Consider the following 72,089-nt stretch of genomic DNA (forward strand, 5'->3'; position numbering starts at 1 on the left):
TCCTAAAGAATTAAAGTCAGCATCCTATAACAACACAGGCATACCTAAGTAAAAGCAGCACTATTCACAATACCAAACTTTCAAACCAGCTAGGTGTCTTATCAATGGATAAAGAAAATATAATATAAATACACCATGGAGTTTTATTGAGCTATAAGAAGAATGAAATTATGTCATTTGCAGGAAAATAGAAGGAATTTGAGAACATTATGTTAAGTAAAATAAGCCAAACTCAGAAAGTCAAGGGTCATATATTTTCTTTCATATGTGAAAGCTAGAAAGAAAAAAAAGGAGAAGAAACAATGGTGGGAGGTGGGGACAGGGATCTCATGAAAATCAAACGGAGGAGGTGTATTGCTGGATTAGAGGAAAGGGACTGGGGGAGGGAGGAGAGGAGAGGATAGAAGGGGGAAATACTGGGGGATGGTATTGGCCAAATTATATTGTTATTTCATGTGCATCTATGAATATGTAATAATGAATCCCACTATTATATATAATTATAATGTAACAATAAAAAATATGGGGAAAAAAAAGAAAGCCAGGATGGGCCTGGTATGAACTGACCTCACCTATGGTTGCTGAGGATGTGCTGTGGCTTTTCCTTTGTATGAGACCTGGGCATATATAGTGACTAGGAGTAGCAAAGGCCTACTGTGGAACAGATCATGTGGTTTATTTCTCTACACTAGTATTTGGTGGAATATATGATGAGTCCTGAAACCTATGGGTAGTTTCTTTTGATAACACTGGAAGAGAAATGATTTGAATCCCGACTTTTGAAGAGTTTCTAAGTGGTTCAACAGTTAGTAAGGAGTTTGGCAGAGAGTTTGGGGTAGTTACTTGATAACTGTTGGGCTCTGCTCCAGGGATATATGTGGTAGATGTTTGGAATGAGAGATGCAGCTGGAAAAGTCTGCTTGATAAAAAGAAGCCAGAGTGAGGTAATGGCTGAGATGATGTAGGAGGGAAAGGAGTAAGTAGGTGGAGGCAAGGAAAATGAGAGTTATATAAATTATGTCTCTCAGAAAAACTGAGACAGGCTGGTTTTTTTCTTCTAACCTTTCTATCTAGGCCCTCTTTTTCATCACTCCGCTTCTCTCTTTTACTTTCATAATTCTTCTCTGCATAAAAACAAAACAAAAACAAAAAACCATTTATACTACTAAGTAAAGGACTAATAAGGCACATTTATTTTTATATAATCATATTTTTCTACATAAGCACTATGGCTCAGAGTAAACCTTTAGTAATGCTACTCATAAAAATAAAAGCAACAAAAATCCCTGCAGGGGCTGGGGATGTGGCTCAAGAGGTAGCGCGCTCGCCTGGCATGCGTGCGGCCTGGGTTCGATCCTCAGCACCACATACAAACAACGATGTTGTGTCCGCCGAGAACTAAAAAATAAATATTAAAAAAAATTCTCTCTCTCTCTCTCTCTCTCTCTCTCTCTCTCTCTCTCTCTCCTCTCTCACTCTCTCTTTAAAAAAAAAATCCCTGCAGTCTAATTAGTTATTGTCTTGAAGTGAGAGTAGTATGAGTCTGACAAGAGAAGAGATAGCTCCCCAAGATAGTTCATTCCATGAGGCTCTAAATGTTCTCCAATTATGGCATATATAAGCCTTCACTTGTTAGTTACTATGGCAAAGTGCCACCAGGTATAGGAATTAAAATATAATTTTTAAAATGGATATTCTGGAACCAGTAGTTAAACCAATAATTCATGGAAAGAAGAGTTAGACAGAATAATGCAATTATTTTCATAGTAGTTGTTTTATGTCAGTGGACTCTTTTCCTTTTTTCAATGCCTACAGTTTCCTATGCTATTATCTGTAACTGAGTCATAATTCTGATTCTGTCACTTGCTAATTCTGATACTTTAGTAAGTTAGCTATCCTTTCCTAACCTGACTCTAATAATCAAAAAATGAAAATAATAATAGTAATTCTGTCATATAATGGTTTTGAGCAATAGAAGAAGGAATTCTCATTAAAACTTGTAGCATAATAATGGGCACATAGTAAGTGCTCAAGGATACATCCTCATTAATGGAAGACAAGCATTTTCAAGTAAAACAACAATACAATTAAATATATTTATTTGCTTTGTTGATTCATTTTAAAACGTATCCATTATTAATTAATTCATCAAGAATTTAAGCGTGCATCATTTTCAAGTATTATTTTAGATACTAGGAATGTGGAAGTTAAACAGGGAGACCATCTCCATTCTCATGAAATTTATATTCTTATTAAGTTGATTTAGATGTGTAAAAATATAATAAAAAATACATAAACATAATATTTAGAACACCAAACATCAGTGAACACGTGCAGCTGTGGGAAATGTACTTGGTGCAATGGGTTTTCCTGCACTCTCAGAACATCTGATTTAGTTGATATCTTCAGCAGGTCAAGGCCAGGTGCTCTTTGATATACTGCAGAGTTCTAAACACGTGTATGGGATGCAGACATATTTCAACCGGGCTCAAGTCCTTTACCAAGACTTAATATTCCTATGAATGGGATAGTTCCTGGTAATTTAAAATCTTTGTGACTATCTTTCTAAATTCTGTTTAAGCAAGGTATTATCACTGTCAGGAGAAAAGGCAGGGGGGGGCGGGAAGACTTAATCAATAAACGGGAGCAAAGAATAATGAGTCAGAGGTGGCACAAATGGGTGATAGGAGCTCAAATTAAAAGTCGCATGACAGCTGTCTAGCCTGACAAAGGGAGTGCAAAGATTTACATTTATGAGGTTTTTTAAAAAGCCATCAGATGAACTAATTAAAACTACAAATTTTAATTGGAGTTAATTGGATTGAGAAGCTGTATAAAAGGAGTGTGGGACAAAAAGCCCGTCATTCTTTTCCCTCCTATCAAACACTGTAATGAATGATGAAGCACAGGCAGTTAATCAAGGCAAAACATCAAGTTTCCTCATTGAATCCTAGAATGTCAGGGCCAAAGTGCTTTTTTTTTTTTTTAAGATCAACTGTCTAACACCATCATTTGATGGATGAGGACACTGAAGAACAAGGACTGATAAGTTGCATTACTCAAGGTCACCTGCAGTGCCAATCCAGTAAAAGGAACTGTCTCAACTTAGCAAATTAGGACATTTCTAACACTTTTTGTATCAAAAAGTCATTCTATCCTAGGAACAAACAGAAGAGATTCTCAGGTCAAGGTCATTTAGAAGCAGATAATCAGATATATCTGGAAATGACTTCTGGTCAGGAGTGCCATATAATTAAAAATAGCAGGTGAGTGTTCCTTGTAGCTGATGTGAAGGAGGAATGGTTACAAAGAAATGATCAATGAGACTAGTTTTTAATTGCAAAATTTAATGTGAGGTCCAGCTTTCTTATATCCTTAAGGTAATCTGAAATTCTCTCTGGTTTCCATAAAGGACATTTTGTGCTGAACTGCATAATAACAATTTAACAAAGTAATTTATGCTTTCTGTTTTGGTGTGAAAGAGAAATAATTATTTTGACAAAGACATTAAAGAGATTCAATGGGACAAAGCAAGGTCATTTTTAATAGATGTCATTGTAACTACTAGATTTCCAATAGGAAAAGAAATGAACTTTGACACCTATCCCATAATATGCACAAAAATTAATTTAAGATAGATCATAGATCCAAATACAAGGGCTGGAGGAAAACATGGGAGGTTTCTTCGTAGCATGGATGGATATTTAAGCATTGTTAAAAGACAAAATTATGACAAATCTAGATGAAATATCAAAACAGATTTTTATTTTCAATTCTAGATTTGAAGAACACATCATTTTATAAAATTAAATGAATGTTCTGATGAACTGAACAAAGGAGTTCAGCTTCAGAGGTAGGAAAGGACAGTAAATGCTAAAAAAAAAAAAAAAAAAAAGGCAGAAAAAGAATGAAGACAGATTGGCCATTTCAAAGTTACTTTCCTTGTAAAAGTTAAAAAGAGGGTATTTCCTACCATGCTGGTAAATATGGTCATTCTAGAAATTTAGCTATTTTTGTCTTCTCTCCTGATTTCTCAAAAGGTCAGATAAACAACTTAGTTTTGGCTGATTGCTGTGACTTCAGCATGAGCAACTCCATTTTTGTTTGGTCTATGGGACCTAGTGCAGGATTTCAGTCGGAACCAATGGCCTCCTAGAAATTTTATTTAATGATATTAAACATAGAAGAAAGAAAAAGTGATACATCAGATGTCATGAAATTAAAGACTATTGCTCATTAAGAAAGGAAGCACTATTAAGAAAAGAAGAGAAAACCATAGACTGGGGAGAAACATCTATAAAATATCTCACAATATGTATATCTGGCGGATGATTTATATACTAAAAGTGCATAGGATTTCTACAGAATATTAAGAAAAAGATACCACCGTCTACAGAGCAGACTTGTACAGTTACTTCAAAATGAAGATACCCAAGTGTACAGTAAGCATTTGAAAAGTGTAATAGTATAGTCATGAGAGGAATGCAAATTAAAACCGTAGTGATCACTATACTTACTTTATAATGTTTAAAATTTTTTAAAAATAAAAATAAAACTAATGGTACCAAATGTTGGTGATAGAATAGAAATAAAACTTGCTGATCTTGAAACCAAAATAGCTATAACAATTTGGAAACCTTTCTGCCAGTTTTTAATAAAGTTAAATATAAAATCTCTCTATGGCACAGTTATTTCACCTGGACATATACCTAAGAGAAAAAAAGAAAGTTTATGTCCAAAAAGACTTGTACAAAATATTCACATTAGGTTTAATTGAAATAGCCCTAAAATGAAAACAACCTAAAAATTTATGGACAAAAAAAATTAATGAATACAGGTATTTTCATACAGTGAAGTATTTTACTGTAACACAGAAAAATAAAACACAATATGAATAAATATAAAACATCATTCTAATGTATTCATATCAGATATAAAAGTACACAGCTGTATGGTTATATTTATGTAAATTTCAAGAAGACGCAAAATCAACCTATGGTGATAAAAAAAATTAAAATTAGTGTATCATTCTGGCTGACTGGTATGGAGTCATATTGACTAGAACAGGCAGGAGGAAAATTTCTGAAAGATACATGAGATATATTCTGGGTAATGGTCAAATAGTACATGGATACAATTTGTTTTTTCTTTTTTTTGGTACTGAGGATTGAACTCAGGGGCACTCAACCACTGAGCTACAACCCCAGCCCTATTTTGTATTTTATTTAGAGACAGGATCTTACTGAGTTGCTTAATGCCTTGCTGTTGCTAATGCTGGCTTTGAACTTGTGATCCTCCTACTTCTGCAGCCCCAGTGGCTGGGATTACAGGTGTGAGCCACCAAGCCTAGCTGCATACAAATTCTTAATGTGGTACACAGCTGAATACAGAGTAGTGCACAGAGTTGATTTGTATATTAGACTGTATTTCACTATATCTCGATTTAGAAAAGTTAAAAAAAGAAATAATCAGATGGAAATTCTGAAATAATGTAACAGAGAACATAGTAGAGTTTTGGCTTCCCCTCCCCCCCAAGGGACTATACATAACTGAAGCTTTTCTTTTCTCTCTCTCTCTTTTCTCACTCTCTCTCTTTTCTTCATCCTTTCTCTTTCTCACACCATTCCCCAGCTCCCTCCTCCCTTTCCCTTCCCCCTACTTTTAAGGATTTTGAGGTTTCTTCTGTCCACTGACAGCAGCCAATTAATTATTAAGAAGGTGACCAGAAAAATTCATTCTAGGCAGCTCAACCATTCAATGAATTGCCCAAAACTGAACACTCTGAGAAATTAACAAGGTTCTAAAAATAATTAAATATATTGTTCATTATATATAAGTGTTTACTACTCCTCAAATTGCCCTTATTATGCTCAAATTATTTTCAAACATAAGATTTAAAAATAACATATATGCTGGTATGTTAAAACAAATATAAAAACACCACCCAATTATTTTAATTCTTAGTAGTCCATTCTCACATAATTTAATCAGTTTCTTGCATAAAAATCTTCAATACTATGCCATTGTTATTTTTTTTTGAAACATATATTTTAGTATAGTCTTAAAGTTTTATGCCTATGCCCTTCTGGTTAATACATTTGAAAGTGCTGACACCCTCAGTTGACTTTTTTCTGTTAGTCATACTTTAAAATATAAAAAATCATCTTGGCTATGTACAAAGGTACTTGGTAAGTTCTGAGCAAGTTATTTTAAATAAGATATATTTTTAGTAATAATTTTTCTATTGTATTGAATTATAGGAATATTTCATCATAAATATTTTCACTATACCCTTGTGTTTTCACTCATAGTACTTGTCTTGCTCACTTATATTTGCATCACAAACTCAGCAAAATGATTGCCTTCATTTCTGTTTTTGTTTTGTTTTGTTTTAATCAGAATTGGACACTGTGACATGGCAGGCCTTCTCAATTTCATTCCAATTTGGTTCAGGATATAAATAGTTGATAAAAAATTATTACCATCATTAGGCTTTTTTTGAAAGTCAAGATCTTTCAAAGTGCAATGACAGTTATAAAATTATATTTTTACAACATTTAAGGTCTTATTGTTAAATTTGCTCAGTGCTTCCTTTTAGAGTCAATGTTGTTGAGTTGTGGGTTTGTGCTCCCTTTTTTGAATATTTTCAGTAAAAGTTTCAACTTAATTTTGAAAAATATTATCAAACTCTTTTAGTTCGGAAGACTTTTATGTTTATTTACAAAATTGTTCCTAAAAGCTCCTATAGGTAAAGGGCAACATAGAGTATACCTTGTCTGCTATCCTAAAGAACTGCTGATGTATTTAGCATCAAATTTGTCTCAAGAGTGATCTATTTTAAAAACTTTGTCGTTTTCTCTACACATGTGAATAAATATTCATACACACTTACATGCATGTATGTATTTGTAAATTGATAATGGCAACTTTTATGTGATATAGTGGAATAACTTAGTTTAATATACATGTGTATTATATTATTAGCACAAGTTTCAAGTATATTTCTGATTCAAAAATCTCAAAGAACATGTTTTTTAATAATTGTAGGTCACCAAAAATGTCTATTTATATTATCACTACAATAAATTATTTTCTTAAATGTTGAGCTTTTTGAATCAATGTCAGATGTTTTATCTTTTATAAATTCCTAATTACCCCCACAAACTCTGTGAGTTTATCTATTCTGCATAGCAAAGCACCATAAAATTGGCTAACTGGCTAGTAACTGACAGATTTAACAGAATCAAATGCTTGTTCACTACTGCTTCACACCACAGAAGAATTAGCTCTGCCTGGGTGCTTGGGACTAAGGTTGCTTTGTTTTATAAATGAATATCCTATATCCTTTTCTTGAAATGGAAATCCTAAGATTTCAGAAAGTGTGTATCACTGGTGGTAATTCAGATTTATTCTGTTATGGTGAGTAAGTATTCTTTTAACTACACACATATCTTATTTATCATGGGAGAGACATCATCAGAATGGACCACAAAGCAGAAGTCTGCCAAACTTGTTCTAGTGCACATTAAAACACTTACTAATAATGATACTTGATAAAAAATGAAAACAAACCTGGACAAGTGCTTTAGTTAGTTAGGAGGCCAGCCACATCAGTGGGGACCACTCCTGCTGAACTCGAATGCATGGTTACTTAAGTTACTTTTAGATTAGGTAAAGCTAGGAATGCTTTTCACCTTTAAAGTTTCTAGGGACTATACTGACCCAAGGGCAACAGATTAAACATAGCTAAGTAAGGGATGAATTAACTATCTGGAGGACGTTTGAACATGTAGAAGGAAGGCTGATAAAGTAGAGGAAGAGATGTTGTAAGGTTAGATTTGATCAGTGCCTGCCATATGTGTGTCTAGAAATTTCACAATGACTCCCATTAATATTTTTAATTATTAAGTGTTAAAGGAAAGGCAGCAGAATACAACAGACACTAGGATGGCAATATGTAAAGCAATGGAAGTGAAACTGATGTGAATCTGCAATCTGTATAAGGGGCAATATGGGAGTGCATAACCCACTTGAATCAAAATGTGAAATATGATATATCAAGAAATATGTAATGGAGGGGTAAGACAAGATAATACAAATGGAAGAAATGATTTACAGTAGAAGGGGTAGAGAGAAAAGGGGAGGGGAGGGGAGGGGAGGGGGGATAGTAGAGAATAGGACTGACAGCAGAATACATCAGACACTAGAAAGGCAATATGTGAATCAATGGAAGGGTAACTGATGTGATACAGCAATCTGTATACGGGGTAAAGTTGGGAGTTCATAACCCGCTTGAATCAAACTGTGAAATATGATGTATTAAGAACTGTGTAAGGTTTTGAACGACCAACAATAAAAAAAAAAAAAAAAAAAAAAAGAAACATAAAAACAAATGAATAAAAGGCGTTTTGATCCAGATACAACTTATGGAAAGGCTAAGGGAATATCCTGAGGATCTAGTGGCAGGGCAAATAAGATTGGAAGCAAAGCCCATGAACACTAAGACTGAGGTAGAATATAAGTTTTAACAATAAAATACAACTTACTGGGCTGGGGATGTGGCTCAAGCGGTAGCGCGCTCGCCTGGCATGCGTGCGGCCCGGGTTTGAACCTCAGCACCACATACAAACAAAGATATTGTGTCTGCAGAAAACTAAAAAATAAATATTAAAATTCTCTCTCTCTCTCTCTCTCTCTCTCTTAAAAAACAAAAAAACAAAAAAACAAAACAAAACAAAAAAAAAAAACGTACTTAGATCCTACTTGGTCCTGACATTCTACTAGACATTTAGGTATTGTTCTAAAACATGCAAACGCTTTAATATGCCTCTCTAGCCTCCCTATTACTTTCATGTGGAATTAGACTGCTAAAACTTTATGATTTAAAAACAACTCTGGGGGCAGCAGATGTAGTGCAGTGATAGAAACACTTGCCTAAAATGGGCAAGGCCCTGGGTTCTATCCTTAACACTACAACACAGCAAGCAAACAGCAGAAAACAACTCTTAATTCCCCAACCCCGTCATTTCAATCTTCTTCAAATTTGACCTATAATTGACCCATGCTTGGAGGGCCAGAAAATGAAAGCATTTGAATCACTGAAATATAGGAGTCTTGTCTGCTTACTGTTTTAGATCTATTTGTTTTGCACTAACCCTATCCATTGGTCACTCATTATAGTTTCTGTTAGCCCATAGATTAGGATTTTCACCAGAGGCACTTGTTCTACTAGTCTTGGTCAGCTTTCTGTTGCTATAACAAAATACTCAAAATAACAACTAAAAAAGATAATAAGTTCATTGGCTCATAGTTTCAGACCATAGTCATTTAGTCCTGTTATTTTGGGGCCTGTGGCAGCAAAATATAATATGGAGGAAGTAAATGACATAGCAGATCTGCTTACTACGTGGTACCTAGGAAGCAGGGAGAACGAGAGGAGGGAAGAGAGGTAGTGGGGAAGAGAAAGTGGAGGTCTCCATATCCACTTCAAGGGCATACCCCCAATGACCTAACTTAGTTCCACTAGGCCCCAACTCACAAAGCTCACAATACCTCCTGATAGCACTGCAGATTGGTAACCAAGACTTTAGCATAGGCCCTATGGAAAACATAAGATCCAAACTGTAACAACTACTGATATTGCTTACTTTGGGTTCTAGGCTCCTTAAATTCTAGCATTTACATTATTTTGTTAAGACTAAAATTGAGTCCTAATTATTAAATCCTGTTTGGCTCCTTTAAGAAAAGTTTTCCCCAGTGACATAAAGAAAGCACAATGAAAAGACAACAAAATAATTATTACTCCACTCATAGTTTAAACCTGTTGCTCCTGAAATTTCTGATATCTCACTTTATTGCTACATTTTCTATTTCTTTACTTTGGATTTAGGGTATGAATTTCCTGGATATTACTGAGGCTTTCTGCTGCTCGTATTAGTTTATTTTCTCAATGGAATCACTGTAAATTGGCATCTCCCTCTGGGTGCTACATTCACAATTTGTTCCAGTTTCAAAGAGCCAATATTCCCTGAGTAAAAGCAACATTATTCAAAATTGAGAGTTCTAATTGAAAGACTATGTCTTATTCTTTGACTTTAACACAAGAAAATTAAAATTCAAGTACTTCTCTGTGCCAAAATAGCTTCAACTTAGTTTTATCTGCCTATATCTAATGGTCTGAGGAAAATGTGCATATAAAGAACAAGTGGGGGTTGAGGCTTGGGTCTTGTCTACATCCACATAAAGAAAATTAATGAAACTATAAACTTTTAGGGCCGATGACCTGGCAGACTGCAGATAGAATTCAATCTTCTCAAAGACTGAGTGATGATATTATTAAAAAACATCTGGCAGGGACTTTAAAAATTTGCACCCTGTTTTAAGTCCGCATTATCTATGTAAAGAAAGCAGTCTTCCCTTTTATAAACTTAAGCAGGACAACTGACCACCTGGATGGACCTCAGGGGCCTATGCAACAGGCTAATTGACAGATCAACAACAGAGAATACTTGTATCCCTTTGCACAGGGAAGATAAGCAAATTGTTCTTGGGAATGAGTAATAGTGTAACCTGAGACATTTCTTGCCTCTAAGTTAAATAGTAGCTAGATTTTTGTATAAGCACTTGAAGTTTTCTTTTTCACAAAAACTGTGTTATTTGTTGATTATCATTATTATTATCATTTTTCTTGCCACTGTTCAACTTTGGATAAATTTCTTTAATCTTGTGTTTTAAATTTTGTGCTAAGCCCTTTTTTATTAACTATGATAAAATACATGTAGCAAAAAATGTAATACAATGTGCAGTCAGATTCCAATTGAATTTGATTAGATTTTCTCAATCTTGGGGTCTTTGCAATTTGGCACTGGTTTATTCTTGGCTGCAGGTGGTATTGCCTTGCACTGAGGCATGGTTAGCATTATTTCTGCCCTCTAACCAACTAGATCTGGTAGCATTTCCCTCCCCAGTTGGGACAACCAAAAATGACTCTAGGCATTACCAAATGTCCCTGGGGGCAAAATTGCTCCTGCTTATGAGTCACTGAATTAAAAAAATTAAATTCCTTTCTGCTTTGTGTATTCTGCCATTATCTGTTGTGTCTTTTCTATAGATAAAAACAATTCCTAACCATATAGTTCAGGAAGATAAGATGAGGATGAGGGAAATGATGACCTGAATTTATAACCACAATTTAAGTTTTTCTGGGAAACGTAGATTTGAACATTTGATTCTTTTTCATATGCAGTTTATATATTTTTTTTTACAAGGTAATACTCTCATCAAAATAGTAAATGATGGGAAAGCATCATGAGAAAAGTCAAACTTATTCAAATAACCAAGAAAATCACATCAACATTTGTTATCACAGCATAATCAAACCTACCCTGACTGACATAAACATGCTACACTATATGTATATGATACACTATTATAAATACTTTGTATGCAACGAGCTGGAGTTGTATATGAAAAAACATTAATTGACCTCAAACATATAATGAATGAATAGAAGATAGATGGGTGAAATTGTATGAGTTGGATAGAAGTATAAAATTATAGGATATATGATTTATTTAAATTGAAAACTACACAAAAACAACCCAATATAGGTTTTCCTAAAATGCATCAGTTAAATATAATACAGTGTCCATGAAAGAAAGGTGACTCTCACCTTATTTATGGTTTTTATTCATAAGAAGAAATTGGTGATAAAGGAATACATAATTCAGCCTTTGAAATTAAAACTTATTCTAAGGATTAATTAGGATATCAGGCACAGTTTTTAGCATCTATAAAATTAAGTAAATAATAAATATAAACTTCTTAAGGGTATTTGGATTCTTAAATGAATTAATGTGTGAAAGCATTTGGTCATATTTATTAGTAAGTTTAAGGGACAAAATTAAAAATGCCAACAAATACCTACAGCAGTTCTAGAAGCAGAAAATGTACAAGAGGCAATACTTGAAGAAATAATATTTGAGAGATTAAAAAAAGATAATTACACATACTTTGAGAACCATGTTCAATATTTAAGAAGATAAAAGTATGCAATTTAGGTACATCATAGTAAAATTTCAGAAACCAAAGGCCATGAGAAAAATAATAGTAAAGCAAAATAGGAAAGGCTGATTATCTACTAATGAACAAAATTTTTATTTTCTTTAATAAAAATTAATGCCAAGGATACAGAAACAATGCCTTTGGGAAATTACCCAACTAGAACATAAAGCCCAGCTGAACACTCTGCTCAAGAATAATGGTCAACTAAGGGCATATGCAGATACAGACAGACCTTCCCATCTGCAGATCATAGCCATAGCTGACAAAGACCAAGGATTCCCAAGACCATCTTGATGTGTGTGTGTGAGTGTGTGTGTGTGTGTGTGTGTTTTCCTGAAAACATGATGTACTGGTTTTATTGTTCACTTGCTTCCCCCCGCCCGCCACTTCCCAAAGAATCATTTGGTATTATTACTTTATCATATTTATTTTTTAAAAAAATTCTGCTGACTTTAGTACATTTCTCTCCAGGCAAGTGATTTCGTCAGCTACCTTTGAAGATCAATGAAATATAAAAAGGGCAAGGGATGGACTTCTCCTTCATGAACACCTCTAGTTCTCACTATCTGTCACTACTCAATGACTTGATCACTTATCTGCATCTTCAGCCTCACCTCCTTTCATCTCCTTTCTTGCTTGTTATGTTCAGTTACATGGCCTTCCCAGTTAAGTCCTTTCTTCCTACAATGCTCTGCCTACTGTCTAGCATGGTTGATTTAAATTTATTTCTGATCTCCTTGCCATTCAGCTCTCAGCTTACCTCCTGAGAGAGGTGGGCCTTGTTCACCCTCACTGGAATGGCCCCTCAGTACTCTTTCAATTATGTGACCTATCTTTTCATTTAATCACCATGACTCACCTTTTCTATTTGCTTATCCTTCTGTCTGTAAAACATGGAATAGTAACAGGCACATAGCAAGGGCTCAGTAATTATTTGCTGAGTATGTGAATTAATGGATAAGCAAATCGCTATACAGATCTGGGACTAATATATCTTGATTTCTAATATATAAATAACTTCACAATCAGTATCTTATTTAGAACATATAACAATCCATAGGAAAACAAACAATAAAAATATAATGGATAAAAGCCAACCTAATTGGCAGAGTGATTATCACCATGTTGCTGAAGAGGAAAACTAAGAGAGCAATTAAATGATTTACTAAGATCACAAACTGGTAATGATGAGGCTTGTGTTAGGAAAAGATTCCACATATAATTGCTGAACTCTATGAATATGTTCCTGGCAGTGTGATTAAGGTTAAGGACCTTGAGATGCAGAGGTAATCCTGTATGATCTGTGTGAATTTGTAGAATAGAGGCAAGCGTCCAGGGAGAGGGAGGAGAGGAGGGAAAGGGAAAATAACTGGTGAATAATATTGGCCACACTATATTATTATGTTGTGTGTATGTACAAATATGTAACAATGAATTCCACCATTATGTACTACTATAATGCACCAATAAAAAATATGGGGAAAAAAGAACACTTTCCAGTGGAGGTCAGGGTCAGAAGTTATGTGAATGAAAGCATGGCCATAGAGACACAAAAATAGTGACTCTGAGGATGAAGGAAGGGGGTTTCCTCACAAGAAATAAAGCAGACTCTAAAAGCTGAAAAAGGCCAGTAATTGGATCCTTCCTAGAATCTCCAGAACAGACACAACACTACTGACAAATTACTTCAAGTCCAGTAAGACCTGTCTCAGACTTGAAATTTATGTAGTCTTAAGCCCTTCAATTTATGTTGTTATAGCAACAGTAGGAAACTAATACAGGACTGAGACTAGAACCAATATCACCTGACTCTGCTGGATGTTGCATCATTTTTAGCCACTCAAAATTTTCCTGAACTCAATCTCAAAAAGAATTAGTACTCACTGAACATTGTGATGAAAGGAAAATCTCTACTAAATTGAAAAAATGGAAGTATACATATATAACATTTTGGGGGATAGAATCTTTAAACAATCATTTTTTTATTAAAAAAGATAATCATATCATGAAATAGGGGTACTTAGAGTATATAAGGAAAAGGTAAGAAAACTTAGCGGTGTGGTTTTAACAAGTTTTATTTGAACCCATTTGTCACTCTCATTATATTTATTTTAATGGGAAAAAACTCTGTCCTGGTTATAATCTATGTCATAGTACACAACATTTTTCTAGAGAACAATTCAATGCAGCTGAATAACTCTGTCTCTCTGTATTTCCGATCATTTTTGCATTTTAATGTAACATCTAGAAGATGAACTAGGGCATTCCGTTAGAGAGAGAGAGAGAGAGAGAGAGAGAGAGAGAGAGAGAGAGAATAAAACAAAGAGAAGATCAAAGCATTCAAATAGGTGTTTTGGCCAAAATGAAGGGCTAAACCCTGTTTGTGGGTTATCATAGTCAAACAAAACTTTCAACATGATTTAACAGGATTTTTAAAGTGAATATACTAATAAAAAAGTCTTTAAGATATATGCAAATCAAATCATGTTTACTATGACATTGATTCATGGAATGAAATAACATTTAGAAGAGATATAACTATTAATGAATAAATGAAAATTTAAATCCTCAAAATCAAGTATATTGCAAAAAATCTGGATGTATAATTACACTAAAATTATGGTTCACTTCTGCATAGTAAAAACAAGAAACACAAGTTCCTTTGGCATTATTTACATATGTAGAGTTTGTGTTTGAAATTTTAAAAAATATTTCAGGACAAACAACATGGTGTATATACAAGTTAATATCAATGTAAATCTTAGTGTTCTTAGTTAAGATTTTAAAAACCCATTGAACATGTGTATAACTGGTATCTGCAGTGTCCTAATCATGAATCTGGCTGGGCACAAAATCACGAGCCACTCACAACTTGTAGATTCAAACAGCAATTTTTTATTCTCGAACTGTCACTGGCACTTTACACACAGGTTCTGGGGAAATCCACGTTTGTTTTTAAAGGTGGTTAACAGATCTGTTTGTTTACTAATTTAAATTAGGTAAACAGCTGTTAAGGATTGTTTTTAAGGTGGTTAACAGATCTATTTGTTTACTTTCACCTTTCCTTTTCATTATATTTAATAATTCTGTTCAGGATAATGTCTCTTTAGCATCTTTGCCAGAATTCCCATCTCCATCCCAGTGCCGGTGAAGACTAAGATAAAACCAAACTACAGCTTCTATGATAGCTATCACAGTAAACTGTATAAACTGATGCATCAATGAATATAACTCAACAAGTAATGCTCAATCAAGGACTCGATTTACTTTGGGAGGAAATGGACATATTGATAGACTCCTCTGCTTTGAACTGCTTGCAGAACTTGCCTGGACTATATATCACTTGTATGCATTGTGAACTATCGTCTGGTGCAGCGAATTGTGGTAGTGCTGGCATATCTTTGCTGATGGTGTCACCAGTGATGCAATTTTTCCAAAGGAGCCGTCAACTGGCTTGGTGTCGTGGCATTTCTGTATCCTCCTCCCTTCTGCTAGTGATGATCTAAAATTTGGGGGCCAACAGAGGTGAGGCAAATAACCTCACCCCCCCACTGGCACCAAGGCTAAATTTGGGGGCCAACAGAGGTGAGGCAAGAACCTCATCCCCCCACTGATGCATAGGCCTATCCACAAGTATGGCTGTATGCTGGACCGGTAGTCAGTGCTGGGTATGATCCAATTGCAGTAGTACCAACCTAAGACAGGAGGCTGACGCCTAGAGGTCAGTTTTCCCCATGATGGGTAAGAACCATATGTTGAATTGGATAACCTACCAGGCACGGTCCTGTCCTTAAGCCACATTGCTTGTTGTTTAATTAATCAGAAGGGGGGAGATGCTGAGAGTCATTGCCAAGTAGGAATGACGCATCGAAATTTTCTTGTCAGCCTACCCCATGTTGCTTAGAGGAAGGACTCTCCATTGTGGAAATGGGCTTGTCTTAGACTCAGGTCATTTGCAGTGACATTGCATGTATGCTTGAGAAGGTGACCTTGCTCAAGGACTAGGGTGGATCCAGGGGTTTATGGTGGATCAGGTTTTAGGGAGTATTCCGCTCCTTGGGTTTAGGGCGGTTCCAGGTTTAAGGTGTACCCTGCTGGGAATAGGGTGTATCTTGATGATTAGAGCCTGGTGGATTTTGCCCAGAAATCCACGTTCTGGGCAAAATCCACACCTCCACTTGGCTCTGTATCCCAAAAATACTCTCTGAATCCCACAAGAACTCAACAGGAACTCAAGGAGCAGGCATGCCTGAGGCAGAAGGATACACTTTAAACCTGGAACCACCCTAATCCAGTAGGATCCTCCCTAAACCCGGATCCACCCTGGTCCTTGAGTAGGGTCACCTTTCTCAAACATACATGCAATGTCACTGCAAATGTCCAAGGCAAGTCCATTTCCACGAGTCCTTCCTCTAAGCTACATGGGGTACGCTGGCAAGGAAATTGTCATACCTACTTGGCTAATGGCTCTCAGCATATATTCCCATTTGTGATGTTTTTAGTACACAACAATAGTATTATCAAGGTCCACATGAAAAGGTTTATTAATTAGCATAATGGAGGTTAGAAATATCTTTTCATTGGAGAGGGAAATGATGCTGAAAATCACCAGCAATAAAAATGGCATGTTTGTTAAAGCTGGATGAACTTGTATATTTATACTAAAACTAGCTTTAAATATTTTTCCACTTTTGATAGAGCAGTGATAAACTGCACTTCATTTATTTATTCCACAGTGCCTGTATCCTCTTATGAGTTATTAAGTCTGACACTGCACTGTGCTTTGTTATTACAGAAATGAATAAATCATGGTTACTGTATTTATGGAACTCATTTCTCAATAAAGCAAATATTTGGGAAAAAATATCAGAGTACCCTGCCTTGATAGTGGGTTACCCCCAAAATTAAATCTTATAAAAATAAGGTACATTGTTGTAAGTTTACTGAATATAAGTCTTCACAGAGCTAACCTTCTTTATATTCCAGGATTCTGTCACACCGGCAGTTTGATGTCAGCAAATGGTATTCATCTGGTCCCAATTGAATAAAGATGGAGACAGTTATGATACTGTGGTTTATCTGGTACTGTCAGTGGCTGAGGAGGCTAATAGTTATCTAGGGTGAGAAGATCATTTAATTCACAAGTCAAGGGTGGGTAGACTCAAGGAGTACAAGAGACTTGGCCATCCAGAATTTATCTCTGCACTGCTTCCCAAGATGGGGTTGCCTGCATGACCTCTTCCAAAAATCCTGTCCCTTTCTCCATGCCATTTTGAAATTGTAGCTTACCTCCTGCTCCATTATAAGAATAGTAAGCAGGTGGAAGAGCTAACTACTAACCAGGTGATATCCAGTTTCTTCTTATTCTGGGATTTCACTGAAATTCAATGTAGTATATATACTACAACAGGAATAGATAAATGATTACATGAAAACATAATTCCATAAAGGTGTGACTCACTAACTCTGTCTGGAAAATTGGAAACCTACACAATGAGACTGTATTTGGTTTTGGGTATACTAGTCAGAAGATGGGAGAATGCAGAAGGAAAGCTTAAGCAAAAAGAACATTATACAAAGGCTAAAATAGAGATGAAGAACAGACTGCTGGGAGAAGAAATGTGATTGTGTGTTTTGAAGGAGTATTTAAAGTGGTAAAGATAGCTTGAAGCTACATTGTTTGGAAGGATGCTATATATTGACATGGTCTTTTGTCTGCAGAGAGCAATACGTTATTCTGTGCAGTTTGGTGTGGGGATGCTGAGTTGGGTGAGAGGCTGGGAGCATGTATTCTAAGACAAAGACTACAAGAATCTGGATTAAGCTGAGTGTACTGCATGTTAATTAGGGCTGTCAGTTTTAGAATAATCACACAAACAAAAATAAAACTTAAATGCACAGTTAAATATAAACTGCAAGTAAACAATGGAAAATATTTTAGTACAAGTATGTTCCAGTGCAACATTTGGGGCACACTTATAATTCTCGATTGCTATACTCCCATTTCCCAATTCCCAACTCCGTGGTACCCTTGAAAACACATAGCCTTTCAACCATAGTAAAAGTGAAAACTGGCAGCCTAGCAGTCACTTGTGGAAAAGAGTGGGTTTGAATGTGTTTTGTCAGTGACTCAGGAAGGTATCGGCATGGATCAGGAGCTCATTTTTCACAAGTCAAGGGTGGGTAGAATCAAGGAGCACAAGAGACCTGGACATCCATCATTTACCCCTGCACTGCTTTCCAAGATGGTGTTCCCAAAATGGAAAGAATGGGTTCCTAAACACCTTTGTCTACAGAGAATTTTCATTATTTAATTTCTCTTGCAGCTCCATCGAAAGCCTCATCCACCATGCTTGTCTTTATTTCTAAATCAGGGACCATTCAGACACGAATGCCAGATCCTTAATGCTTTTGTTGAAAATAGTCACAGTTTATTATTTAATTATCACAGCTCCTGAGGTGACAATGCTAATTTAGGGAAATAAGAGACAGACCAACAAGTTCAAAAGAAAATTTGGAAAGTGAAATTTTTTTTAGAAGATTTGAAAAATTCCATTTTTTTTCCTAGGGATTTATAAGCTCAGAACATGTTCCCAGCTGTGGGTATGTCCAGAAAATACCTGAGAAGACCCTGGTCACTAACCTCTAACTCACATTGAGTCTCTTTACAAGCTGGAAATGAGGGTGAAGGCAAAGTCATAAACTGCTAGAAAATTGAAGGTATGTATACACACACACACACACACACACACACACACACACACACACCCCACTTTAATAATAAAAGTGACTCAGCTATTTAAGAATATGTGTTTAAGTTTTAGCTGATTTCTAAGTTAAATGAGCAGGGACTTCAATGGTTTCATGGAGCAAAGAATAGAAAAGGGCAAATTGTTTAGGAGAGTTGCTAAAGAAGCAACAATGATAAAAAAAAATAGAAAAACACCATAAGTAAAAAAGGATAACCAACCTAGGTTCCCTTCAACAGATGAATGGATAAAGAAAATATGGTATGTATACACAATGGAATATTACTCAGCCTTAAAAAAGAATGAAATTATGGCATTTGCAGGTAAATGGATGGAGCTGGAGAGTACCAAAAAAACAAAGGTTGAATGTTTTCTCTGATATGCAGAGGCTAATTCACAATGAGGTGGTGGGAGGTCAGGGAAAAATAAAGGTACTTTGGATTTGGCAGAGGGGAGAGAAGAGAGAGGAGGAGGTATGGAGGTAGGAAAGATAGTAGAATGAATCAAGCATTATTACCCTATATGCATATATGACTATACAACCATTGTGATTCTACATCATGCACAACCAGAAGAATGAGAAGTTATACTCCATTTATGTATGATGTCAAAATGCATCCTACTGTTATGTATAACTAATTAGAACATTTTTTTTAAAAAGAGGATATCTAATTTCCAGTGTTTCCATATAATATTCTTCAAAATGTTAATAGAAAAAGTCTGTAACAATGCACAAATGTGGAACAATAAGAACAAAACCTTTCAAATTGGCAATTATAAATATGTCCAAAGAAAACATTCAACATGTTTTAAGAACTAATGGAAGGTCTGAGAATAATGTCTTACTAAATGGAGAAAGGTTTAATAATATGGTTTAATAATATTGTAGTTTATAAAAAAAAATAACTGAAGTAAAAATTTCACTAGAAATGTTCAAAATTTCACTACAGGATTAGACTCACCAGAACAATTAGTAAATTTAAAGACAGGTCACTTGAGATTATTTATTTCGAATAACAGATTTTTTAAAAAATGAGTGAAGATGAGCATAATCCTTAAGGTTAGTGGAAAATAGGGGCCAGGGATATAGCTCAGTTGGTAGAGTGCTTGCCTCGCATGCACAAGGCCCTGGGTTCAATCCCCAGCACCACCAAAAAAAAAAATAGTGGAAAATAAATAAGCATACTAATATATATATAATAGTGAATAATAAATAGCAAAAATGGCTGAAAACTTCCAAATTTAAATGAGAATTCTTAGTTCAAATAATGAAGGAGACCAACAAGCTCTGAATAATATAAAGTCAAAGAGGGTCTACCTAAAGTCATCAGAGTCCAGTTATTGGAAAACAAAGACAAAAGGGAAAAACAACAAGACAAAAACAAGCCTTCAGATATAAAGGAATCTCAAAAAGACTGTTGACTTTTTATCAACAGAAGGTAGTGGGATAACATACATATAGTATTAAAAGTGACACAGTATAAACCAAGAATTCCATATCCAGAAAAAACATTTTTAAAATATTAAAGAGAAATCAAGCCATTCCCACATAAATAAAAATTGAAAATAATCATTGTTGTCATATCTCCCCAATAAAAGATACTAAAGTGGATCATCAAACTGAAATAAAAAGATTGCAGACAATAACTTAAGTTCACATGAAGAAATAAACAGCACCATTCAGGGCAACCCATATAAGAGAACTGGGAGTAGAGGGCAAAATAACAGGAATTCTTTTATATAGATTTTTTCAAAAAGTTGACCATATGTTAAGAAATATTGAGCAATAAAAAAGTAACAAACTACACATCTTTTTTAGATCTAGTCCTAAGAAACAAGAAGAAAAATGATTGTCATTGGATTGTGATTATATGGATGCAGAACAGCAGGGTAAATGGCTTGTGCCTCATCACACAGAAAGCCCAGAGCAAGGTTCAGACTAAAATCCAGGTTGCTTGTCTCCCTTTGGTTCAGAGTCCAGGTTTGGTTCCAATAACATGTACTGTTTCTCTTCCTTAAGATTCTAAAGACAATGACCAAGTTTATTATTTGCTATTTTGTCTTTGCCTCTGGTGATTAGTGCTTTCTTTAATCATATACCATCTGTGATTAATTTGCATAATATAGTCTAATATAAAATTATTGGGCAGTCTCTGCAAAGGTAAGTAAAATGTTTTTAGAGAAAATGAACTTCAAAAAATATTTATTTTAATTTATTTTCCCTCTCTACTTGTTTAAAAAAATTAATGCATAACTTATATGCTATGAAAAAGTAGTTGAGGGGGCTGTGATTGTAGTTCAGTGGTAGGCCACTTGCCTAGCATGTGTAAGGTACTGAGTTTGATCCTCAGCACCACATAAAAATAAGTGAATAAAATGAAGGTATTTGGTCCATCTATTACTAAAATTTTTTTTAAAAAGTCGTTGAGTTTAATACATTTTGACAAGTTTACTATGGTCATCTATAGAGACAGATGAACCCTCACTCAAAATTTGGTTTGAATATTCACATAGACATCAAGAGGATATGAAATAGTCTATTATTTACCTACATTACTTTAGTTCTCTGGAAACAGCCATGAAATGGTTTGAGAGAAAGGCTGAGTTTGTGTGTGTGTGTGTGTGTGTGTGTGTGTGTGTGTGTGTGTGTGTGTGATTCCACATGGGAGTTCTTGTGTGGGAGCAGAATCTTGTGTGGTTAGGGTTTGTTGCCTCCTCCTTGGAGGAATCACCTAGCTTTTTTATTGTTTTTAATCATTTTTCCCAGATAGGGGGGCAAAGCTTCTGTGGGGTTAAGATTTAAAATGACAAGAGTCAAATATCAAAAATGGAGCCAGGCTCCTCATTACACTTACATATCATACAGTCAACTTGCAAAATATTTTATCACTCAGAAATTCCCTTTATGCCTCTTTCCTGTCAATCTCTGCCTCCCACCCAAAGCCTACTATTCATATTTCAATTGCCAAAGATTAGCTTTATTTGTTCAAGAATTTCTTATAAATAGTAACCCAGGACATGTGCACTCATATTTCTGGTTTCTTTTGCTCAACATACTGTTTTTTAAAAAAAACTATTCATCAGAACAGTTTTAAATTTACAGAAACCTAACACAGTACAAAGAGTTAACATAAACCACACCACGAGTTTTACTTTTTAGTATCTTATATCTGGATGGTGCATTTGTTTCAATTAATGAACCGATATTAATATTTTATTGTTAATGAGGGTATATACATATTATATATTCAATGGCCCTTCTTTAGTTTGTCTAGTTCAGGATTCCATCTAGGAAACTACATTTTATTTAATTGTCACGTCTCCTGTTTCTTTAGTTTTCTCCTGGCTGTGACAGTTTTGTAAACTTTCCTTGGTTTTGATGATATGGAAAATTTTGAGGTGTACTAAACAGCTGTTTTGTAGAATTTCCTTCTGTTGGAATTCATTCGGTGGTTTCTCATGATTAGATTGGAATCAGTGAGCTGTGACCAACATGACTTATTGCTGCTGATGATGATCAAGATCATCTGGCAGAGACAAAGTTTGTGTTTACTCCTCTGTAAACTTATTCCTTTCTTCCTCCTCTCTCTGTATTGTACTCTTTGGAAAAAGGTCATGATAAGCAGTCTACATAAGAGGTGATAGTTACATTCTACCTCAGGCTTAAATATTCCTTAATTCTTTGCCTCCAGGCATCTTTTATTATGAATTTTTAGATTTTCAGTTTCCCCTCTCCAAAGATCATGCTTAAAACACCTTAAAAACCTTCATCCTAGAAGCAGACAGACAGACTTTAACAGTAATTGGTTACAACTACCCCTTCTACAATGTGAATTATTTCCTAATCTCTAATCAAAAATATTCCAGAAAGTGATTATTTTGGGGGAGGGTATGGGAGATTAAACTCAGGGGTACTCAACCACTGACCCACATCCCCAGCCCTATTTTGTATTTTATTTAAAGATAGGGTTTCACTGAGCTGCTTTGTGCCTCACTTTTGGTGAAGCTGGCTTTGAACTCACAATCCTCCTGCCTCAGCCCCCCATGCCTCTGGGATTATAGGCCGGCGCCACTACATAAGGCAGAAAGTGATTATTTTTGATATAGCCATTTTTCTTTTTTTGTCTCTAAATTTCATATTTCTTTTATGTTAAACTAACTCAATTATATCTTCTATAGTGGATTGGAAGGACCAAATTGGGGTATGCTTCTAAAATATTTTTCCTTTGGCTTAATTTGTGCTATATGTTATTCACTATTTACTGGTTTTCTTTCCCTCTAATAGTGGGAAAGTCCATCCACTTTTGGATTCAAACATGCCACCCTATTATTTCTAGACTTTGGGTCAGGTTTTACTACTTAGAAGTAAAAAAGCTTATTTACCCCTCTGGCCCACATTTTAATCTATAGAAGTAAACACTTGCTTCACCTTAGGCGATCCTGTCATAGAAGAATCCATTTCTATTCTGCTGAACCAATTCCTTTCCCTAGCTCTTTCCTTCTGAACTGTTAACCATGATTTCCTCACCACTAGCTAGAAAACATCCATGGTTCTTTCACCATCATTTTCTTCAGGCAGTTTGTTATTTTATCATTTGAAATTGCCTTTGAACATACCTTTGTACAACTATTAACAATAGAAGCTATGATGAGTGGTTTCAAGAAAAAAGAATATGAGTTTCTTAATGTATGTGAACTGGGATTCAGAATTATTCTTGTTTGCAGTATATTAATAGTTTCTACTAATCCGGAAAACATGTTCTGTTCCTTGTATCTGCTCACTTACTTCAATTTCTGGATTTAAAACTATCAGTTCTTATTGCAATTCTTACAACTTGTCTCCCCATCCCAGTTCATCCTTCCATTTCAACTGCTGCTTAGAAGATGATATCCTTATGCTTATACAAGCCCCACTATCCATCCAGATTGACTTTCAAGGACATCGTAACCTACTTTGATCTTATCTAATAAAATTCACCTTCCATATTTCCTTTATTCTTATTTTATTCCTTGGGAAAGTGGCTTCTACAAGTATCTGCTTAAAACTGATGCTAGCTTGTTTTTTTTTTTTTTGCTTGTTCCTCATCCTCTTTCCTGTGTTGCTGTCTCTCCATCAACCTGATTTATAATCCATCAAAGCTCAGCTTGGTTTTTATTTCAACAAATTTATAAATATGGAAAATATTCAAAATACTCTATTAAATTCATAGATAAAGAACTACAAGATAAAAAAATCCTGTCCTTAGAATATTCATCTTTTATCAGATTAAAAAGACAAACAAAGAAAGAAAATTGTAGAACATTATGCTCAGTCCTATGATAAGTTCCCAGGATGCAATAGTAACAAAATCAAAAGGATCTAAGCAGGCTTAACAAAGCAGAGAACTCGTCCTGGAATAGTTGGCTGTTGAAACGATCATATTCCTGAAGGACGGTGAAGTTAACTGGAGTGGAAAAGTTGAAAGAACTGGATGTGGAGGGGTCTATTAATAGATGGTGGCAGGGCAAATTTAGAGCTATCATTGATAACAGTGTGAAGCAAAGGGAAGAAGTGATATCAGATGGGCCCCAGGAGGGCACATGGGTTGGATCATAAAGGAACATGTATGCAACAAAAAGGAGTTTGAACTTGAACCTGCAGATTATAAAAGACCATTGGTGATACCTACATGAAGAGTGAACTTGCATCGTATAAATGTTGCTATGGTGGCTACATGGAGGTAATTCTAAGCATCCTGATTTGTCTAGGACTCTCATGGTCTGGATATTTCATTCAAAAAATAATAGTTAATAGCACATCCTTCCACTTTCAGAACTATCCTGGTTTGGGTAAACAAAAAGGCTCACAATCTCCACTTTTAAAGGGAAGTATAGAAAAAGATGGAGAGACCAGATGTGGATATGTAGTAGAAACTGAGTCACAAACTAAGACAGAATCAATGGAGATGAGGAGGAAGAAGCAGCTTGGAGAGCTGTTAAGGTGAAAAGGACAGAACTCGAGGAAGGAGAGGCTATTAGAAGGCAATGAGTAGAGGAGGAAGCTAGAGCTGAGCTCCAGCTTGGAGACCTTTACCGACACAAAGAACCCAGTTTGAGGGGCATCTTCAGTGCATGGAAATTCCTTCATTTAGTGCCTCATTCCCACAACCATACTTCTGTAGTCTAATGACTTCTCTTCCTTAGTGAAGGTGAAACATTGATTAACAAATTTATTGTAATCTCTTTGAGTTCTGGCACTGTCTTATTCCTCAGTGCCTTTCACAATTTCATGATTCAAATTGGCTTTCCTTTATCTCTCCTCTAAAGAGGAACAAGAAAAAACAAAATTATTTTTTTGTCTCAATCCTGTTAATGATTTCACCATTTTACTGATTAATCCAGGTAAGAATATTTAAAATAAGTTACAATTCTTCTTCTCCTACCCAAAGTGTCATCAAATTCGATCTTTTCAGTATCCTCAATGTCTGTGAAGTTCCAAGTGGTCTTTCTCAGCCTCACAGCAGTTGCTTTAGTTCAGACAGATCCTCATCATCTCTCACCTGGTGGATTGTCCAACTCTTGGCAGCCTTTCATATTCCACTCTTCCTGCATTCCTTGTCTTCTCTGCATCTGAGTGACATCTAAAATATATATTTGATAATAGCAACACTAACAATAAAAACAATTACTACTTATGGAGTACTGAGGTAAGTAGGCAAAAATCATTAACTTGTTTTAATCTCCAAACAATTCAGTAAGTTTGCTTATAGAGAGTGATAGCATTGTTAGAGTTTTACGGATAATTGTTTGCTTCATGTCATGCTGCTGAAATTTAAAATATTGCTAATGCTGCTTGCCATTTCTAAAATATCTTTGTATATCATGTAAATAGAATCCAAATATTTTTAAAGTAAGACATGCAGATAATTTCTTAGGTTATCCAAAATCTGCTCCACAGGCTCATGTATTGCTTTTCTTGGTTTCTTTCAGTTTCATCCCATTATTTTAATATACTGCACTATATCTCATGTGAATACCTTGCCCAAGGTATTTCCTCTGCTTGAGGATCATCAATATTTTCCATCAGGTGAGCTCTGTAAGTGGTAGATACTTCCTAATTTCTTCCTATGCTCTAGTAGCCATTTAGGAATGATGCTATTACCACATTGTGATTAACTGTGAACTGCATTTTGTACAATATAGTAGTGATTCTCAAAAAACTGTGATCCAGAACCTGAACAAGGTAAAAACCATACACACACACACACACACACACACACACACACATTATATTAAAACACCATTTTCTCATAAGTGTGAAATAGAGTCTTCCAGAGGTAACCTGATATGTGACAATATAAAAGATTTAGTGCAAAATGTAAGATCTAGATGCTCTATCTTAAGCCAGACAGACATTAAGTAGGTTTGCAAAAATGTGACACTACTCTTTCCAATGTGTTTTTTAAAAAAGTTATTTTTCACAGAATATATCATGCATGTTCATATGAAATGGTATTATTCATAGTATTTATAAAACATCTCAGTTGAAATTTCTAATATGATAACTGTTAATAAGTGAAATTTACATACAAAACAGTAAAGGGTCATTGATAATTTTTAAGATTTTTAAAGAGTAGGTAATTTGAGAATTACAGTAAAATAGAATATATTATTATTATTGAGATGAAATATGTACATTACTCCTCTTTACAATATCTGTGTCTAGCTCATAGCACAACCCAAACCAGTAGGTTTTTTAATGTTTGTTTGTTAAGAAAAAAGTGAAGTTGAGAGCCATGTGATTACATTTGAATTTATATATATATATATATATATATATATAATATGTATATAATACATTTGCATATATAATCACACACATATATGTATAAATGACTGATGTGGCACATAGAAAGATCATGGGATTGCTTATTGTTTTTTAATATGCTTATCAACAAGATTATATTCTAAGCCTTTAGCTTAAAAGCCAAAGAAGGCTACCATGGTGTGATACATATGAGTTTCATTTTGTTAGCAAACATACTAGTTGGGATTCTGTCAGATGAAATTTGGAAAGAAGTGTCACAAAATTCCAGGTGAAAATCATGAGGATGAACATTTAATGTGTACGCATTTTGGTTGACTTACATCGTGGTCTCTGTTAAAGGAGTGTTCCATGTGTATTGCCAAATTTCTTATGTTGTTCTAGATCTGATGCACTCTCCACCAGATAAATATGAATGTTATCTAAAACAACATTTAAAAACATGAGTGGTTGGGCTGGGTTTGTGGCTCAGTGGTAGAGTACTTGCCCGGCACACATAAGGCACTGGGTTCTATCCTCAGCATCACACACAAAAAATGAAATAAAAACATTAGTAGTGATTTGTAAATAGTCATTATAATTAATCTTCTGCCTTTGAAAGCATGAGAGAAAATTACACATAGATGTTCAGCCTAAACCATTCCTGGCAGAGCCTATGGAATTAATACATTAATACAGGAATAGGTTACAAAATTGTATGACCGTGCCCTAGGATGTTAGACAGTATGCTAACTGTTCATTTTGTACTTCTTGAGTTTTTGACTATAAGTGAATCAAGAAAACATTGTTTTTTTGTGTGTGTGTGTTTTCCTTTTTTAAAATTGCTTTTATTTTTTAAATACATGACAGTGGAATATATCACAATTCTTATTACACATATAGAACACATTTTTTTCATATATCTGGTTATATATAAAGTACATGTACTTTGAATAATGATGTCCATCACATTCCACCATCATTGCTAACCTTCTAACCTCTCCCTTTTCCTCTCACCCCTCTGCCCTATCTAGAGTTTGTCTATTCCTCCTATGTTTTCTCTCTCCCTACCCCACTATTAGTCGGTCACCTTATATCAGAGAAAATCTTTGCCATTTGTTTTTTTGGCTAACTTCACTTAGCATTATCTTCTCCAACTGCATCCATTTACCTGCAAATACCATGATTTTATTCTCCTTATGAATTTTATGTTAACTATTCAAAATTTCCAGTAAAGCTAAGAAATAAGGACAGTGGAATGGAATACCTCATGTTTCTTCCTCACAGCCTGATGCCTTAGGTTTTCACATAATATTTATAGAATTTTGTGCAATTTAAACAGACTCAAATCCAGGGAGACCTCAAGCAGTTTCTCTCTGCCGCAGTCTGGCTGGGCACAAAATCACGAGCCACTTAAACAGGAACAAACTTTATTTTTGAAACTGCAGCCAATGCCCCATATGCTCCCGGGGGAAAAAAATTTCCGACCAACGCGCACGCAGCGTTCTCCCTGATCCCCAGAGGAAGTTCCTCCCCCGGAATTCCCTCCTACTGCACTTCCCCAACCAATGGGAACTCTCCAGGAGTCCTGTAGCAGGCCGAGGTGGACAGCAGGAGTCCAATATCCATATGAATGTAAATCTTAACATAATCATATCATCTCAATGGCTAGCTAGCAGTCACCTTTCAACCAAAAATGCCATGCATCATATTACTTGGCTGTGGCTCTTAGCATCTCTCTTTAAATATGATTAAGTGACTTCATTTCTATATTGTAAATACCATATGCATCCAGTAAATCCCAGCAGGTTCAGATTCCAAGTGCTGCCAATTTTTCTACCAGATGAGCAAGGTATCTGTGCCATTGGGGATAGCTTTCAGGTCTTTCTCTGCACATCAGTCAGCTGCCCATGATCTTCTCTGTAGGTACCTTTGTTCACCTCCTCTAGGTTTTTGCACATACTGTGCACTTTGAGGCAAGGTGGGTGTTTGGGATGTTTCTGGTTAGTTTTCACTAAATTAATTACTTAAGAAATTTTTTTTTCAATTGCTTGTTTTGAAATGCCCCCAGAAAACTTGAAATGTGATGTGTGATTCTGAAAAAAATCTCAAAACCACTCTTGGTACAGTAGACAGGTTAAAATTGTTCCTCGCCTGCAGTTTCTTATTACAACAGTGTGTGGTTTGTTAGTCGTAGTGCTGTTATGAATTAGGCACACACATCAGTGCAGATCTTGTTAAGTAGTTATTGCAATTGTTACACCACAGCTTGGGCTGTTTTATTTCAGAGAATGTATATAGTGTTCTAAAGAAAAATACATTTTAGGACTAGATCTAAACTGAAAGAAGTTCCTATAATATCACACTATCCTTATCAAACAATAGGCCCTTTTAAGTAGCAACAGCAGTTTTATTACAGCACCAGCATTTAAAAAGAGCATTTGCTCTGTTTTTTATTTCTGGTTAGTCTTAGGCTCTTCCTAAAAGTGGAGTTAGTGACCCTTGCATTAATTCTTCTTTAAGGTCAGAGGGGCCCCAACACAAGATAGAAAAACCCCATCATTGGGCAAGTAGGGAGGGAATAAGGTTTTTCAGGAATGATGGGTCAAGCTATCAATACTGCCACCATTCTCATTGCCTCAATGCTGCAGAGGTTTTTGAATGGACAAAAAAACAAAGACAAGGAGTAAAGCTACATTTTATTAATACAATATTTTGATATTCTTCAAATAATTTCTCTCAAATATTTAAATAATTTTTGTCAATATACCATATCACAGTTGATTCCCCAGTCTCATACAAGAAGAACATTTTTCTCTGAAAGCACCCATGTTTAGATTCATTATTTTCAAGGAACTTTTTTTTCTGAATAATGACAAAATTTTCCCAAATAATTTATCATATTTAATTCTGTATATGACAAATGCTTCCAGAAATGAGCCTTAATAACATGCATGAAAGACTCACAAGGGATTATGAGGATGTGATGTGTCATATCTGTGTAGTTAATATTTAAATGTGGAAAATGTAGATATATATATAAGAAAATCTGCCCATTGTTTTCATTCTATTTTGAATCTGGATCCTTCAGTGATCAAGTACAAAAGTCACTCTGGCTTCTATTTCTATATGTTAATTTAAAAGAAAGTATATAGGAAGAGGTCAAATCCAGTCATTAATCTTGAGGGTGATGCAGCAATAACAGATTTAAGATTTTCCCAGGATTAAGCAGGTCACTAAATTTCATAATGTATTAAAAAAAATGAATACTGCCAGGAGCAGAGGCGCACACCTGAAATCCCAGTAGCTCAGAAGGCTGAGAAAGGAGGATTGAGAGTTCAAAACCAGCTTCAGCAACAGCGAGGTGCTAAGCAACTCAGTGAGACCCTGTCTCAAGTAAAATACAAAATAGGGCTGGGGATGTGGCTCAGTGGTCAAGTGCCCCTGAGTTTAATCTCCGGCGCAAAAAACAAACAAACAAACAAATAAATAAATAAATAAATAAAATGAATACCAATCAGAAGTTCCTATGCTATTTTTCAATGTCTCACACTTTCAGAGAGATACATAGAAAACCATCACCACAATATATTGCAGCTCCCACCATCAAGGAGTAATGTTTACCTCTCCACCCTTAAGTGAGAACTGGACTTAGCACTTCTCAGACCAGCAGAGTGTAACTGTTATATTTTGAATCTTTTGCATCCCCCAAAATTCCATGTGTGAAAAGCTTGGTCCCCAGCTTGATGCTATTGGGGGGTGATGGAAACTTGAAAAGATGGGGCTTTGTGGGAAGTTTTTAGGTTTTTGAGAATATGACCTCTACGCGGATTTGGGGAACCTGGTATCTTCCTCCTTTCTTCTCTTTTTTTCTTCCTGACCATAAAGTGAGCGTTTCTGATCTACCATGCACTCCTGACATGATATGCTATCTCATCATCACAGGACACAAACAACAGGGTCAATTGATCTTACATGGGAACTGCTAAAACTGTGAACCAAAATAAACCTTTTATCTCTGTAATCTGATTGTCTCCCATAATTGTTACAGTGACAGAAAGCTGACTGACACTGTAGCCTAGGTAATATAGCTTTGTGGTTTCTGCTTTTGCCCCCTTGAAACACTGCCCTGAAATTGTCATGTTAGAAAGAAACCCATGGATAAAAAGCTACATGGGAAGAGAGGTGCAGTCATTCTAACTATATCAACAAACTCCATTCCTCAGCTATCCCCTGCCCCTGGGGAATTCAACACATATGGCAGCATATACTAATGAGCATAAGAATCAACCAGTCATGGAACTGGAGACTATCATGGTAAGTAAAATAAGCGAATCCCCCCAAAATCAAAGGCTGAATGTTCTCTCTGATATGTGGATCCTAACAAACAATGGGCAGAAAGGAGGGAAGAGTAGAGGGTTACCTGACTGGACTGAGGGTGGAGGGATGGGGGAAAGATGGATGGGAATAGTCAAGACAGTAGGATGAATCAGACATAACTTTCCTACATCCATATATGAATACATGACCAGTGCAATTCCACATCATGTACAACCACAAGAATAGGAAGTTACACTCCATGTATGTAAGGTACGTCAAAATACATTCTACTGTCATTTATAACTGAAAAGAACAAATAAAAAAGAATCACCCAATCTATCCATAGGATTGAGAGATATTATAAAATATTTTTGCATTAGGGTTTGGGTTACAATCTCCTCAGCTATAGACAACAGAAACAAAAATTGATGCCTAAAAATAGAATATTCTTGATATACACTGATGAATCTGTTTTTTTTTAGTTTTTTTTATTGTTGGTTGTTCAAAACATTACATAGTTCTTGATATATCATATTTCACATTTTGATTCAAGTGGGTTATGAACTCCCATTTTACCCCGTATACAGATTGCAGAATCACATCAGTTACACTTCCATTGATTTACATATTGATATACTCATGTCTGTTGTATTCTGCTGCCTTTCCTATCCTCTACTATCCCCCCTCCCCTCCCCTCCCCTCTTCTCTCTCTACCCCCACTACTGTAATTCATTCCTCCCCCTTGTATTATTTTTCCATTTCCCCTCACTTCCTCTTGTATGTAATTTTGTATAACCCTGAGGGTCTCCTTCCATTTCCATGCAATTTCCCTTCTCTCTCCCTTTCCCTCCCACCTCTCATCCTTGTTTAATGTTGTTCTTCTTCTCGTGCTCTTCTTCCCTAGTCTGTTCTTAGTTACTCTCCATATATCAAAGAAGACATTTGGCATTTGTTTTTTAGGGCTTGCCTAGCTTCGCTTAGCATAATCTGCTCTAATGCCATCCATTTCCCTCCAAATTCTATGATTTTGTCATTTTTTAATGCAGAGTAATACTCCATTGTGTATAAATGCCACATTTGTTTTATCCATTCATCTATTGAAGGGCATCTAGGTTGGTTCCACAGTCTTGCTATTGTGAATTGTGCTGCTATGAACATCGATGCAGCAGTGTCCCTGTAGCATGCTCTTTTTAGGTCTTTAGGGAATAGACCGAGAAGGGGAATAGCTGGGTCAAATGGTGGTTCCATTCCCAGCTTTCCAAGAAATCTCCATACTGCTTTCCAAATTGGCTGCACCAATTTGCAGTCCCACCAGCAATGTAAAGTGTACCCTTTTCCCCACATCCTCGCCAGCACTTATTGTTGTTTGACTTCATAATGGCTGCCAATCTTACTGGAGTGAGATGGGTATCTTAGGGTGGTTTTGATTTGCATTTCTCTGACTGCTAGAGATGGTGAGCATTTTTCCATGAACTTGTTGATTGATTGTATGTCCTCCTCTGAGAAGTGTCTGTTCAGGTCCTTGGCCCATTTGTTGATTGGGTTATTTGTTATCTTATTGTCTAGTTTTTTGAGTTCTTTATATACTCTGGATATTAGGGCTCTATCTGAAGTGTGAGGAGTAAAGATTTGTTCCCATGATGTAGGCTCCCTATTTACCTCTCTTATTGTTTCTTTTGCTGAGAAAAAACTTTTTAGTTTGAGTAAGTCCCATTTGTTGATTCTAGATGTTAACTCTTGTGCTATGGGTGTCCTATTGAGGAATTTGGAGCCTGACCCCACAGTATGTAGGTCGTAGCCAACTTTTTCTTCTATCAGATGCCGTGTCTCTGATTTGATATCAAGCTCCTTGATCCATTTTGAGTTAACTTTTGTGCATGGCGAGAGAAAGGGATTCAGTTTCATTTTTTTGCATATGGATTTCCAGTTTTCCCAGCACCATTTGTTGAAGATGCTATCCTTCCTCCATGCATGCTTTTAGCCCCTTTATCAAATATAAGAAAGTTGTAGTTTTGTGGGTTGGTTTCTGTGTCCTCTATTCTGTACCATTGGTCCACCCGTCTGTTTTGGTACCAGTACCATGCTGTTTTTGTTACTATTGCTCTGTAGTATAGTTTGAAATCTGGTATTGCTATACCACCTGATTCACACTTCCTGCTTAGTATTGTTTTTGCTCTTCTGGGTCTTTTATTCTTCCATATGAATTTCATGATTGCTTTCTCTATTTCTACAAGAAATGCTGTTGGGATTTTGATTGGCATTGCATTAAACCTATAGAGAACTTTTGGTAATATCGCCATTTTGATGATGTTAGTTCTGCCTATCCATGAACAGGGTATATTTTTCCATCTTCTAAGATCTTCTTCAATTTCTCTCTTTAGGGTTCTGTAGTTTTCATTGTATAAGTCTTTCACCTCTTTTGTTAGGTTGATTCCCAAGTATTTTATTATTTTTGAGGATGTTGTGAATGGAGTGGTTGACCTCATTTCCATTTCAGAGGATTTGTCGCTGATATACAGGAATGCCTTTGATTTATGCGTGTTGATTTTATATCCTGCCACTTTGCTGAATTCATTTATTAGCTCTAATAGTTTCTTTGTAGACCCTTTTGGGTCTGCGAGGTATAGAATCATGTCATCTGCAAATAGTGATAATTTAAGTTCTTCTTTTCCTATTTTTATGCCTTTAATTTCTTTCGTCTGTCTAATTGCTCTGGCCAGTGTTTCGAGAACTATGTTGAACAGAAGTGGTGAGAGAGGGCATCCCTGTCTTGTTCCAGATTTTAGAGGGAATGCCTTCAATTTTTCTCCATTCAGAATAATGCTAGCCTGAGGCTTAGCATAGATTGCTTTTACAATGTTGAGGTATATTCCTGTTATCCCTAGTTTTTCGAGAGTTTTGAACATAAAGGGATGCTGTACTTTGTCGAATGCTTTTCTGCATCTATAGAGATGATCATATGGTTCTTATTTTTAAGTCTATTGATGTGGTGAATAACATTTATTGATTTCCGTATATTGAACCAGCCTTGCATACCAGGGATGAATCCTACTTGGTCATGGTGCACAATTTTTTTGATATGTTTTTGTATCTGATTCGCCAGAATTTTATTGAGGATTTTTGCATCTAGGTTCATTAGAGATATTGGTCTGTAGTTTTCTTTCTTTGAAGTGTCTTTGTCTGGTTTCGGAATCAGGGTGATGTTGGCCTCGTAGAATGAATTTGGAAGTTCTCCCTCTTTTTCTATTTCCTGAAATAGCTTGAAAAGTATTGGTATTAGTTCCTCTTTAAAGGTTTTGTAAAACTCTGCTGTATACCCATCCGGTCCTGGGCTTTTCTTAGATGGTAATCTTTTGATGGTTTCTTCTATTTCCTCAATTGATATTGGTCTGTTTAGTTTGTCTATATCCTCCTGACTCAATTTGGGCAGATTATATGACTTAAGAAATTTATCGATGCCTTCACTATCTTCTATTTTATTGGAGTATAAGGTTTCAAAATAATTTCTGATTATCTTCTGTATTTATGAAGTGTCTGTTGTGATCTTGCCTTTTTCATCCCGTATGCTAGTAATTTGAGTTCTCTCTCTTCTTCTCTTCGCTAGCATGGCTAAGGGTCTGTCAATTTTATTTATTTTTTCAAAGAACCAACTTTTCGTTTTGTCAATTTTTTCAATTGTTTCTTTTGTTTTGATTTCATTAATTTCAGCTCTGATTTTAATTATTTCTTGCCTTCTACTTCTTTTGTTGTTGTTTTGCTCTTCTTTTTCTAGGATTTTGAGATGAAGTATGAGAACATTTATTTATTGGTTTTTTCTTTTTTTAAGGAATGAACTCCAAGCAATGAATTTTCCTCTTAGAAGTGCTTTCAATGTGTCCCATAGATTCCGATATGTTGTGTCTGTGTTTTCATTTAACTCTAAGAATTTTTTAATTTCCTCCTTGATGTCTTCTAAAACCCATTGATCATTCAGTAACCTATTGTTCATTCTCTAAGTGATGCATGATTTTTCCTTCCTTCTTTTATCATTGATTTTCAGTTTCATTCCATTATGATCAGATAAGATGCATGGTATTATCTCTACTCATTTATATTGTCTAAGAGTTGCCCTGTGACATAATATATGATCTATTTTTGAGAAGGATCCATGTGCTGCTGAGAAAAAAGTGTAACTGCTTGATGTTGGGTGGTATATTCTATATATGTCAATTAAGTCTAGGTTGTTAATTGTGTTATTGAGTTCTATAGTTTCCTTATTCAACTGTTGTTTGGAAGATCTGTCCAGGGGTGAGAGAGGTGTGTTGAAGTCTCCCATGATTATTGTATGGTGGTCTATTAGACTGTTGAACTTGAGAAGAGTTTGCTTGATGAACATAGCAGCACCGTTGTTTGGGGCATATATATTTATGATTGTTATGTCTTGTTGGTGTATGGTTCCCTTGAGCAGTATGTAGTGTCCCTCTTTATCCCTTTTGATTAACTTTGGCTTGAAATCTATTTTATTTGATATGAGTATGGACACTCCTGCTTGTTTCCGCAGTCCATAAGAGTGATATGATTTTTCCCAACTTTTCACCTTTAGTCTATGTATATCTTTTCCTATCAAATGCGTCTCCTGTAGGCAGCATATTGTTGGGTCTTGTTTTGTGATCCATTCAACAAGCCTGTGTCTCTTAATTGGTGAGTTTAAGCCATTAACATTTAGGGTTATTATTGAGATATGGTTTGTTCTTCCAGCCATATTTGTTTATTAATGCTACTAAACCTGATTTGTTTTCGTCTTTGATTATTTCCCCCCCTTTACTGTCCTACCTCCCACTGTTGGTTTTCATTGTTGTTTTCCATTTCCTCTTCTGTAATGTTTTCCAAGGATTTTTTGAAGAGATGGTTTTCTAGCTGCAAATTCTTTTAACTTTTGTTTATCGTGGAAGGTTTTAATTTCATCTTCCATCCTGAAGCTTAATTTCGCCGGATACACGATTCTTGGTTGGACCCCATTTTCTTTCAATGTTTGAAATATGTTATTCCAGGATCTTCTAGCTTTCAGAGTCTGTGTTGAAAGATCAGCTGTTATCCTGATTGGTTTACCCCTAAATGTAATCTGCTTCCTTTCTCTTGTAGCTTTTAAAATTCTCTCCTTATTCTGTATGTTGGGCATCTTCATTATAATGTGTCTAGGTGTGGATCTCTTATGGTTTTGCACATTTGGCGTCCTGTAGGCTTCTAGGATTTGGGATTCTGTCTCATTCTTCAAATCTGGGAAGTTTTCTCGTATTATTTCACCGAATAGATTGTTTATTCCTTTGGTTTGGAGCTCTGTGCCTTCCTGTATCCCAATGACTCTTAAGTTTGGTCTTTTAATATTATCCCATAATTCTTGGATGTTCTGCTCATGGTGTCTTAGCAGACTTGCTGAGCTGTCTATGTTCTTTTCAAGTTGAAATACTTTGTCTTCATTGTCTGATGTTCTATCTTCTAAGTGATCTACTCTGCTGGTAGTATTCTCAATTGAGTTTTTAAGTTGGTTTATTGCTTCCTGCGTTTCTAGGATTTCTATTTGTTTGTTTTTTATTACCTCTATCTCCCTGTGAAATTGATCTTTTACTTCCTGGATTTGTTTATGTAGTTCCTTGTCAATGTGATCTTTCATTGTCTGTTTTTGCTGTCTCATGTCTTCCTTGAGACTCCAGATCATCTGAAGCATGTATATCCTGAACTCTTTTTCTGACATTCCATCTGTTGCAGCTATTACCTCTTCTAAATTTGAGTTGACCTGCATTGCTTGTGGTCCTTTCTTTCCTTGTCTTTTCATACTGCTAGCGTTTCTTTCTGCTTGGTGAAACTGTTGTGTTTTTGAAATTTTCCCTCTATTTATTTATATTGCTCTTGTATAGTTGAAAATCTCCCTTGCAGCCTCCAATTGGGGTGGTATGTCTACCACGCTTGCGGGCCACTAGGTCTGCTCTGCCAGTCGGTCGCAGGTCCGCCTACCTTGCAGGTGCAGGGGGACGGGGCGACTCCGCCCCTCAGCAGGCTGCTGGGCCTGATCTGCCGGTGGTCACAGTCCCGCCTACCTTGCAGGCACTGGGGGAGGGAGCGGGCCTGCCCCTCAGCAGGCCGCTGGACCTGTCCTGCTGGTGGGTTGCAGGTCCGCGTACCCTACAGGCGCGTGTGGCAGCTCTGTAACTCTGCAGGTTGCTGGGCCTGACCTGCCCGTGGGTCGCAGATTCGCCTACCTTGCAGGTGCTGGGGGAGGGGCGGCTCCGCCCCTCAGCAGGCAGCTGGGCCTGATCTGCAGGTGGTCACAGATGGATCTGTTTTTTGACTGAGTAAGAAGATTCTTTGAAAAGGTCTAACAAAAATAGTCATTGCCAAGGGACACTGAAACCTAATACACTTCAAAACATTATGGAAGTCAGCACATTTGGCATACTTGAAGGTTATTATTATTATTGTTATTATTGTTGTTGCTCTGAAAATTAATCTATAAGACAACTTTTTAAAATTTCTTATTACTTGGGAGTTTTCTTCTATTTTTTTTTGTGTGAAAATATGCATTGTAAATTCCCTTGCCTTCTCTGTGCCAGCGTATCACATCTGCCCATATTGCCTTTCAATGTTCTCTGTGATTTCTTAGAAGCAAGGATGGTTTCTGATGTGTGTTAGCCCCCAATATTATCTCTATCCTTCATTGGTTTAATGTTTAGAAGCAAATGAGCCATTAAGATAATAATCTTTGTTCTTACTTTTTTTGCCCTGAGGATCGTTAGCTTGTATTTCTTTTCAGTGAATCCAGTCATTGCTTTCATTGTCTAGTTATTGTAAAGGTTTTTTGCAATTTTTTTTCTTTTTGGATGCTCTCCATTCTAACTTCACTTTCATTGACCCTCTGCTTCAGTCTCGTTGCCAGACATAATTACTTTTCTGTTTCAGGATAGCTGAGTAGGTAATATGCTAGGCTCTAGAATCAGAGCCAGTCTCTGCTCCTTACTGTGTGTGATCCAATAATTAAACTTCTCATTTGTGTAACAGAATATTAATAGTGACAATAGTAACAAAAAATAATATTTGTTAAGCACTTACCATGTGTTTGGTACTTCTGTACCTAGATTTGTCCATTGTTCATATAATTCTATGAACTAAACACTACTAACATTCCCACTTTACAGATGATGGGACTGAAAAATCAAAGATATGGGGTTTACTTGTATTAGAATTCTTTGAAGTGTTAAGAAAACTAGTCTGCAGTATCCCATGCAGGGAGAACATATACTTCATTTGCTTACACCAATGAAAAAACAAGAACAAACCTTGAAATTGAGAAATATTACTCAGTGGCTACAAGCAAGCTATCCTTGGAAAGAGGATAAGTATACATGTGACTGCAAATACCCAAGCATATCCTAGCATGTTCTTTAGGACCTGGGGCTGCTCTGTAAGGCATAAAGCTACTTCTTTTGTATAGATTTGGTTGCTTTGGGTATAAACAGTATGAAGAAACCCTAGTCACACAACTCACCTATTTCCTACCTCAGCTGAACAATTGTGAACTCTAGGCCCTGATAGCTATTATTCCTTGGAAAGCATAGTTTATAATCAAGACATCTGGCCTTACAGGTGTGGCACAGAGCCAATCATTAGTAGGTCCTCATTATAAAAATTTGGGGGGGGGAGGTGTTGGGGTGAGACCAGATATTGATCTTAAAGGCACTCAGCCACTGAGCCACATACCTAGCCCTATTTTGTATTTTATTTAGAGACAAGGTCTCACTGAGTTGTTTAACACCTCACTTTTGCTGAGGCTTTGAATTCATGGTCATCCTGTCTCAGGAGCTGGCAAACCAAGTAGTCAGAAAACTTGAATTTACATTCCAGTTTTCTGATTTTTTTTTTTTTTTTTTGCTGGTACTGGGGATTGAACCCAGTCTTGTGCATGCAAAGCAAGCACTCTACCAACTGAGCTATATCCCCAGCCCCCAGGTTTTTTGTTTGTTTGTTTGTTTGTTTTTAAAAAAGATGTAACTTATTGCCTTGCAAATGTAGCTTAGTGGTAGAACATTTGGGTAGCGTGTTTAAGGCCCTGAGTTTGATCCCTAGCTAAATAAATAAATAAGACTTATAAAACTTTACTGGGTCAGCATCAAAGAAATCGGAAGAATAATGGGAAGAATAATGGATATGAACATATTTATGAAAATTTCAAATAGCTCTTATTAATTGAAATGAGCTTTAATCTATAGTTTTTTTTTTACTTGCCTTAATACCATGATGAGTCCCATTTATCTTTGCCTACATTATTTCCCTTTATTTTCCTCCTCTGTATAATATTCTAAACCTACAATCTTTTTTAGAGCTTTATAGTTATACATATAGTTGTATAACTATACATATAGTGTATACATAAACTATATATATAGTTTGTTATAACTATAACAAACTCATGCATGCACTGAAATCGATTTCAGTTCATGGTCTGCACTCTTCCCTTCTGTCCTCTCCCTCCCTTCTCCTTCCTCTACTAGACTTCCTTTCACTCCTCTATTAATTTGTATTTGATTGGTTCCTTATGTTATCTCAGTCTTCCCTCCACTTTTCCTTTATTTTACTCTAGCTTTCACATGAGAGGAAACATTTGACCTTTGAATTTCTGAGTTGGGCTAATTTGACTTGAAATAATATTCTGTATTCTCATTGATTTACTGGCAAATGCCATAATATCATTCTTTTTAATGTCTGAGTAGAACTCTATTCTGAGCATGTGTGTGTGTGTGTTTGTGTATGTGTGTGTATATGTGTGTGTGTGTGTGTGTGTGTATGTGTGTGTGTGTGTATTTCTTATTCTATTTATCTATTAATGGTCACCTGGGTTGGTTCCATAATTTAGTTATCATGAATTTTGCTGTTATAAACATTGATATGGATGTGTCACTGTAGAATGCTGATTTTTAGATCTTTGGGGAAAATATGCAGGAGTTGAAAAGCTGGGTCATATGGTGGTGCCACCCCTATTTTTTGAGAAATCTCCAAACTGCTTTCCAGAATGTCAACCTACAATCTTGATCCTATATGATACCATATCACTGCTAAATATTTTACAAAGAAAACATTATGTATGTCCTATTAGGTATAGTTCTGCATCAAAAAATAAATAAATGATAATGGTGGCTATCAATGGATAGAGGGTGGGGAGAAAAGAGAGATGGCAGTAAGAGTGTCTTATATATCAGTTAGGTAGGGGGAATAAGTTTAATGTTTTAAAAAACGTATTGCAAAGCATAGTGAATATGCCTAATAATTACATTACAAATCAATAATTCATTGAATATACCTAAGAATTATACATTGTTATCACTGAGAGTAAATTTCAAATATTCATATTTTTGACAAAAAATGTTGAGTATTCAAAGTGGTGAATGTCAATAAGCTCGACTTAATCATTTCACGTTGTATTTAACAAGTGTTATATCACTTTGTACCCCTATTAATGTATGCAAATATAATTTTCCAATATATGATAAAATTTAAATAAATGAATAATAAAACAGTATTTTGATCTTCTGTCAGTTTTACAACGTCATTAAAGGGATTGAAATTAAGGCAGAGGGCTCAGTGATAGAGTGCATACCTATCATGCATGAGGCACTGAATTTACTTCCTAGCACTGAAAAAGATAAAAGAAATTTAAAAACAGAAGAAAAAGAAATATGACAAAAGTTAGTGCCACTGATAATGATTCCAACCAATCCTGTTCCCCTGAGTACACACTACTGTCCACATCATTTTTCTAGTACCTGGGCATTTCTACACTTAGAGCTTCCTTGGTTCTGGTTCTTGCTTTTGTTTGTTTGGTTTTGGTTTTCTAATAGCCACCCAAGAATAAACACCTCTTTGAATCTTTCGAACTAATTCTCTTATAAAAACATTAGTGAGAAATGTAGAATTTAAAATGCACATTTAACATTTCTACTTAGGCAATTTTTTTTCTCTTGCTGTTCTTAGGAATTTGTTTCTTTCACCCTTTTTCCAATATCCCTCTAACTTTCTGATTTTTCTGTTCTGCTACCTGCATATCTATCACCCAGCACCTACTGTAATTCCACCACATGCTGCTTTTATTATGCAGAACAGTTTCCTTTTTGTTTTTTGAACATCTTGTGAAAGTCAATATCTAGGTCCTTTGCATTTGGTTGGGGATTAGGAGGTACTAAATTTCATATTGTTATGGCCAAAGATAGTATTTTCTCTTTGAGGAAAAGCCTTGCGAATTAAACTTTCCCGTTGTGTTACTGGTGTAATTCATTTTAAGTGTAGTGACCTGTCTTTTCCTACAAGAACTGAAGAACAGATTAAAGAAGAGTCACTGATCAGAAAAACCAAAGATTTCTTTTTATGATGTCAAAGATTTATCAACACCTAGGTTTTTGCCAAGCAGCACTGTAAAGGCTTTATATTGAATTACTCATTTAGTGTTTTCCAATAACCCAAGGGAGCAGGCAGAATTATTTTTACTTCTAAAGATGAAGAAAGTGGGACGTATGTATGTTAGGTAGTTGACAGTCACAGAGTTAGTACATGGCAGAGCTTTCATTCAAACCCAGGCTGCCTGGTCTCAGAGTCCATGCTTAGAATAATTGTGCTGTATTGTCTCACTTGCTACCAAGATAGACTAATGCCCACTCCATTGTGTTAACCTTTCTTCCATCAATCTGTGATGGCCAGACAACCATGATTATAACCTACTGTTTTGAATTGTAACAACTCCATCAGAGGCTCCTCTGTAACAATGGTGCTTTCTCTTTCAGATCACTGCATCCCACTGAGATCTCTATTGATCTGTTCAGAGGCTTATCACTTAATGTTAAGTTTTATTGCTCCTTGGTCTAACATAACCATAGAAATAGAAAGATGTAATGTTGTATAAAAGGTTGATAACATTGCCATGAAATCACATTAGGAAAAATTACTTAGCAGGAGCATGAAGAGGTTCTTGTTTTGTTTATTAATTTATTTATTTGAACAATAATAGTATAGGTTAGAAAAGAGATTTTAGTTCCAGGCATATAAAGAATTAAAATTCTATCTTCTTTGTTTGTCATCGGACATCACCGAGTCTCAGTTCTGCCAATGTAAAATAGGGGAAAATAATTATTGCTTCGAAGGCATTAATGAAGATAAAGCAAGATAATAGATGTGAGGTAATTAACACAGTATTTGGCACCAAATAACTATGATTCATTGGGTCCTAACTATGTGACAGTTACTGTGCTCAGCATTTCACATATATTATCATACTGCATCCTGTACATCATAAACTCTCATTAAATTGAAGCTCTTATTATTATTGATGTGGGTTTTTAATAGCTGGACATTTTAGCCTTGACGTTTTTCCCTCTATTCTTTAAGAGACTTTGAAGTCCACTGGCACACTGAGTTTGGATGTAACTAATTTATTAGGGCTATGCTCTTCAGAGTAAGATTTTATAGACAGTATTGATCTTGTGGAATGCAATAAAAAAAGATGAATATAGAAAAAAAATGATAGCACAATGATATCAAAGAATACCAGACAAGAGAATGTAGTGGGAGAATGTGACTCATGCTCTCCCAATCTCTGATAGGTCTTCTTTCTGAAACTTTCTTTTTCCTTCTGATATTCTATGCTGAAGGCAGAGGCATGGCCTTCTTCTTTCCTTCTTTGGTGTGCAAAGATTTCCATCTTCTCTTAGAAAACAAGAGGTGGGAGAGAAATACCAAAATTAAATTTCCCACTAGGTGGCAAAAAGGCACCATGTTGATTTGCAGCTTCTCTGTGCAACATAAAACAGAAGAGGAAAACCATGTCAGCTGTTGGCTGCCTTGGAATTAATATATTTAAACGTCTGTGCTGTGTGTCTATATACATATTTCTTCAGATTTTGCTGTTGGGAGAGAAATCGACTCATAATGATTACAAATCAGAAAACAGGAGAAGGATAGAATTATTGAGGTAAGTCAGATTAAGGAATTTTAAAACATGTAAATGTTTAAACTTATCTTCAGGGGAGACAGTAGGAAATTCCAAATTGCTTCTTTTAGTGCTTTTCCGGCTGCCCTGAGCTTGCCAGAGCATCTCCTGGGCCTCCTGTTATTATTTAAATCAGTTGCTGAACATGATTCTGAAAGCAAGAAGACAAGATGGTACCTTTGGATCCCTGAACTCGATTTATCATTGTTTAAAAGTGTTTTAACAATTTTTAAATTTCTAGAGTTTTTTTTTTTTTAAATCACTTACATCTTGTAAGCCTTCAGCCATTACTAGAGATAGTGCCCACGAACAAAGCATTTATAAAGCATTCTAATTCATGCCTAGGGTGAGGTGACATTGAACTGGAACAGGGAAATCATCAGTCTTTATGGGAAAGTCTGGGGAAGGGAGTATTAGATTTGAAAACGTGAATGGAAATTAGGGAAATGGAACATGAAGTTCAGTGTCTTCCAGAATCTCTTATACTCACAATTAAGGGGCAACTTAATTGGGCAGTGCAATTGAATCAAACAGTTAGTTTGGATTCACATGAGAAGTTAGCTCAATTCAATCTCTTTTTCCTCAGTTTTGTCATCTGTTCAATGGAGGCAATAATAAGACCTTTTTAGGAATGATGTGGTTAAGATTAAATGAGATGATGATGGTGGTGATGGTGATAATGATGATAAGGTAGTTGATAGTTGATGAGTAACAACTTCTGACTGCTTACTCTGTCCAGCCAATGAGGGACAATTTTAATTCATCCATGAAACTAAGATACAAACACATGAATTTGAACCAGGGGAAATTGGTCTTCTAACATAGTCCCTCCTTTCTTCTAGTCTCTAGCTATTGTGCTCACATACCAGATAAAGCATATGAAAATGGAATAAAACAATCTACATCAATCAAACTGATAAAACAAAACAAAAATGGAGTACACTGGATGTGTCTCCACTTCAGCGATGTTTCAGGTTCACCCAGACCTCTTTAAATCCCTTGGGAAAGGTGTGGTTTTGTTTCCAGTGAGGATTCCCCCCACTACAGAGCTCTTTAAGACCACGTTCTTGTCCTCTATCGTATGATATGCCATTTTAGTGAAGCTATCCTGATAATTGTAACTGCAGTTTATGCTCTTTGGGTCTGTGCTCAGGTGTCACCTAGCAAGACTACCCTGTTTTAATTTTCCCTCATAATGATTTATTTTTCTTCCATGGCACATATAATTACTGGGTAGTTTGTTGTTATTTATTGTGTGTCTCCTCCAAGTAAGTTGTAAGAAAATTATTACATTCTTGAGGACAAAGGTTTTGTTTTTCATGTCCACTTCCATGCCCCAAGATCGTAGGAAGACAATTCTGAATTAAATATGTGTTGAGTAAGCTGGGTGCAGTGGTGCATGCCTATAATCCCAGTGGCTTAGGAGGCAGAGGCAAGAGTAGTTCAAAGATAGCCTTAGCAACTTAGTGAGGCCCTAAGTTATTAGTGAGACCCTGTCTCCAAATAAAACACAAAAAATGGGATGGGGATGTGGCTCAGTGGTTAAATGCCCATAGGTGCAACTGGTACCAATAAATAAATAAATAAAAATAATGAAAAGGCATTGAATAAATGAAAAAGGAATGAATATATAACTGAGGTATGAGAGAACAAAAAGCAAGGGAAGAATAGTAGACCTCATGCTCTATTGATATCATAGTCCCAGCTAACCTGCACAGTTGATCTATTTATTTACTTAACAGATATTTACTAACCCATGTACTGGGCTCCATTTTGGAATCTCAGGAAGCTTACATTCTAGTAAGATAGATAGACAAGACCCAAATAAATATATGAGTTAAAGAATCCTATATGAGGATAATGTGCAATAACTCTAGGATTTCATATGAGTTATAGACACTGTAACCAATTTGGAAGAGAGGCCCTTGGGAGGATTGTACTGAGACTGTTTATTTGACAGTCATACATTTAATGTAGCATTCATTCATGTTATTTGACTTGTCTTGGAGTGTGCTTATGGAATTGATAAAGATTGTAGGCAATACTGAGTCCTCTTCCCTAAGCCATCACATTTGCCACCTTAATGATATGTTCTATATAAATAAAATAATCAAGAGGATATGATCAGTATAATGGGAGGAACTTATGGGAGACATGATTTCAGAAAAGTCTCCCTGAGATAGTAATGTTTTAAGTTCAAGCCAAAAGAATGAGAGTGAGTCTCCCAAGCATCAAGAAGAAACAGGAAGAAGAACTGAGATGTGCAAAGATTCAGAGACAAGAAAGTACATCAGGAACATAAATGTAACCAGTGTGGGATAGTAAGATTAGGTGACCCACAAAAGCTCATGTGTGAGACAATTCAAGAAAGTTTAGAAGTGAAATGGTTGGGCTATAAGGGGTTATTGCATTAACCCCCTGATAGGAATTAACTTGGTGGTAACAGAAGGAAAGTAGGGTGTGGCTGGAGAAGGTGTGTCCCTGGAGGCATGCCTTTGGGGTTTTTATTTTACCTGATGAGAAGAGGTCTTTCTCTCTGTACTTTTTGATCAATTCCTGAGTTGTTTCTGTCCACCAACTCTTCCACCATGAGGTTCTGCCTTACCTTGAGCCCTGAGGAATGGAGCTGGCTTTCAATGAACCAAGACCTCTGAAACTATGAATTTGAAACTGTGAGCCTCTAAATAAAATTTTTCTCCTTTAAAAATTGTTCTTGTTAAGTCTTTTGTTATGGCAGCAAAAAATGCTGACTAAGACATAATGGAATGAAAGGAAAGATTGGAATTTGGTGAGGTATGGGGAACATGAGAGAACAGACAGGGTTCTTCTAAGCTGTGGTAATAAATTTTCCATTTATTCCGTACAACATCTACAGGCTTTAAACCAGGGAGTAGCATAATTTGTTCTGTATTGTGAAAGAAAAAATTTTTTTTATTATTGTGAGAAAAAGGGTTTGATGATAAGCCAGAAAAGAAATGGCAGATTATATAGGAAATTATTGTAGTGGCATAGATGAATGATGATGGATGCTTAGACATTGGCAGTGGAAAGTGAGGAAGTAAGGATTGGGAAATTATGTTGGAAGTTGAACCTAAAAGACTGGCTAGTGGATTCATTGGGAGAGTGAGGGAAAGAAAAGACTCAAGGATGACTTAATTTTTGGCCTGATCCACTAGGTGGGTATGTCAGTCAACTTTCTGTCACTGTGACAGACTACCTGAGAATAATAACTTAAAGGAGTAAAGGTTTATGGTTTCAATGAATGGTCAGCTGAATGCATTATTTTTGGACCTGTGGTGAGAAAACAATCATGCAGGTCTTCAAGGTGGCAGAGCAAAGGGAGGCAGCATTCTGTGTTGCTCTGTGATGCAGATCTCACTAGTTGAAATACTGCATCTCTGAGAGTGCTAGAGGACCCCTATACAGCTGCTCTATGCAGAAATCACCAGCACTATGACCTCACACAGGGCTCCAGGTCTCAGTGTTCAAGTAAGACACCGGTATTTGACCAGGACCCAAAACTCGAAGTTCCAGTCCATGCAAGACTTGGCAAGCGCCTTTGCTGAATCACCTATCAACACATCTGCAGATCACCAAGACTTCACTCTACTCCCTCACAGGTCACTCAGCTGCTACCTACTCACAGCACAACACCATCTCCGGGCTCCCCCAACCTCACCAGACACTCCAGTACTGAAAGCAGACTGCTGCCATCTTGGCTCAACATTCTCGCCCTATTAGGTGGGGGCAGTTCCCAGATCGGATCTATAGGGGCCAGTAGATTTTTGCAGAAATCACCATCGCTGCGACCACCTGTGTAGAAATCAGAGCCTCTGGGTTCAAGTAAGTGTCTGGACTCCAGACCCAAAGCCTGCAGTTCAAGCTCACGCATGGCTCACTAGCGGCTTAGTAGAAACACCTATCAGCACCTCTTCAGTACTCCAGACTGTGCTCCGCTCCCACGCAGGTCACTTGGATGCTATCTATCCACAGCACAAGGACATGGCCCAGCTCTCCCCACATCAACATACACCCTGGAGCTGGAAGAAGATCGACTCCATTTTGGAAAATCTTCCTCACCATTTTGTGTTGGGTGTGGCTATCAGATGGATCCCCATTTGAGCAGGTACCTGATTTTCAATTCCTTCTCCCTCCCCAACAGCGTTAACTCTGCACTATGGCCACCCAACACAAGATCAGCTCTCAGTTGGACAGGAGTGCAGTGGAACAGGGCGCCGCCCACCTAGTGTCAGCCTGGGGGTGGGAGGTCCCCCAGCAGTTAGGACCTGATAAATAAAAGAAGGGAGGATACTAAAGTCTGGAGCATAACAGAGACATCACAGAAATCTCCAAGTAAGAGAGGGAGGCAATACCAAGGGCTCAAGTTAGATGAATAAATAGTCAAAAAAAAAAAAAAAGACCAGTGAGGTGCTGTTTCTCTGCTGGGACGTGGGCGGCACTCCCCACTCCACACGAGGTCCAGTCTTCACACGCTGGTTACCTACACCATTCTGAGGGCAGAGACATCTATTGGATGAGACAATCCCTCCTACCGGATGAGAAGAGAAAGAAATGGGTCTCTAAGAGTATTATTTTTTTTTTCTCTTCTGCTTTCTCTTCTACCCTTGGATCCTCTGGCCCTCACATGCCCAACATATGTAAAACCAAGAACTTTGCATGAAATAGGACTTTGAAGACTGAGTCACCTGAATAATATAATATAGAGGAATTGTATAAGCCCCTTTTTTTCTTTTCCTTTTTTTCTTTTTCTTCTCTCTTTTTTCTTTCTTTCCCTTTTTCCTCTTTCTTCTTTCACCCTCCAAATTATACTACTTTAACATCCTGTATTTTTCTAAAAACATATGTGTGTTTATTTTATGTACTCCACTGTCTTCCCACATATTTGTCTACCCCAAATTACCTCCTATCTATTCTCCTACTATTAATCCTCTTCACTAGATATCTCCTTCACATTTTCTAAGATATATTAACTCTATACCCTCACATTTTCCTCCACAACATATCGTCCTACACCCGACCCCCAGTTCATTCTCCACTGCCAGAAACTGTAAACCTTTTTATGTAACTACTGATTATATTTTAAATAATAATTGAGTCCAACATTTCTGGACATTGAGACTAAACTGTAAATGTCTTAATAACAACAATTTGTTTATAGATGATGTATTGTTGATATAGAGATCAGTTAACATTGTCCTTCCCCACAAAGGAGAGATCTTGGAACCCTCCAAGAGCACTACAAATCTATAGGGTAAAAACAATAACACACCAGATCCACAGAGCTAGAAAGGAAGCCACATGAGCAACATGAAAAGACAAGGAAGAAAGTATCACAAACAAATCAAGACAACGCATCATTAGAAGCATTGGCAGCTACAGGAGACAAAAATGACAGAAAAAGATTTCAGGAAATAAATGGGTAAAATGTTTTAGGATCTCAAAGAAGACATAATGTAACAAATACAGGCAGTGAAAGATCACTTCAACAATAAGCTACATAAACAAATCCAAGAAGCAAAAGATAGCCTCAACAGGTAGATAGAGGTCCCAAAAAAACTAAACTAAATTAAACTAAAAAAAAAAAACTAAACAGAAATCCTTGAAATGAAAGAAATAATAAATCAAATTACCTTGAAATGAAAGAAATAATAAATCAAATTAAAAACTCAAGGGAAAGCATCACTAACAGAGTAGACCACTTAGAAGATAGGACATCAGACAATGAAGATCAAATAAATCATCAGGAAAAGAACATAGACCACATAGACTGAAGGTGAAAGGTTGGGAAAAATTATACCACTCACATGGATTGTGGAAGCAAACCAGAGTTTTCATACTCATAGCAAATAAAGTAGACATCAAGCCAAAGTTAATCAAAAGGGATAAAGATGGACACTATATACCGTTCAAGGGAACCATACAACAAACAATCATATATATATATATATATATATATATATATATATATATATATATATATATAAAATATCCCAAACAATGGTGCAGCTATGTTCATCAAACAAACTCTTCTCAAGTTCAAGAGTCAAATTGACCACAACACAATAATCTTGGGAGAATTTAACACACCTCTCTCACCACTGGGTAGATCTTCCAAACAAAAGTTGAATAAAGAAACTACAGAACTCAATAACACAATCAATAACTTAGACATACTGACATTTATAGAATATTTCAACCTGCATCAAGCAGATACACTTTTTTCTCAGCAGCACATGGACTCTTCTCTAAAATAAACCATATACTATGTCACAAAGCAACTCTTAGCAAATACAAAAAAGTAGAGCTACTACCAGGCATTTTATCAGATAATAATGGAATGAAATTGGAAATCAACAACAAAATAAAAAATAAAAATTTCTCATTTTCCTGGAGACTAAACAGTATGCTACTGAATGAACAATGGGTCACAGAAGACATCAAGAAGATTAAAAATTCTTATAGGTAAATGAGAACATAGACACAATATATCAAAATCTCTGGGACACTATGAATGCAGTAATAAGAGGAAAATTGATTACATGGAGTTCATTCCTTAAAAGAAGAAAAAGTCAACAAATAAATGACCTCATACTACATCTCAAAACTCTAGAAAAAGAAGAACAAACCAGCAGCAAAAGCAGTAGAAGGCAAGAAATAATTAAAATTAGAGGTGAAATCAATGAAATCAAAACAAAATAAACAATTAAAAAATTGACAAACCAAAAAGTTGGTTCTTTGAAAAAATTAGTAAAATTGACAGACCCTTAGCCATGCTAACAAAGAGAAGGAGAGAGAGAACTCAAATTACCAGCATACGTGATGAAAAACATAATATCACAATAGACACTACAAAAATACAGAGGGTAATTAGAAATTATTTTGAAATCTTATATTCAAATAAAATAGAAGACGTTGAAGGCATCAACAGGTTTCTTAAGTCATACAATTTGCCAAGATTGACTCAGGAAGATATACACAATTTAAACAGACCAATATCAGTGAGGAAGTAGAAGAAGCCATCAAAAGCTTACCAACCAAGAAAAGTTCAGGACCAGATGGATACACAGCTGAGTTCTACAAAACCTTTTTTTTTTTTTAAATCTTTTTTTTTTTTAACAGAGAGAGAGAGAGGAGAGAGAGAGAGAATTTTTTAATATTTATTTTTTAGTTTTCGGCAGACACAACATCTTTGTTGATATGTGGTGCTGAGGATCGAACTCGGGCCGCACGCATGCCAGACGAGCGCGCTACCGCTTGAGCCACATCCCCAGCCCTCTACAAAACCTTTAAAGAAGAACTAATAACAATACTCTTCAATTTATTTCAGGAAATAGAAAAAGAGGCAGCAATTCCAAACTCATTCTATGAGGCCAATATTACCCTCACCCCAAAACCAGGCAAAGATACATCAAAGAAAGAAAACTTTAGACCAATATCTCTAATGAACATAGATGTAAAAATTCTCAATAAAATTCTGGCAAATTGAATACAAAAACATATCGAAAAGATTGTGCACCATGATCAAATGGGATTCATCCCAGGGATGCAAGTTTGGTTCAACATATGGAAATCAAGAAATATAATTCATCACATCAATAGACTTAAAGTAAGAATCATATGATCATCTCAATAGACACAGAAAAAAGCATTTGACAAAATGCAGCACCCTTTATGTTCAAAACACTAGAGAAACTAGGGATAACAGGAACATATCTCAACATTGTAAAGGCTATCTATGCTAAGCCTCAGGCCAACATCATTCTAAGTGGGGAAAAATTGAAGGAATTCCCTCTAAAATCTGGAACAAGACAGGGATTCCCTCTTTCACCACTTCTATTCAACATAGTTCTTGAAACACTGGCCAGAGAATTAGACAGATGAAAGAAATCAAAGGGATATGTATAGGAAAAGAAGAACTTAAATTAGCACTATTTGCTGATGATATGATTCTATACCTAGAAGACCCAAAAAACTCCACCAGAAAATTTCAAGAATTAGTAAATGAATTCAACAAAGTAGCAGGATATAAAATCAACACCCATAAATCAAAGGCATTTCTGTATATCGGTGACAAAGCCTCTGAGAAAGAAATGAGAAAAAGTACCTCATACACAATAACCTCAAAAAAAAGATACTTGGGAATCAACATAACAAAAGAGGTGAAAGATTTATACAATGAAAACTACAGAAATCTAAAGAGAGAAATCAAAGGAAACCTTAGAGGATGGAAAGATCTACCTTGCTCTTGGATAGGCAGAATTCATAATATCAAAATGACCAAAATGATCAAAAACCAAAAGCACTATACAGATTTAATGCAATTTTTGATCAAAATCCCAATGGCATTCCTCATAGAAATAGTAATCATGAAATTCATCAAGAGACCCAGAATAGCTAAAACAAACCTTAGCAAGAAGAGCGAAGCAGGTAGCATCGCTATACCAGACCTTAAACTTTACTACAGAGCAATAGTAAGCAAAACAGCATGGTATAGGCACCAAAACAGACTGGTTGACCAATGGTACAGAGTAGAGGACACAGAGAATAACCCACAAAATTACAATTATCTATTAGACAAAGGTGCCAAAAACCTGCACTGGAGAAAAGATAGCATCTTCAACAAATGGTGCTGAGAAAACTGGAAATCCATGTGTAACAAAATGAAATTAAACTCCTATCTGTCACCATGCACAAAACTTAACTCAAAATGGATCAAGGACCTAGGAAATAAACAAGAGATCCTGTGTCTAATAGAAGAAAAAGCAGGCCCTAATCTTCATCATGTGGAATTAGGCCCCAACTTCCTTAATAATATTTCTATAGTACAAGAATTAAAACTAAGAATCAATAAATGGAATGGAATCAAACTAAAATGTTTCTTCTCAGCAAAAGAAACAATCTGTGAGGTGAACAGAGAGCCTACATCCTGGGAGCAAATCTTTACCCCTTACACATCAGATAGAGCACTAATCTCTAGGGTATATAAAGAACTCAAAAAGCTAAGCACTGAAAAAACAAATAACCCAATCAACAAATGAGCCAAGGACCTGAACAGACACTTCTCAGAATCGGACATACAATAAATCAACAAATATGTGAAAAATGCTCATCATCTGTAACAATCAGAGAAATGCAAATCAAAACTACTCTAAGATACCATCTCACTCCAGTCAGAATGGCAGCTATTATGAAGACAAACAATAATAAGGGTTGGCGAGGATGTGGGGAAAAAGGTACACTCATACATTGCTGATGGGACTGCAAATTGGTGCATCTTTTATGGAAAGCAGTTTGGAGATTCCTTGGAAATCTGAGAATAGAACCACCATTTGATCCAGCTATCCCTCTCCTCAGACTATACCCAAAGGACTTAAAAACAGCATACTACAGGGACACAGCCCCATCAATGTTTATAGCAGCACAATTCACTATAGCTAAACTGTGGAGCTAACCTAGATGCCCTTCAATGGAAAAATGGATAAAAAAATGTGGTATATATACACAATGGAATTTTATTCAGCATTAAAAGGGAATAAAATCATGGCATTTGAAGGTAAATGGATGGCACTGGAGAAGATAATGCTAAGTGAAGTTAGCCAATCCCCGCAAAACAAATGCCACATGTTTTCTTTGATATAAGGAGGCTGACTCATAGTGGAGTAGGGAAGGGGAACATGGGAGGAATAGATGAATTCTAGATAGGGAAGTGGGGAGGGAGGGAAAAGAAGGAGGCAGGGGATTAGCAAGGATGGTGAAATGTGATGGACATCATTATCCAAAGTACATGTATGAAGACACGAATTGGGTGTCAACCTAATTTATATACAAACAGGTTTAAGAAAAAATTGTGGTATATATGTGTAATAAGAATTATAATGCAAAAAAACCCCAAAGTACTTGTATAAAAATATGAATACTTTATATACAAATATATGAAATATTGTATTCTATATGTATAATAAGAATTGTAATGCATTCTTCTGTCATGTATTTAAAAAAATAAATCATTAAAAGAAGAAAAGAAAACAACCTTGCGGGGTGGTGGTGGTGGTGGTGGTGTAGTACAGCCCGGCTATTCACCTCATAATGGCCAGAAAGCAGAGAGAGAGAGAGAGAGAGAGAGAGAGAGAGAGAGAGAGAGAGAGAGAGAGAGAAAGAGAGAGAGAAGGGGAGGGTTCACAGACAAGATACAATCTTTTAGAGCACATCTCCATGTATGACCTTCCTTCAACTCTACCTCCTATAGTTTCCACCATCTCTCAATAGTCCATTCCATTATGAATCTATCAATGCAGGTACCCACTGAAGAGATTAGAGCTTTCATAATCAAATTACTTCCTAACCTACCTCTAAACATTGCTAACTTAGGGCTCAAGTCTTCAACACCTGAGCCTTTGGGGAACATTGCAGATCCAAATAATAATAGTAGGTATTGGAGACATTTACTGAGTTGTAAACACTGGTTCAAACTGTGCAAAAATCCTACAAGAAGCTTTGGCAACAGCAGTCATTCAGGGAATGGTAGCTACTAATCCTTTCATGTAAGCTATGGGTACAGAATGCATAATAGGTCTTGGTATTTCTAATAGGAGAGTCTTAACTAAGTGGTAGAAACAGACCTAGATTAAAGTTTCCCTGTCTTTAGAAAGCCTTTCATTTCTCCCTCTCTCAGAAATAAATATGTTCATTAAGCATTTGAATCTTGTCCCTGTTATGGCACATTCTATATTGAATTTAATTTATTTTTGTCACTTTTCAACTTACTTGCCTTGACTGTGAGTCATTGTGGGATAGAGATAACTTAGTAAGGGATCATAAATTCAGAGTACCTTGTTGTTGTGGCTAAGATGTGAGTTTTCTCCCATCACTCATGTGTCAGACAATACGTGAAGGCTCAGGGGTGAAAAGATTAGATTATGAGAGCTTTACCTTAATCAGTGAATTAATCCACTGATAGGGATCAACTGGGCAGTAACTGTAGGCAGGAAGGGTGTGGCTGGCGAAGTAAGTCACTGGGGTTGTGACTTTTTTGTCACCCCCCCCACTCCTGCTCACTCTGCTTCCTGGCTGGTATGTCCTGAGCTGCTTTTCTCTGCCTCAGCCTTCTGCTTTGATGGTCTGCCTCACTTTGGACCCAGAATTATGGAGTCAAAAGAACATGGACCAAACCTCTACAACTGGGAGTCAAAAATAAACTTTTCCTCTAAACTGTTCTCCCTTGTGTTTTGGTCACAGCAGCAGCAGCAGCAGCAAAAACAACAACAACAACAAAAAATCTGACAAAAATTCTGAATCATCGTTGGTACTCAAAAGTGAATAAATGAATAATTGTGTGGTTGACATGAATAAAATGTCTCAGTCATATGCTTCTCAGCACTTTCCTGTGAGACAATGTTGGTTTTGATCCTTTAGTTATTAAACATTTGAAAGAAAATGCATATCAGGTCTCAGGTGAGACCTGGAAAACCCAGGTCTCTGGAAAACCCTGAAAATCCAGAGAATATGGTGCTGAAGTGGTGTGAGGATTAACTTTTATAATAAATGGCCTTATGTTTCAGAATTCTATGCAGTTATGAGATCCATCAAGCCTAAGCTCACCCTTATCCTCAGAAATCTTCTTTTGTACCTGACAAGGGTTCATAGCTGGCTTTCTTTGTTTTTGTCTGTGATGTTGCACTGTGGCTATGGGACTTGTCTATGACTTCCTTGTGGCACTTCAAATACTTTCTCAATGGGGTTAGAGAAAAGGTTGAAGTAAGAGATTCTGAGGACAGAGTAGCTAGTAAGTTTTTTCAGCAAGCTTTTTTACCCTGTCCCTTATTATCTATTGGTAGGTGAATTCTTATCTGGTCCCTGGATAGATTCTACTAAGCACAAAAACACCAAATGGCTTTGCACTCTCTCAATGAAATCTTCATTATAGGAAAATAGGTAAAGTAGCGTCACCAGGTCTTTCTCATGCAGGACATATTTGTGCCTTAGCATCACACCTGTAAAATGGGAGTATGTGACACTCGTATCTTATAGGGATTTCTCAAACTTTATTTTAATCCCAGATATCACCTGGAATGCTGTTAAAGTGTAGCCCTGGAAGTTCCCTGACAATACTCATTTCTTAAAAGCTGTTGGATGATTGATAATGCAAGTAGTTCACAGATCACACTTAGGGTCAAAAGGCTCCAAAAAAATAGATCCATATTAAAGAGAAAAGTTTGTGAAGAGTCTGATTTTTAATGATGATTTAATTGTTTATCCTACAGATGTACCATAATTTAGTTAATAAATTCCATATTCTTGAAAATGTGCCCACCCTTTGGCTTTTTATGAATATCATTCTAATGAAATATCTTGTACATAAATATCTGTCTATGCTTATGGTTCTTTATTTATTTTTGGATTTGTCACTAGAAGTATAATTGGTTTTCAAAGATACACATTTTAGTATGCCTTTTAGCATACATTCCGCAAATGACAGGCGTTTTCAAATGAACTATTTGATGAAGTTATCCTGTTTAATTTCATCTTTGCAGCTTTTCCTGCTTATAGACCCATGTGACATCCTGACATCATGACATTTTCAATAATGCCTTAAGTAACATTTTCTTCCAGCTATCTGATCATGCCCCAACTTTTTTATGGTAGTTAAATATTTTAAGTGTGGAGTTTGTGAAGACTTATAGCTTTCACTGAAGGCAGAATTTATAATGCATTCCTGGTGCAGAATGCAAATATAGTATGAAGCACATAGATAATATATGGGACCTCAAATCAGACAAAATGACTTTGTATTTTAAGATATGCACCCAACTCAATCAGTTGATTAAACACCATCTAGAACAGCTGGCAGCTGACAGGAATAACTCCTTTTAGAATGACTTAGATTCTCTGGATTCAAAGATACAGAAGAAAAAATGAAGAAAAAAAATCCCTTAATTACAGTTTAAAACTTGCAACCAATAATTTGGAGGTTCTTTGTGTTTAGGATGTATCTGAATGATGAAGTGTTGATCTATTCCTCCCCATTGCAACACTGTTTGGTTTATTCTCGTTCCTTTCCTTTTTTGTTATTATAATCATTAACACATTAATCATTCAAAATAGTGGGTTGCACTGTGATATATCCATACATGCATACATCATGTTTTGATCATATTCATCCAACCATCTCCTGTCTTTGCCTCCTCTTTCCTTCCCCTCTGGCATCCTTCTCAATCCCTAGGAACACCTCTTGTATTTTCAGGGCATCTTTTTAAAATTTTTTTTATTTCTTTTCAGTTTCCAGTATGAAAGAGAACATGTGATACTTGTTATTGGGTATTTTTTTTTTCATATCATTAGTGGTCATTTGTATTTCTTCTCTTGAGAAGTGTCTATTTAGGTCTTCTGCCCATTTTTTAGTAATGCAATCATTCTTTTATTAGTTCTTTTTAGCTATACATGAAATTAAGATTCATTTTGACATCATTTTATAAAAGCCTGGAATATATGTTCTAATTTAGTCTCCATTAGTATCCTTCTCCCTTTCCTCCATTCTACTGACCTTTCTCCTATTTACTTATAGTTTGTTTTTTTTTAATTGTTGCCTTTTGAGATACATGAAAGTGAGATTCATGTGGTATGTTCTTCTATGTACATGGGGAATTTAAGTTAGATTCATTTCACGGATCTCCCTTATCCTGTCTCTCTTCTCCCCACCCCCCACACCCCCCAGTCCATTTCCTCTACTCCACTGATGTGCTATTTCATTTGCCTTATTTTAATTAGATTACTTGGTGTGTTAGTAAGCTTTTCATCACTATGACAAAACCTGAGAAAAACAACTCTGAGGAGGAAAGATTTATTTGCACTTGTGGTTTCATAAGTTTCATTCCATGGTTAGCTGGCTCCATTATTGTGGGCCTGAGATAAGACAGAGCACCAAGATAAAAGGGTGTGGTGGAGGAAAGCTGTTTAGCTAAGCAGAAGAGACTGAGAGGGGGAGGAGGGGCCAAGGGCAAGATACAGTCCTCAAGGGCACACCCCAGAGGATCTACTTACTTAAATTAGACCCAACCTCTGACAGTTTATACCACCTCCCAATAATCCATTCAGATTCTTAATCTATCAGTAGATCAATCCACTGTTTAAGGCTAGAGTCCTTATGATACAATCACTTCCCCAAATTCCTACCTCTGTGGCTCATGCTTATAATCCCAGTGGCTCAGGAGGCTGAGGCAGGAGGATCAAGAGTTCAAAGCCAGGCTCAGCAATAGCAAGGCACTAAGCAACTCAGTGAGACCCTTTCTCTAAATAAAATGCAAAGTAGGATTGGGGATGTGACTCAGTAGCCCCTCAGCTTAATCCCTGGTACAAAAAAAATTAAATAAATAAAATTACTACCTTTGAGCTTTGCTGCACTGGTAACCAAGCCTTTAATAACATATGAGACTTTGGGGGATTTTCTAGATGCAAACCATAACACTTTTTTTATTGTTCTGTCTATATTCTAGATATTAAATCTCTGTCAGATGAATGGCTAGCAAATACATTTTTTTCCTCATTCTATAGGTTGTCTCTCCTCTGTTGAGTGTTTCTTTTATTGCACAGAAGCTTTTTAGTTTGATATAATTACATCTGTAAATTTTAGCTTTTCCTTTCTGTGCTTTTGGAGTCTTATACAGAAAAATCATTACCTGAACCAATACCTTGAAGCATTTCACTCAGGTTTCCCTCTAGCAGTTTCAGTTTCAGGTCTTACATAAGGTCTTTGATCCATGTTGAGTTGATTTTTGTACACGGTGACATTTAGGGTCAAATCTTCCCTATATGGAAATCCAGTCTTTCCAGCTCCAGTTTTTAAACAGAATCTCTTTTCCATGTGTGTTTTTGTCATTTTGTTACCAATTGGCTGTAGATGTTTGAACTTATTTGTGGGTTTTCTGTTCTGTTCCACTGACCTATGTGTCTCTCTCAATCCCTGGTACTCTAAATTATTAGAAAGCAAAAATAAATAAATAAATAAAAGTCAAAGGCTAATTTAAAAGTTATAATTCTAGGGAAAGGCCGTGTAGTGGCTAGAACTTGTTTGGAATTTGAGAACACATTTAGAGATTCTGTCAGGTGGGCACAGCCACTTGGGTGCTTGTGATTGAAGAATAGTCTTCCTCTATAGGGAAAGGTCATCTTCTATGAGAGAGCATGGTTTCAGGAGAGATGCACATGGAGCAGTGAGGGAGGAATGGACACCTACCTGTGATTCAAGTAGGGCACTTGCATGTATGAATATGCCACAATAAAACTAATTATTTTGTGTAATTAAAACGCACTAATAAAAATCCCACCGTCCCCAGAAAAAAACATACAAAATGAAACAAAATATCAGAAAAGATCTTGTTGGGGATTCAGTATGTCTAGGTAGTAATACCTACACAGTACATAGTATTAGAACCTTATAATTGCTCAAATGAATATAAATGGAAATATTTTATAAGCTGAAATATGATACATAGAAGTATCACCATTATATTATCTTGAACTAAAATAGAGACAGAAAAATCATGTGATGCCAGCACATCACTTATGTATTTGTTCCATTAAATGTCCAACTTATTCCTCCCATGGGAAGCACCCACTCTTTATTCCCCTTCACTCCAAAAACCACCCCAGATTTCTTTTCCTTTAAGATTTCATAGGTCTCGTTTCTTGCTGATTGTACTTTAGCATAATTTATATAGCACCGTTTTCTGCTTCCTGCTTGTCATATGCACTTTTAGAGGGTTTTTGTTTGTTTGTTTTATGAACTGAATTGTATTCACTTAAATTTTATGTCAGATTCTCAGAATGTGACTGTATTTGAAGATAGGGTTTTAAAGTTGTGAGTATGCAAAATATGGCATATATCATAATGGAATATTACACAGCAATAAGACAGAATAAAATCATGACATTTGCAGGTAAATGGATAGCGTTGGAGAAGAAAATGCTAAGTGAAGTTAGCCAATTCCCCCAAAACAAATGTAGAATGTTTTCTCTGCATATAAGAAGGCTGATTCATAGTTGGGTAGAGAGGGGGAGCATGGGAGGAATAGATGAACTCTAGATAGGGCAGAGGGGCAGGAGGGGAAAAGAGGGGGCAGCGGGTTAGCAAGGATGGTGGAATGTGATGGACATCATTATCCAAAGTACATGTATGAAGACATGAATTGGTGTAAACATACTTTATATACAACCAGAGATATGAAAAATCGTTCTCTATACGTGTAATAAGAATTATAATGCATTCTGCTGTCATTTATTGTTAAAAAATCAATTAAAAATTTAAAAAAATAAAATTGTGAGTAAGATGAAAATGAGGCTTTTAGGGTGTTTTCCTAATCCACTCTATTTTCTTTATAGGAAGAGGAAAATTGGACCCACCAAGAGAAACTGGTATGTGCACACCCCAGAGGAAACACCATATGAGGACACAGTGAGAAAGAAGGTAGTTATCTGCAAGCTATAAGAGACTCAGAAGAAACCAGTGCTAGACCTCAAGAAAAGTGAGAAATTAATTTCTTTTGTTTAATCCACCTCATCTATGATAATTGGTTATGGGAACTCTAGCAAAATAAAACACCTTCCTTCATAATTAGATTGCAATTTCCTTGAAAGGATTTCCAAAATGTATATATTTATATATATCTGGTGCTTACTTCATATTATATCTTGAATATTTTGTATATATCTGGTGCTCACTTCATATTATATTTTAAATATTTTCAGTAAGGTGAAATTTTGTGTTCAGACGGAGAATAAAGCACTCAATCCTGATCAATGTATTTATTAGAATAGCTGATAATAAGTAGGTTTCACATTTGTGTCTTTCTTGATCCAGGCATTTTGAGAAAAAGTCCTATCCTTCAATAATTTAGAACATTTTTTTAGATGAGAAAAAATGCATTCATAGGGAATTCAATATAGATTGCCTAGTTTGGCCACGTGAACAACATTCTGAGATGGGCAAGGTAGATGTTAAATACACTGTTTTACAGAAGTAGTCTAAGGCTCAAATAAGATAGTCAGGAAATTGCTTGCATGTGATCCAGCTCTTCCTATTCCAGCTTCAGTTTTATTCCTTTCCATAATATCCTTGCCAAGGACAATTAAATTTTAAGAAAAAGAAATCCTCACAATACAAGGAGTTAGAATACTTAGATTTTAGAAATAGATCTACTTCCTTCATGAACTTAAGCTCATTCATTCACTCATTCAACTTAATTTTGTTAATAGCCTGTGATGTAAAATGTATTGGGCAAATAATAGTTTACAGGAGACTCTGCTTTTTTGTTTGCTAAAGGCAAAAATGATATTTGTTTTGCATACCTGTCAGGGAAATTTTTTTCTTTTTTTATTGTTGGTTGTTCAAAACATTACATAGTTCTTGATATATCTTACTTCACACTTTGATTCAAGTGGGTTATGAACTCCCATTTTTACCCCATATACAGATTGCAGAATCACATCAGTTACACTTCCACTGATTTACATATTGACATACTCATATCTGTTGTATTCTGCTTGTCAGGGAAATTTTGAAGATGAAGATAAGGAAGCAAGTCTATTCCATTGAGAAGAAGGGTTTTCCTTTTCATAGTTAAGATCCATTTTGGCAACATGAGTACAGGTTGTGGATCCTTTGTCATGTATAAAGCTACTTCTGAACAGCCATTGGACATAGAAATGTGATGATATATTTCATTTTGAACACAGTATCCAAGATAGAGAGTGGTATTTGTGTTAGACCCTAAGCCTCTGGGAAAAATACAGACTATATTTCTAAGATAATCATTGGAGAGGAAGTAGGTCTATGAAGAAAGAATCTGTTTCCCCCTCTATGTTCATCATAAATCTCTTTATCTTTGGGGGACCAAACTGGTCATGTAATAAAACAAAAGGTCCCAGACATGAGCTAATGCAGATTATAAATTAAAAAATTAAGTTCTAGCACTTCCCCTCAGGGTGCATAACATGATTCCCATTGTATGGGAAGAAAATAGTAGAACTTCTATGATATTTTAATGTAGCTCAACATTATTTTTTATCTTTTATATATGACATATGAATATATATGTAAAATAAATAAATAAGCATTTACATGTAGGGCATATATACTCAAATGTGATTATTGTTAAGAGTTTGTAATCCTCAAAACACAGAGTTTGTTGGCACAGTAGAGAAACCATTTTTGGATCTACTATTTTCTAAATTCACCAATTATTATGTGTGTGATCTTCCAAAACATTTAACATTTCTAACTCTGACTTCTCAATAAAATGAGTATGATATTTGGAATATATGCCTCATATAATTGAGAACAAATAAAATAATTTTATTTATTTTTTACCCAACACAAGAAAACATTCCATGTCTATGCCCCCTAAATGATATAGTTTATATATGATAATTGATATAAAGCACTTTGTAAATTCTAAAGCATCATATGGTAGTTTCTGCCTGAGTCCTATTTCAAGTTTTTAGTACTCTCCTTTTCTCTGAGAAACATACACACATATGCACACACTGAAATTTAGCCTCTCCTTGGAATTCCCATTCACTATACTCATACATGTTGTTGGAGGGACATTGGTTTATATAATATATGAATGAACAGCATAAGAAGTCCAAAAAACACAAATATTATTTTTAAATAAACCATATACTTACTTTGTGGTATATGATAAACTTAAGAACAATATTTAGAGCTCTTATTTATTTTTAAAAAATCAAAATTGTTAATCTGGTTTAATGTATCCAAGTGAATTTGGGGAATGTTAAATTTTTGTAAATATTCATTTATGTCTGTAAACCATGAGAACAGAACTTCCTTAATTTAAGAGATGTTATTATTTAATTTATTAATATCCTCTTGGGGTGGGAAGCATTTTATTCTTCTACAGTGAGAGATCAAGGGTTTTTATCAATTATACAGACACAGAGCTCTTATAGTTTCAGTTCTAAGGTTAAAAATAAATGGAGCAATGCATAAACTTACCAGTCTGCATCATAACAATTTACTCTCTTTCCCAGTAGGCACACAATTCTTAATTGCTTTGAGCTCACAACTGATTCAAAGAGAATACCAAATCAGGTTCTGTGCTTTCACCAAACAGAAAATAAATCTATCATCACCTGAAAGCAATTCCAAATAGAGAATAACTTGTGGGTTATGTGCAAGTCAAAAACAAATGTAAAATCTCCAAATCAGAAAAGAGTTGAAAAATACGCAGAGAGAAAAAGAGAGTCAGCAAGGTTAAAAGTTACTTTCCTGTTTAAAATTCACTCTGGAGCCAAGAAGAGGTGTGCCTGAGATAAACATCCCAGGAGGTACTCATCTCAAGCCCCTCAGTTTAGTTAGTCTGTCAGTTTAGTTCACTTAGATATGGAGTGTGGAACAGCCTCTGCAACTGCTAAAGCATGGTTTTAAAAAAGTTAAAAACATGATCTCATTCAAAACCAAATGCACATATCAAAGATCTTAATCAACTCTTTAGAGAACCAGTAAAAATGGTAAGACCAGTTCAAAGTGCATTTACAGACAATTCAGCAAAGAATTGTTGGGATGAAATTGCTGGATTAGATAGAAAACTATGCCCTATAGAGCAAAGAAAAGGACCTTTGGACTTACCTTTTATTCAGAAAGAGATTTGTTTCTTACTAGACAAAAATTTCACAAGCTTAGTGTGTTAGATCACTGTCTGAAAATTTAATTTAACAGAATTCAAATAAAGCAAGTTCCATTTTAAGTAACTGAGATCTGTGCCCATGATAATAGCAATTTGATGAAGAGGATTCAGCTCTTACTTGAATTAGTCAAGGAATATGTGACTAGACAGAGGTTACAATGTGTACACCCTTTCAGTTCATTCAAAGCCACCCCAAACAAAACAACTAAGGGGTTGAGGTGAAGAACTATAGCTGTATCATGAGAACACTCTCCTGAATTCTTTTTCTTGGCTATGTTTCATAAAACAGACAATGGATCACAGAGGACTGCTTGGCAAAAGGGCAAAAAGTGGATTGAGCAAAAGGGAGACCCTGACAATTGTCTGAAGCCACAATGTGGTCCCTTTTCCATCCTTGCAAATAGTAATTCCTTTCTCTCGCTTAATTGACAAGTAGCTTAATTGACAGGTTCATTGGCTTACAGAAAATCCACAGAAGGAAAGACAAATCTACATGGACTGAAGGGGAAAATAGAGGTCATATTGTGAAATGTGATTCTGATAGATGCTGCTCAGGGACCATGAATAGATAGCTGTAGTGAAGGGATTATTATTCTGTCCTAATCACATCTGTGTTTAGGTCACGTCTCTCAGTCCCAGTAACAGCAGTAATTTCCCCTGGTTTTAAATATGATTGTATACATATTTTTGTAAATTTGCTATTACCATCAGTCACTGTGGTCCAATCCCTTTTCACCAAACATACAATCATTGTGAACTACCTCTGAATCTCAAGTGTTTCTTGTGATAGAACATGGTATTTTTAAAGTTTTGATTTTAAGCTTCACATCTTCCATAAATTGCCATGTCACCGTTCAAGTTAATTGCCTGTAACAATGAAAGCGGTCCTCATCGATACATGGATCAGCCTTGTCATACCAGGGCATGAGGAAGAGGTATAAATAATCAAGTGAAGCTGGCATATGGATCCAGAAATTTTAGCAGGAAAAAAATGATTTAAAGTGAATAGTTAATCTTTGAGTGTCAGGAGTTCAAAGGATAGAAAATGCCAGAAGGATGTACTGTTTTCTGATCTCCCTTTTGTGGGTAATTTGAAGCCTAGAGTAATAGGCATCAATTGGGATCTCCAAATCCTGAGCTTAGGTCCAATAGCAGATGAGGTTGCCAACTTGCATACTGTGCAAATGCCATTGCGTTTGGAACCCGGGAGTTGGAAGTTCTAACAATGTGTAGAAAGGGACAGAACACATATTAACAAGAATTTGCAATGAGGCTTGTTGAAATATTTCCAGCATAAGTTTGATAACTTCTCCTTCACTGAAAAAAAAAATAGCTATGGTAAATAGGATGCAGCCATAAGTCTTAAGCAGAGGTCAAATAAATATGATAACAGGGCTCTAGATCTCTCCTGGTCCCCAATGCTACTATTGATTTCTGAATCCAGACACCCTACTATTGGGGTAATGGTGATACTTATCTGATAGCTATCTGCTAACCGTGGGGTGAATGTGACTAAGGGATATAGATAAATTGCATTAGAATGTCCAAATAGTTGACAAAATTAGAGAGGCCTTAAGTCATATCGCAGGATCCATCTTATGATGCCACGGAGTGGATGTACTACTATAGGAGGAGGCAATGTGGACTAGCACCTGCACTGAGGACGTTGATCACAGGGGGCTGGCTCTTTTGAATTTCTGCCATGATGAATTGTGACAAGCCAGCTTTATGGGCCAACAAGGCAGCTGGCAGCCCAGATTGTGTGCTCTACATTGCTAAAAACAAAAATTCCCAAAAGAGGTCGCTATTAAGTTATGATTTGGCAGAATGGTATTTCTCAGATCCTTTATGTGAACAGGCTTTGAGAAGAGAATAGATGAGAGACAAGCGGGTATCTGAGGGCTTCCCACAGCCTTCCCTGGGGACTCTGAGGTAGGAAAGCGTGTGTGCAAATGAGAGTGTTCAGGGGGCAAAAAAGACTTGGGTTTATTTCACACTCTTTCTTAAATTAAATCCTATTCAAAACGAGGTTGGTGATTGTGCCTGGTTCAGTGGAGTGCCTATGAAAAGACCTGTATTCAAATTCCCTTATACTGATTATCAAGTGTAGAATCTTCCCTGGTGGAAGTAATCAAACAAGCCTGTATACCTCCTAGGATATTGGAAATATTCAACTGAGTTTACCGATGAGATTATCCGACTCAGTAAATAGTTCATCAAGTGGCATAAAAATATGAAAGGATTATTATTATTCTACTATCAACTCATTCATTCAACTAATACTGAGTAAATAAGGTAATTTGTGTCCCAAAGAAGTTAATTATATGAATGTCCTTGTATTTAAATATTTTCCAAATTCTTTCACATCCAAATAATTGGCAAACCCCATTCATTATAAAATTTTTAAGTTCAAAACTTAAAATGCATGGCAAAAGTTCAGCAACCATTAATAAATTATGCCGTACATTTTAATTTGTTACAATCAAAAAACAAATCTTATCAAGACTAAACCAAAGAAATGCACTCTCAGTAGTTATTTTAAGATGTCATAAATAACCGATCAAACACTAGGAGCTGCCAACATTATTAACTTGGGCCCTTGGTCAGCACTGGGGAAAGTGCAGAGGCAATTGCAAGAAATTGAAAACTAGTACTTTGATTCAGAGTCAGCTTCTGAGAACAACTGGAGTCTTGAACGAAGGACAATCTTGGACTATGTATTTGAACAAATGACACCCCCATGAGCAACAATTTTGTAAATCACTCTTAGACAAAATTGCAATGTGATGTATGGAAATCACCCCTAGTTCTATCTCACCCTTGGATGGTGGAACCAGGGGAGGCATGGAAAGTCAACTGCCCTCTTCACTGGTGTCAAATCTCTGTATTTATTCATCCAGGCTTTCTGCTATTTGGAACTGTGAGAGGCAATAGGAACACAGGTTTGTCTTTAGTTGTTAGTGACAAAGAAAAAAAACATCCTGTTTACTTGAGGCAGTGCCCATTAGCACCTCCTTTTCCTCTTAGCTAAAAGCATTGCTCTCCTTACCTGTGACCCGCAGAAACTGAGGAGGCAATGGAGCAGTCACGGGTACCTCTTCAAATGCTCACCTATTTTACCCAAGGGAATGAGGGGAGCTATAAAGTATAAACACTTCTTGTTGACTTTCCCTGAGAATTAATACCATCCTATGGTTAGTGAGGTTAGGTGGCAAGTTCATCGTGAGTGAAGTACTTCCTTGTGCTAATGACCAGAAGGCACCATCATAACATGAACAGAGCACGGAATTCGACCTCAGACACATTTTAGGTTTTTTTTTTTTTTTTAATCTGCTCTACTTCCTGTTTCCAATGCATCTATTTAATGCCATTGTGGTCTTTGTGAAAATACTTATCTAAAACTTGAGTTTCTGAATCTGTGAAGTGGTAATAACGATGACTATACTGTGGATGTGTTAAAAATGAGGTCCTTTGAAAATAGAATACTGTCACCTCCGTCACAATTCATCCTTCACAGTCCAACCAGGGATCACCTTCAAGTCTACCAAGGGATCCTATACTGCTCTCATGATTAAAGGCTAACTATTGCATGATTTGTTACTTCTCCAGCTTTACCCACACAGTTATCCAGCTATTTTTAATTGAATTATCCAAAATGCTTTTTCAAGTGTTTTCAGGTCTAATACCATGCCAGTTCCTGCCCCAATCCTATCTTATTTATTTATTTATTACATACATACATGACAATAGTGGAATGCATCACACTCATTATTACCCATTTACAGCACAAGTTTTCATAACTCTGTAGATAAAGTATGTTCCTATCTTTGTTCACTACATTTGTCTCCATCCTTCTGACTTTACCAGTTTTTCTCAGAGCTCTCCTTTGACTATGGTAAGTCTGGTTAGGTGTTCCCTTCAAAGGTATTCTTCCCAATTCACAGCACTAACTGTTCTCATCACAAATGCCTATGATTTGACTGTCATCACCTAATAGTTCCACAGAGTCAGACATAATAGTGATCAGTGTTATCTATTAAAAGTTCCAGTTTTTCCAGCTGGAACCATGGAGGGTGCCAAAGAGAAGAAAAAGAAGGTTCCTGCTGTGCCAAATACCCTTAAGAAAAAGTGAAGGAATTATGCAGAGCTGAAGGTGAAGTGCTTGGGGAAGAAGTATGCCCACAAGACTGCTTTGAAAGGCAAAGAGGAAGCTTATCTATATGAAAAAGCCAAGCATTACCACAAGGAATACAGGACAAATGTACAGAATGGAGGTTTGAATAACCAAGATGTCAAGAAAAACTGGCAACTTCTATGTACCCGCAGAACTCAAATTGGCATTTGTCATCAAGGTCAGAGGTATCAATGGTGTGAGCCCAAAGGTTTGTAAGATGTTACAACTTCTTTGCCTTCGCCAGATCTTCAATGGCACCTTCATTAAACTCAACAAGGCTTCAATAAATATGCTGAGGATCGTGGAGCCATATATTGCATGGAGGTACCCAAACCTGAAATCAGTGAATGAACTAATCTATAAGTATGGATATGGCAAAAACAATAAGAAGCAAATTGCATTGATAGATAACGCTTTGATGATTGGATCTCATGGTAAATATGGAATCGCCTGCGTGGAGGATCTGATTCATGAGATCTACACTGTTAAAAAATGCTTCAAAGAAGCAAATAACACTACGGCCTTTTAAATTTACCAAGAGGTGGAATGAAGAAAAAGACCACCCATTTTGTTAAAGGTAGAGATGCTGGTAACAGGGAAGACCAGATTGACAGGCATATTAGAAAGATGAACTAAAGTATCTACCATGGTATTTTTGTAAACTTGTCAGTTAATAAAATAGTACCTGCTCTCAATGTAAACAACAACAACAAACAAACAAACAACAACAATAACAAAAAACCCCACAATTCCATTTGTCCTTCCAAATACTCAGGAAGATTGGACTTCTTCCAACTTGGAACATAGTTATCATTACATCTCTTGCTCTGAGCCATAAGTTACAGACAGACAAGATATGGTCATTTTGGATAGAAATTTCAACATCAGATGCCCTTGCTCAATTCTTTTTGAACCATTGGAACGGTCATGGCAATATAGTTTGAGACGGTGCCTTCATCAGTTCAGGTCCCTGAGTGAATACAGTAAGCATAACCTACCTTCTGCTCTGTGAGAAATAAGTTTAGGTGTGTGATAAACCCAGAGAGATTTGATGTTGCATAATGTTGTCTGTCCTGGTTACGATAGCTGTCATCTTTTCTATTCTTCATCATCACATTCTTGAGTCCTGGTAAGCCATCTGAAATAAGTAGACATTCAATAAATATTTAAGGACTGAATGGAATAGTGTTTCATATATGTCAGCTGCTGACTTCTTCCTCTCCCCCTTCCCTGCCTTCTTGGCTTCTTGTTATGTGAGCCTCCTTCCACAAACTCCTCTCCTAGATTCTGGGATCATCTCCAATGAAGTTTTCCCAATGAATCATCCACTGTCCACTCAGTGTCCCATTCTTAATTCCATTCCTAAGACTATTTCCAGGCACCATGTCTCACCTCAGGCAATAACTGGTTCTATGTTACCCTAGAGGACAGCGCTAGGGACAATGAGGGGAAGTTATGGGGAAACTGGATGCATTTCCTCTACATGACAGCTATATGAGAAGTGTCTAACAATAAAGCTGAAAGCTACAGAGGAGGCTTAATGAGCGGTAGTTATGGGGGGCCTTATAGTGTTGGAGGGAACGGAGACTCTGTTACCAAGAAGACATATGCCTGCCAGCTCACACTCATTACAACAATTGTTCTCTCACTGCTTATCTCCTAAGCTCTTGTTCATTCCACTCTTTTCTTTTGATTGTTTTGTTTTGTTTCACTTTTGGTCCTGGGGATCAAACTCAAGGTCTCACATGTGCTAGTCAAGCACTCTACCACGAGCTATATATGTCAGTCTTTTTTAAAACAAATTAGAAACATGGTCTCATGAAATTGCTAGGGCTGGTCTCAAACTTGTGATCCTCATGCTTCAGACTCCTAAATAGCTGGGATTTCAGGAGTATACCACCACACCTAGCATAGAACTCCTCCTTAAGGGTTGAATCTAAAGTCCAACTTTTCCATTGGGTCCATAGAAATCACTTCGGTTCCTATTTAATCTCCATTTTAAACTTCTGAAACTCCAGGATCACTGCTTTTATGTATCATCATCTACTTCATGCAGACGTTGCTCACTGTCTCACTCATAGATTTGTTTCCTTCAGCACCATGTTTCTGACAAGCAGGGCAACATCATAGTGTCTTCCATAGTGTCTTCTGGATGGTAGGGGTCTTAGGCCAAGCTGCCCATCTTAGCAGCTTGACTGACAGGGAAGTTCCGTATTTTCAAAGGTGGTTCATAGGGACACACAGCTGGAAAAAAAATAAAACAGCCTGGGAGGCATTGTAGTGAGAATAAGGACTAGACTGGTGGACAGTCTGGAAAACTAATATCTAGTGGAAAATTGAGGTTAAGACTAAGACTGTAAATTGAAATGCAGCCTGTCTTGGGTTTTGTCACAATCTGTATGGTAGTTGTCAAGTTTGTTAAGCTCTCTAGGTAGCAGTTTCTTCATAATAAAATCGGGAAAGTAATCAGAATACTTTAAAAGGTCGTTTTACACATTAAAAAGATGGTATGCCGTGATCAAGTGAGTTTCACCCTAGGGATGCAAGGTTGGGTCAAAATACATACATAAATAAATGTAATTCGCCACATAAATAGATATAAAGATAAGAATCACATGGTTATCTCAATAGACATAGAAAAAGCAATTGCCAAAGTACAATACCCATTCATGTTTTAAATACTAGTAAAAACTAGAGATAGAAGGAACTGACCTCAACATTGTAAATGGTATATATAATAAGCCCAAGGCCAACATTATTTGGAATGGAAATAAATGGAAAGCATTCCCTTTAAAAATAGGAACAAGATGAGAATGCCCACTTTCACCACTCCTATTCAACATAGTCCTTGACACTCTAGCCAGAAGCAATTAGGCAAGAGAAGGAAATTAAAAAGATACAAATGGAAAAACAAGAGCTCAAATTTTATCTCTGTTTGCTGATGGCAATCTATATTTAGAAGAACCCCCCCCCAAAAAATCCCACTGGAAGACTTCAAGAACTCATAAATGAATTCAGCAATTGTTAATGATTGGATTTGAATTGTCCCCCACAAAATCTCCCTGTGTGGGATAATGCAACAAGGTTTACAGGAGAAATGACAGGCCCCCAAAACTTAATCCAATCAGTGAACCCATTTCCTGATGGGATTAACTGGGTGGTGGCTAAAGACCACCTCTGGAGGAGGTGGGTCATTGGGGTTTGGCTGGGGTGTATATATTTTCTATCTTGCAAGTGGAGTCTTTCTCTCTGCTTTCTGATCATGTCTTGAGGTGCTTCATTCTGCCACATTCTCCTGCATGATGTCCTGCCTCACCTGAGCCCCTGAGAATGGAGCTGGCTGTCTATGAACCTCTGAAATCGTGAGACCCCTAATAAACTTTTCCTCCTTAAAATTGTTCTTGTCAGGTCTTTTAGTCACAGCAGCAAAAAAAAAAAAAAAAAAAGCTGACTAAGATAGCAAAGTAGCAGGACTCAAAATTAACACCCATAAATCAATTGTGTTCCTATACTCCAAAGATGAATCTGCTGAAAAATGAACGAGGAAAACTACCCCGTTTACAATAGGCTCAAAAAATATACTTGGGAATCCATCTAACAAAAGAGGTGAAGGACCTCTACAATAAAATCTAGAGATCCCTAAAGAAAGAAATTGTAGAAGACCTTAGAAGATGAAAAGACCTCCCATATTCTAGGATAGGTAGAATTAATATTGTCAAAACATCCATACTACAAAAAGCACTCTACAGTTTAATGAAATTCCCATCAGAATCCAAGGATATTTTTCACAGAAATAGGAAATCAGTCATGAAATTCATTCGGAAAAAACAAGAGGCCCAGAATAGACAAAGCAATCTTTAGTGAGAAAAGTGAAGCATGGGACACCACAATACTGGACTTCAAATTATTTTACAGAGCTACAGTAAAAAAGCAAACAAACAAACAAAAACATCATAGTATTGGCACCCAAAACAGGCAAAAAGACCAATGGACTAGATTAGAAGAAACAGAGACAAACCCACATAAATACAGTTATCTCCAACTAAAGGTACCAAAAACATATGTTGGAGAAAAGATAGTCTTTTTAAAAAAAATGGTGCTGGGAAAACTGGAAAGCCACAGTTTTAGTAGAATAAAATTTAACCCTAACCTCTTCCCTTGCACAAAACTCAACTCAAAGACCTTGAAATGAGACTAGAAACCCTGAACCTACTAGAAGAAAATGTAGGCCTAATACTCTAACAGACTCCTAAAACACAAGAAGTAAAATTAAAAAAAAAAACAAGAATAAATGAGATATCATCAAATTTAAAAAGGCTTCTTCAAAATAACATAAATAAACAATCAAGAGCATAAAAAGAGAGCTTACAGAATGGGAGAAAATCTTTACCACATGTTCAGATAGAGCATTAATCTCCAGAATATATAAAGAACTAAAAAATATTAACACCTAAAAACAACAACAACAACAAAAAAAAATTAATGCAGTCAATAAATGGGCAAAGGAAGTAAAATCAAAAAAATGTTCAGCATCTCCAGCAATTAGAGAAATGCAAATTAAAACTACACTGAGATTTCATCTCACTCCAGCCAGAATGGTGTTTATCAAGAATACAAGTAACAACAAATGTTGGAAAGATGTGAGAAAAAGTCTGTACTCATACATTGTTGGTGGGACAGCAAATTGTTACAACCACTCTGGAAAGCCGTGTGGAGAGTCCTCAGAAAACTAGAAATGGAACCATCATTTGATCCTGCTATCCCACTTCTTATATGTACCTAAAGTACTTAAAATCAGCATAAAACAGTAATGCAGCCACATAAATCTTTATAGCAGCAAGATTCACAATAGTCAAGATATGGAGCTAATCTAGGTGCCCTTCGACAGATGAATGGATTAAAAATATGCTATATATACACAATGAAGTATTACTCAGCCATAAAGAAGAATGACTCTGTGGCCTTTGCCAGTAAATGAATGAAACTGGAGACTACAATCCAGTCCTAAAAATTCAAAGATCTTTTTTTTGATATGTAGAAGCTAATCCAAAATAAGAATAGGGAGATTAAAAAAATAATAATAGAAGAAGAACAGAAGAAAGATCAGTGAAGTAGAGAAAGGGAATGAAGGGAAGGAAGAGAGTTGTAATAGGGAAAGACATTTTAATTAATCAAATCGAACTTTCCTATGTACACATATGAATATACCATAGTGAATCTCACCATCATGTACATCTGCAAGACAGGAAGTAAAGTGTGTGTGTATATGTGTGTG

General features: G+C 36.2%; 1 non-coding gene and 1 pseudogene across 1 annotated transcript; both read left to right on the forward strand.

Moving 5' to 3' along the window:
- Nucleotides 1-19,893: 19,893 nt before the first annotated feature.
- Trnaa-cgc (transfer RNA alanine (anticodon CGC)) lies at nucleotides 19,894-19,965 on the forward strand. The gene has a single exon. It is a non-coding gene; the product is annotated as a tRNA-Ala (tRNA).
- Nucleotides 19,966-66,706: 46,741 nt separating this feature from the next.
- Nucleotides 66,707-67,450, forward strand: LOC101962788 (large ribosomal subunit protein uL30 pseudogene; annotated as a pseudogene).
- Nucleotides 67,451-72,089: the final 4,639 nt, after the last annotated feature.

Source organism: Ictidomys tridecemlineatus, chromosome 4 (genome assembly GCF_052094955.1).
Source record: "Ictidomys tridecemlineatus isolate mIctTri1 chromosome 4, mIctTri1.hap1, whole genome shotgun sequence".
NCBI lineage: Eukaryota > Metazoa > Chordata > Mammalia > Rodentia > Sciuridae > Ictidomys > Ictidomys tridecemlineatus.